Genomic DNA, 72089 nt, shown 5'->3' on the forward strand with positions numbered 1-72089 from the left:
CTAAGACTCCTAGCAATAGTGGAAAGGGTAGCTGAACTGGCCTTCTTCTGTAATCAGGTTGGTGACTACTCTAATTTTCATCACAGAACCTTCATCCAGTAACTGATGGAAGCAGATGCAGAGATCCACAGCCGTGTGCTGGGCCAAGCTCTGGGAGTCAAGTTGAAGAGAGGGAGGAGGTAATATATGAGCAAGGAGGGTCAAGATCATGATGGGAATCTTACAGAGACAGCTGACCCAAGCTCATGGGAGCTCGTGGACTCTAGACCGACGGCTAGGGAGTCTGCATGGGACTGACCTAGGCCCTCTGCATGTGGGTGACAGTTTTGTAGCTAGGTCTGTTTGTGGCCCCTAGCAGTTGGACAAAGATCTGTCCCTGGTGCATGATCTAGTTTTTTGGAACCTATTCCCTGTGGTGGGATGCCTCGCTCAGTCATGATGCAGCGGGGAGGAGCTTGGTCCTACTTCAACTTGATATGCCATGCTTTGTTGACTCCCATGGGAGGCCTTACCCTTTCTGAGGAATGGATGGGGTGGGGGTTAGAAAGGAGGTTGTGGGGGGAGGGAATGGGATGAGAGAAGGGAGGGGAAACTGTGGTGGGTATGTAAATAAATAAAAAAATAATAAAAAAGTGTCTGCTACCAATCCTGAAATCTGAGTTTGATTCCTAGGTCCCACATGGTGGAAGGAGAGGAATGACTCATGTAAGTCTTTCTCTGACCTATATACAACTTTGTGACTTATAGGTGTGAACACACACACATACACACACACAGCTGGCTTTGTGACACATGCACGAACACACACATACACACACATTTACACTATGAGTAAATGTAATAAAAACCCTTCATGTTGTAAGCCTCCACAATATGGATATCTTAATAGACAACGACAAAAGCACGTGGGCATAACTTTGATCAGGATCTGACCCTGCCCCTTCCCCTTGCAGTCCCTTTCTCACACAGACAGTCCGGAGCCAGGAAAGACACTGCATTTCCTTCTTTGCTGAGATGCTGTCCCTTGTGAGACAAGCCTGTCTCTTCTAAGTGGCTCTGCAAGAACATTAATGATAGGCCCAAGCTTTGGCCCTCCAGTGTCCCCTCCCAGAGCCTCTCAGAGTCTCCACATGTGTCCCCTGCCTCTCTGTCTGCTGCTTGCCAGGATGTAGCCATCTGTGAACAAACTCATGTCCTCCCCTTCAAATGAAAATCCCCAGGTCTTCGGTGGTTTGAACACAGCGAGGAATGGTGATCTGGGACAGACACAGGACTGATCCTCTTTTGTCTCTTGTGTCCCTTCCTTCTCCCAAATCTGAAATATGAGGAGACTCCTCAGCTGCCCTGCAGGGTGTTGTGTATGGGAAAATTTTCTTGGCTATGGACACTGACACTTGTCTCTGGCACAGGGACTTGGTTTATTTATCTAGCTGGATTTCATCTCTTAATATTCAGTTCACAGAGGAAGAGGTTTCAGCCACTGCATGTAGCCCCGGCCCCACTGTGGCGATGGTGAGCAGGGAAAGCAGATATTTACAGAAGTCTGTGACCCCTTGGTGCTGTCTAGAGAGCTGCAGAACAGGTGGGACAGCAGATCACAGGAACCGCGGGATCCCAGCTCCTGGCAGTCCAGCTTCCCTTCGGGAGGGATGGACACCCATTGTTAGTCTCTTTCTCTGATTTCAACACATCCTCCCAAGCTCTGTAGAAATAAGCCCATTAACAATTTAGTACATCTATTGCTGGGTCTTTGAATATTAACACAATAGATTTTTTGTATGTATGTAGTATATACCACAATTTCAAAGGACCCATACCTGGTTTGTATTTTATAATCCATACAGTTCACAAGTGTTTCCATCAAATAACTGCTCAGCTACATTCTAACACTTATTGAATGAAATGAGAAATAGACATTCAGGATGGAAGCCCTGGCTACCTAAGGACCGCGTGGAGTCCTGAGCTCTCTGCCATCTCAGGTAGCAGCCTCCCTATCTCCAGTGGGACCCCATACCCACTGTCTTGGGACTGCATGGAATTTAAAAAACGAACAGAAACATTGGAGGTAAATCGCGTTACAGATCGAATGACCCTAACAGGGATCTACAGAACATTCTACCCAAACTTTAAAGAAAATACATTATTCTCAGCATTCCATGGAACTTTCTCCAAAGTTGACCATGTAGTAGTAGGACACAAAGCCTCAGTGAATACAGGAAAACTGAAATAGCATCCTGTATTCTATATGACCACAGTGCACTAAAGCTAGATAGCAATAGCAATAGAACTATAGAAAGTACCAGTATCTGGGAGATTAAACAAACACACTATTGAATAATAGTTGGGTCAAGGAAGAAGTTAAGAAGAGAAAAAAATTTTAAATAATAGAATTAAGTGAAAACAAAACAAAGAAACAGGGCATCTTGCCCGTAGATACGCTTTTTGCTACACTTAGCAGTGGCTATGCAACTCCCACGGCAACCTAATGACACACTTCCTTATCCTCTCATGGCAGCGAAGTTTGTTTTAAACCTTTTGTTGGTGGCCAGCCCCAACCTGTTAAAGGGTTCTTGGAGGAAGGAGTGAGGAACTGAGAAATAATGGGAAGAAATATACATAGATGAAGAAAAACATAGAGACACAGGATAGCTTCGGGAGGACCCTGGGTCAACATCCAGTCGCCCTGAGTTTATTCATGATGGGCTTTCAAGGTCAATAAAGTACCAACAAGCGTAGACCCTTCAAAACACCTGGTAACCACATTTTTTACCAAATCATACTATTATGCAGCCCTGCTGGACAAAGCAAGCTCAGACTTACTGACCTTGAGTAAGGCCTTACTAGGGAGCCTCTGTGGGCCTCCACAACCTTTAACTTCTTTTAGGGCATGCTTATGCTCATGTACAGGACCCCACTCATCAAGCAGACATGCTACTCCATACCACACAAAGGAAGGCATCCTCACCAGGACTTCCTCTGCAGATCCCCAAGCCAATTTTCCTTCTAGAAGGAGGACTCAGCCTTGGTAGCATGTCTTAGCCCTCTTTTGGGGGGCCACACAACCACTAACATAGCAAGAAAGTCACAGAGGCCCCCCCCCTTAGGCCTTTGAACCTTAGTTGCATGCCTTGCTCCTCGTAGCTAGGATTGTGCAGTCACTCCTTCCAAACTCACCTTTGGTTTTGTCAGTCCATCTTCTGGTGCAAATGAGATGGTTATTTAAAAAGATCAACAAGATCGACAAACCTTCAGCCAGATTAACTAGAAGAGATAGAGAGAAAACACAAATTAATAAAATTAGAGCTAGGAAGAAAGACAATAAGGACATTGATAAAATTCAGAGAATCAGAAGGACATACTTTAATAATGTCTATTCTATTAAACTAGAAAACCTAAAAGGCATACATTTCTACATGTATATGAGCCATCAAAGTTGAATCACAGTGCAGCAAATAATTTAAACAGCTCCAGAACAACCAATGAGATAAAAACAGTAATTTTATATCTCCCAACTGCGAAAGCCCAGGGCCAGATTGGTTCAGCACAGAATTCTACCAGACCTTCAAAGAAGAACTAATACCCAAACTCCTCAACTATTCCATACTAGAAAAGAAAGGGATACTTACATACCCAGCAGCCAGTATTATTATTCTGACATTAAAATCAGACAAACATCCAATTTTAGGCCAATCTCTCTGATGAACATAGATTCCAACCATCTCAATAAAATACTTGAAAACAGAATTCAAGAACACATCAAAAAGCTCATCTGCTACAATCAACTTGGCTTCATCCTAGGAATGTAGGGATGGCTGAGCATGCATAAATCAAATGTAATCCACCACATAAGTAGACACAAGGACAGAAGTTACATGATCATCGCAATTGATGCAGAAAAGGCCTTCGAGAAAAATCCAACATTCCTTCATGATAAAAGTCCTAGAGAATCTAAGAACACAGAGGACTATTTCTATGTACTAAAGGCAGTATAGAGCAAGTTCACAACCAACATTATGCTAAATGTAGAAAAGAATGATGCTTTTCCACTGAAATTAGTAACAAGGCAACGATGTCCACTCTCTCTACCTCTTTTCAATATAGTGCTTGAAGCAGTAAGATATTCACAGGTAAATGGATGGAACCCCAAATAACCATTTTGAGTGAGGCAGTTCAGACTGAGAAAGACAAGTATTACATATTCTATCTATGTGGATATTAGCTTTGGCTCTTTAGTTATGTGTGTTTAAATTAGAGTACCCATTTAGAAAGCAAGAAACTAATAAAGGGCCATGGAAGCAATTCATGAAGTTAGAATATAAGTTAATAAAACAAGAATAACAGGAAATAAAATTGAAAGAATTAAAATTGTAATAAAATGACATGAGTCCTCTTTTTTCTGGAGGTCTCAGACCCACCTGGCATGCCTGAGAATTCTTAAAGTTAAAAGGCTCAAACTCATCTGGTGTACCTTGACCAGTTGTAGGTCTCTGTATTAATAATCATCTACTACATTTGTAATAATAATAATATTAGAGTCTCCCCTAGGGCCAATAACCTAGCCAGCCAGGGTTTTTGGCCCAGTTAATGGTACCAGGCATGAGTTCAATTTTGTGGAGCAGGGTTTAAATCTCAGTGGAAAGTAGTTAGTTAGTCCCGTGATATTCATGCCACTATTGCCCCAGTGAGCACATCTTCCCAGACAACTCATTATTGTAGCTTGAGGCATACACAGCTGTGTAAGACTGTTGATTACTTTTCTCCCCTGGTAGCAAGCGTGCAAACCTTCCAGCGCTTTGAAATCTGGCTAGAAAGGCTGAAGCTTCCAAGTGTGAATAAGCTCGATTTCACTGTGTCCCATGACTCATCTTAAGCAATACTGTCCTACCATCAAGTTCTGCAGATTAACTAGGAACAATGACAACAGCTTGTGATATTGGGGAGAGGAGTATGGAAACTATGAGCCAACAAATAAAAAAGAAGTAAACCCTACTTGACCCCGAGTTTCTTATTTGATGGTCTACAGTGCCTGGGAGAGTCAATGTCCCCATTATAGGGTAACTCCATTTAAACTAATTTCATATTGTGTTTATGTATATATTTTAGGAAGCTGCTACAGTACTAGATCTGCATATGGCATTTTCAAAAGTCTGTAGTGTTAGTATCCCTTTCCTTATTTCCTCCTTAATCCCATCCTCACATCCCTTACCCTACCTTGTTCCATTATTCCCATTTTCTGTTCATAAGACCTGCATTCTATGTCCCTGTTCTTGACATTGTCCATGGGCTTTTATTAGTTTATTTAATACAAAATATACATGCAAATATGTGATAGATTAAATTTAAGGTGGATAGTGGCATTAAAGCTGTCACAGAGGCCTGGTAATTTTGCTTCTCACATTCCCTAGAGACCACTGTGTCCCATCACCTGGCTGCTTCTCCCATGTGCAGGTCTCTGTCCAGGAGGGGATTTTTCTGACTACTGGAACGCAGAAAGATGCTTCCTAATGTGCCTCAATGGCTGTGTTCTTGAGTCCCTATGCTTGAAAGAGACCAGGGAGGCCATGCTCTGCTATGTTCCTGAGTCCCTGTGCTTGAATGTGACCAGGGAGGCCATGCTTTGCCTTTTCTGGTGGCTTCCAGGGTCACCCTATACTTCTGATTGCAGGGCCTGGCACATTCCCACAACTGTGATTATGCTTCACTCTTTTGTCACCAGTTCCGGGGTCCAGCTGGTTGAGTCTCTGGTTATCTCAGTCTACAGGACCAAGATTCCCCAACTCGGGGAAGAAGGAAAAGGACAGCATAGGCCCAAGAGACTAGGTCTCCACAATGGAGCACCATTTCACTCTAGACTCCTGAAGCTCTGTTGTTAGCTGACCAGGGTCCAGCAGAATTGATTTATTCTCTTTAACAGCCCAAGACAGGGTGAGAAGGTAAAGAACTTAATTAAGACACTACAAGATTAAGATATCAAGTCAGAAGATTCTAAGTGAAAACTCACAAATTAGTTTGTATAGGTGGAGATATAAAACAAGTATATAGAAATGGCATTGCTGCAAAAGGAATGCCACTTCAAAAGTGAGCTGAAGTTCACAAACATCTACTGTGTACTTGACTCCCAATAGAACTTTAATTGATTTGAAAGAGGATCATAAAAAGCTTGTATATAAAATAATCTAGGAAATAAGGGTGAAATGATAACTTATCTTCCTTAAATAAAATTAACATTTAAAAACATACAACTTCAAGATAATATTTAGCTTGAGAAATAAAAAAAGGCAATATTCAAATTATTCAGGAAGAAATGTAAATCAGAATATTATCTATGAAAACCTTTAAATCTGTCCAAAGAAATAGTCTGAGAAACATATAGAGCCTTAAATAATCAGGCTTTCAAAGATACTGAAAGAATAAAAATAATACTCAGATATAGTGTATGAAAATTTTTTTAATTAAAAAAAGGAAAAAAAATTAAATTTTAAGATATTTTTAAAAAACTGTTTAATTTTTCTGTACCCAAGATCTCCTATCTTTAGAACATATAGCTCATGGAATTAAGCAAAACTTAAGTGACTTGCTATGTATAATGTTTTGAATAATGTTTATTTTTTATTTTTATAATTTTGTATTTAAATTTTTTCCTTTTCTTTTACATACTAACCCCTGTTGCCCCTCCCTCCTCTTTTTCTGCTCCCCCCACCTACTCCCATCTCACTCCCATCCCCTCCTCATAGAGGGTAAGGCCTCCCTTGGGTAGTCAACACAGGCTAACATACTAAGTTGGGGCCAGACCTAGCCTCTCCACCCTGCATCAATGCTGAGTAAGGCATCGCACCATAGGGAATGGGCTCTAAAAAGCCAGTTCATATACCCAGGATAAGTCTTGGTCCCACTGCCAGGGGACCCACAAACACATCAAGCAAAGCAACTTTCACCCACATTCAGAGGGCCTAGTTTGGTCCCATGCAGGTTCCCCAGCTGTCAGTCCAGAGTCCATGAGCTCCAATTAGCTTGGGTCAGCTATTTCTGTGGTTTTTCCCATCATGATTCTGAGTGCCACCCCCCCACCCCCCACCCCCACCTTATAATCCTTCCTCCCTCTCTTCAACTGAACTCCAGTATCTTGGCCAAGTGCTTGGCTGTGGATCTCTGTATCTGCTTCCATCAGTCATTAGATGTAGGTTTTATGATGTCAATTAGGGTAGTCATCAATCTGAGTGCAGGGGACAGTCTTGTGAGTTCCTGGAATTTTCCCTAGCTGCTGATTTCTCCCCATCCCCTTAGTGGTACACTCTGTCAAGATATCTCTTTCATTGCCCTCCCTCCACATCTTTCCTCCATGTTCCCACCTCCCGACCCCTCCTGCCTATTCCCCTCTCCTAGTTTACTATTGTTGTTTATGTTCTTTCTAAATGTTGCTAACTTCTGAAATTTTCATTTTATCTCTTTTTTATGAGTGGTTTTATTTGAAAGTTTAACTTTCTATTAAGGCTGTTCTGAGTTTTAACTAAGGTGCAGTTGTTTCATGCTAAGTGTTATGGGCTTTTTGTTAAATAAAAACTAATGTTAAGGCACTAAGACGTGATCACAGAAACTGTGGGCAACACAGAAAACAACTCAGCAGAACAGAAAAGAGGAAGAAAATGAAAATCTTAAAAGAAACAACACATGGCTGCAACTTCAAAGCACAGATGATGTGAAGCAGCCGCCAAACACCGTGCCTTCCGACCTACGTGAGATGAATGACTACTGTACATACACACGCCATGCCCTCAGACCTATGTGAGATGAATGACTGCTGTACATACACACCTTGTGCCCTCGGACCTATGTGAGATGAATGACTACTGTACATACACACACCGTGCCCTCGGACCTACGTGAGATGAATGACTACTGTACATACACACGCCTCTTTGACCACAAGTCACTCCTCAAACCCTTCAGCTACTTATATTACCACCAAGATTGCCTACAATGAACCCAAGTCTACTGACAGTTTAATCCACGGATGGTTTAACTATGGAATCACTGGGCCACGGCTGATCCAACCCATAGACATGCTTTGAAATCTGTAGAATTCCTCACAAGATCAAGGTTGTCTGTGTGCCAGTTGCTGCTGATGCATTTCCTAGGAAAACCCTGGTTTTCAATTGTCTTTCCTTAGGGGATGAAAGAAAGTCAGTCACGCTGTCTTCCTTTAGACGGAGGTACTGAGGCAGTGGTGTCTCCAGTTGACATGTCAGGGATAGTTGAAGGCATTCTTTGTAGGAAGTGCCTGCCTGGTGCTCATTTCCTCAGAGGGGGCTTTGGGGACGTTGGCTTGGCAGTCTCAGAGTGACTGCGCCCAAGCAGCACGTTTGTCTTACTCATTATGGATGGAGGTGGGCAGGAAGTCTGATTGCTGACCTCTCTCCTTAAGGCCCACAAATGTATAGTCCCAAACTACCTCCAAGTGCCAAGTGTCCAGGGCTGCCTTTCCCCATAGTACACATGCATCCATAGTGTACACACATCCATAGTGCACACACATCCATGGTGCACACACATCCACAGTGTACCCACATCCATAGTGTACACACATCCGTAGTGTGTAGCTGAAGTTTTTCTTCTCCTGCTCGGCTCCCTCAGCCCTGTGGCTGCTTGGACCCAAGTAAACACACAGAGGCTTATATTAATTAAAACTGCTCAGCTGTTAGCTCAGCTAACAATTGGCTAGCTCTTACACTTAAATTAACCCATAATTCTTATTTATGTTTAGCCATATGGCTTGGTACCTTTTCTCCGTTCTGCCTTCACATCTTGCTTCCTCTGTGTCTGGCTGGTGACTCCTGACTCAGCCTTGCTCTTCCCAGAATTCTCCTTGTCTGTTTATCCCACCTATACTTCCTGCCTGGCTACTGGCCAATCAACATTTTATTTATCAACCAATGGGAGCAACACATTCACAGCATGGGCACCATCACCCATCAATAGTGCACCACATCCAAAGTGCACCCGCATCCATAGTGTACACACATCCTCTTAGAGCCTCTTTCAGGCAGGTGCTGCCTTCATTTCGCCTTCTTCCATGCTCCAGCTCTTTGAGGGTCTTTACTGTTTCATCAGGAGTTAGTGAGATCATCTCAGGTAAATGGAATCTCATGAACGTTCCACCTTCCCAGGGGTCCTCCCATCCAGGGCAGTGTGTGTGGACCCACCGTGGTGCCTGTGATTTTAATACTGTGTCTCCTCCCACACTCCTAAACTAGGAAATAAACCTTTTTTCTTAATAGATACTTTGGTATTTTGTTATAACAGTACAGACCAGAGTAAACCAGAGCATTTCATTAAAAGGGGTTGCAATGTTATTGGGGGGACCAAAGATTAGTTATTAAGTTGTGTATTACCCATGGAGACAAACTTAATTGTGAAAAATGACCAGTGAGCCACATCAAACATTTGTCATCTAAAAGTTAATTGTACAAATGATAGAGTGTTTTTGATACCCGTTGGCTCTGGTGGAGGCCAACAATGGTATATATTACATTATAAGGCAGTCTTTGGCCGCGTTACTAAGGGAATGGGGAGGAGTGCTGGGGAGGAGTGCCTAGGAAGAGTGCCAGGGAGGAGGGCCGAGGAAGAGGCAATGCTCTGCTGCCAGCTGGGTTAGGTGCTTCCTGTGGAACTTTGGATTCAGTATGTGGTATTAGAGAAGGAATTTTGAATGTGAGTGTTTGAGACAGTGATTAACATCTTCATAGTTCTGGAAACCATGTATGAAGATGGGTGAAGTCTAATCAAAAAGGCCTGTCTAATTCAGTGGGGAGAAAGAGATGGAGGAGCCTGCTGTCTCCAGGTGTTCAAGAACTACAACACGGAGAGAGAATAACTGCACTCTGTGTCATCACTTTGGGAAGAGCTTTGATCTTAGGAGGAAGTCATAGCAGGGGGAGGATTTCATTTCATTCCAAAGAATGACTTTTAACAATGGTTCTGGCTACTGGGTGGGAAATGGTCACTGTGTTACCCTGAATGGCCAAACTAGGTTCCCCTTCTTTGGAGCTCACATTGGTCAGCTCTGGGCCTCTTGCTTCTGAGGACAAAGAAACAAGGAACACAGTAACTTCCACAGCTTCCGAGACTTAGCAGGAGAGCAGCAGGTCCAGCCACATTATGGCCTGTGTCTTTAGTTGATGAGCTAGGCTCAAGTTTCACTTGGACCCTGTGTACACTGTGGATATGTGAAGGAAAGACTCAGCCAATCATGTCAGTACCCCAAGGACCAGGTGAAGGCTGACCCACAATAACTAGGAGGAAATGCAAGGGCTGAGGTCTAGTTTGAGCTGAGCCTCTTCTCGGGGTACTTTTCTCTGTGTCAGACCTATTCCCTTGGGTATTCAAGCACTGGCCTCAGAAGTTAGACGCTAAACAGACATGGCAGGAATTAGTTCCAGCTCTCTTCCAGGTTTGGCAGTCTTTTGGCTTCAGCCTGTCAGTTGGGGGTGATTGGACTTGTGGGATTGGGCCAGTGCCTGCCTACTTTCATTCAGGTCCACAGGGAACTTGTCTGCCAATTGGTTGATGCTGCTGTGTGGGATGCCAGAGGCACAGCCTCACATCCTGAACCTTTCTTGTATATGCAATCAGCTTAAGGATATTTCTCCACCTCTTGGCTCACAGACTTTATAGACTTTGATTTATATATAAAATAAAAGGCACAAGGAAAGGAAAACTGGTGTTTAATTTACTGAGAACATCAAGTCCCATGGGAATTCTGAAGGTAGTTTACATTCTTTTCAATTAATGTGTATTTTCATATTTTCCTTTCAAACTTCTTTTTTATATACATTTAAAGGTACCAAACAGTATATTTCTTGGATGTTAATGCTTTGGGTCACCAGTGAACAAAACTATGAACCAATAAGACACGATACCAGCCTAGACTATGCACATTCCACTGATATTCCGCGATTGTCCCAGGACTCTGATGGCGTGGGGTCATCCAGCTGCTGGCGATGACAGAATGAAAGCTCCATGGTGTGAGACCTTTGTTCGGTTCTGTTCAGCCACTGAACTAAAATGTGCCATAGCCTGGGCGTGAGACAGGAAGTGAGAGGCGGGGTGATGAGGGGACTGTGCATTGCTGTGGAGTCTAGTCAGGGTGCCCTATACGCTGCAGAGGAAGACATTGGGTATTTTTAAAACAAGACTATGGTGATCAGATTGGTGTTTTAAGAAAACGTCTCTGGCTGAAATCTTACCATGGAAGTGGAGATTCAGAGATAGGGAATTCCCAGAGACAAGATTACTAATTAGAAAAATTCAGACAAGAGACTATGTTGACCCAAACTAGTGAGTGTGGAGAGAAATGGACAGGCCCTTGGTAGAGGAAGTAGAAGCAACAGAGCGGATAGGTGTGAGGGAGAGGATGATGGACAGAGTGATGGTGAAGATGATGGATAAGTGACAGAGAAGAGATGGAGAGAGTGAGGGAGAAGCTAGTGGAGATGGTGGTAGAAATGATAATGGAGAGGAAAGGGGAGAAGTGATGGAGAGGGTACTGGAGAAGGCAATGGAGATGGTGAAAGATGGTGATGGGGAGGATGATGGAGAGGGAAAGGGAGAAGTGATGGAGAGGGTACTGGAGAAGGTGATGGAGAGGGTACTGGAGAAGGTGATGGAGATGGTAAAAGATGGTGATGGGGAGGATGATGGAGAGGGGAAGGGAGAAGGCGATGGAGATGGTGAAAGATGGTGATGGGGAGGATGATGGAGAGGGGAAGGGAGAAGGCGATGGAGATGGTGAAAGATGGTGATGGGGAGGATGATGGAGAGGGGAAGGGAGAAGGCGATGGAGATGGTGAAAGATGGTGATGGGGAGGATGATGGAGAGGGGAAGGGAGAAGGCGATGGAGATGGTGAAAGATGGTGATGGGGAGGATGATGGAGAGGGGAAGGGAGAAGGCGATGGAGATGGTGAAAGATGGTGATGGGGAGGATGATGGAGAGGGGAAGGGAGAAGGCGATGGAGATGGTGAAAGATGGTGATGGGGAGGATGATGGAGAGGGGAAGGGAGAAGGTGATGGAAATGACGACACAGGGGAGTAGGGAAAGATGAAGGCCAGGGTTTGGAGCCAGGTAGAAACTGATGTCATTATCCAAGGTAGAAGATGAAGGAGGAAAAATATTTTTGAGGCTGTTTTTATGCTGACACATTTGGGCACTGCTGTAGTTTTGTTTCTGTTACTGTGATAAATTATCCTCACAAAAAGCAGCCTAGAGTAGAAAGGGTTTGTTTGAGCCTCCAGTTCTGGATCTCACTACGCCGTAGAAGAGAAGTCAGAGTGGTGGGACCTGGAAGCATGTTGTCACGTCACATCCGGAGTCAAGGGCAGGGAGAAATGGAAGCATGCACACTGACTTGCTTACGTGTGCTCAAATCAGTTTCTCCACTTTTAAATAGTTAAGGACCCCCTGCCTAGGAAATGCTACCATCCACAATGGGATAGATGTTTCTATGCCAAGTCAATTAATTAATCCAGACACACCCACAGACCAACCCAATGTGGACAATCCCTCACCAAGAGACTCTCTTCCAAGGTAATTCTAGGTTGTATCAAGTTTACAACTCAAGCTAACTGTGATAGGTACTCAGTAAAGTTGGACTGAGTAGATGAGGGGCACGGACCAGCAGGAGACAGCTGTCCCAGTTACTTTACCACCACTATGATAAGGTGATGGGCAAAGCAACTCATAGAAGAAAAAGTTCATTTTGGGCTTAGAGTTACAGAAGGTTAGGGTTTGTGACGGCAGAGAGGCAGCAGGCAGCAGGTGGCTGGAGCAGCAGCAAAGAGTGCACACCTCAAACCATAAACAGGAACCAAACACAGGAAGCAGTGTGAGTCTTCCGAAATCTTAAAGCCTGCCCCCTGTGACATACTTCCTCCAGCACCACTACATCTTCTTATCCTCCCCAAACAGGCACCAACTGGAGACCAAGTATTCCATTGCCTGAGAGTTGTGGGGACATCTTGTTCAACCCCCAACAGCAAACTTGTTCAGGTATGGGCAGAACAATATGGTCCACCACAAAAGGCTGTGCAGCATCTCTGAAAAAGCAGTCAGAGTTCTTACACCCAGGACCTGTGAGTGATGTGGACATTATATGTGTGCACACGTGCCCTAAAAGAGCCTAGAGCATCATGTGGCTCTGGTAGTTCTAGGAGCTGCTTCTTCTCCTCCTTCCTCTTCCTCCTCCTCCTCTGCCTCTTCCTCCTCTTTTTATTTTAACTTATTAAATGAACAGCTGTTGGTGTTGGCTACAGTTAGCCTGGGTTGGTTCTTGGGAAAAAGAGAAGATGTTCAGCTGTTTTCAAGAGCTATCAGTGGAAATTGAAATAAACACAAAACAAAACCAGAACAGATGAGTCGGCAAGAGGGAACATGTTCTCTCCCCTGGGGGACCATGGGTGCCCATCTTCAGTACAAAGTTACCTACTGAGAGATACACACGCTCTCTGCATGTCCAGACCTGATCTCTTGTATTAATCCCACTGCAGGGCTGCTTGGCAGGTTTCTCAAGCTTCCTCCCATCTGACCATTCAGGATGTGGGTAACGGTAGACTTGCAGATTTCTATGATGGGACACGTTGCCCATCCTACCCTGAGTGACCTTCCTTTGAGTGCCATTCTCTCCATTGCTGGATTCTGATCTGAACCAACCCAGAACATGGCTAACATATGTACTGCTGCTCTCTGTGTGCCAGAGGCTAGCACACAGTTTTGCAAGGGCACACAATCTTCCTACTGTGTCCATTTAACAGATTAGAAATATTAGGCTCAGAAAAGTTCAATAATTTTTCCAAAGCAAAAACTGGCCACTGTCATTGCTTTTTATTCTACCACCAAAAATAATTTAAATACTGGACAGGATAGAATGGCAGCTTGGACAATCCAATAATGTTGGTTATGACCACTTAGTGAATGGACAGGGACCAATCTTTTACCTACTTTGTATGCATAAATGTAGATAGAAACATATCAGCACATATACATGCACATAGATACTTGATATCAGCACATAGATACTTGAGGTGAACTTGTCTATTAAAAATGTATATCCACCGCCCCAACCTCTTCCCTGCCAAGGCAAGAAAACAAATATGAAGACACACACATAACCAAATACCTCCAAACACAGGAGGAAAATCCTCCACCAGAGCAACATGGCAAATCCACCGAACTTACAAATCAGGAACCAGTTCTTGCTTTAGGAAACAGGTTGTAGCATAGGGAAATTCTTTAGAATAAGCATTGTCAGCATGTGGTAGAATATTAATACACAAATGGGTAAGAACATTCTATATATAAATTAAGAGAGCCAGAGAAAAGACAAACAAAAGTAGTAGTTAAAAAGCGTAATTGAGCCAGGCGGTGGTGGCGCACGCCTTTAATCCCAGCACTCGGGAGGCAGAGCCAGGCGGATCTCTGTGAGTTCGAGGCCAGCCTGGACTACCAAGTGAGTTCCAGGAAAGGCGCAAAGCTAAACAGAGAAACCCTGTCTCGAAAAACCAAAAAAAAAAAAAAAAAAAAACCAAAAAAAAAAAAAGCGTAATTGATAGAGCTGAAAATTGAATCTGTAAACAGGAACATGGTGACCAAACTTCTTCCAAAATACATAAAGAAACACAAAGTAATAAAGAACGCAGGAGGTTTCTGGAAGCAGTGGGGTGATTCTATGATGCTCCCTTTTTTGTGCTTTAACTTTTTGTGGTTTTAGTTTTACAACCATGGCCTAAAAATATGAAAGTTCAAAACTGAATGTTAAGGGTTACCCTTGTAGTATCTCCTGAGATCCCTTTTCACTCCACACGGGTTGTGTGTCAACCTTTTGTGTAGCACGTCCACACTGTGTGTACTTCCTCCCCACTAGTCACTTAGCTCTCTGGGTGACCAAACACTTGTGATACCACAGCAATTGTGATCAGTGACCTTTACTCCACCAATCATGGTCCCTGGGTGCAGAGCGGTGCTGCTGGCCCTCAAGTGTGTGGAACAGCAGCCTTAGGAAAAGGAAACGGACAGAATGTCTGCTGAAGTTGCTAAGATGCGTTATGAGAACAAATCTGTCTGCAAAATCGAGAAAGAAGGCAGGAGTTCCTGTTAGTGTTCCCATTGTTCCTCAAAATGCCAAAATTACTGCCACCTGATACATGTTTACATGCATGAAGTTGTAGAATTCAGTCCCTCCACGCTTCCATGGGCCCACTGGGGGTCTTAGCATGGGTGATGGAGGCAACTGTATCTTTAAAGTTTGTGGTATGTGATTTTGAGTTAGAATCCTAGTCCAAGCCAAAAAACACAATATAAAAAATAATAATGTAGATTCTGAGTGCTTTGAAAGTTTAACAACCACAAGTCATATAAGAAATTTCTGGAAAATCTGTTCCAGCAAGATGAAGCACAAATATTGATAATTGAGCCAAACTTGTGTATAAGAAGCAGTGGTTAGCTAAATAAACAGCTCTTATTCTAAGTAGGTGTTTATTTTTGAAATGAATAAAATGAAAACTGGAATCTGGAATCCTAAAGATGTTAGAACAGTGGTGAGTCTCAAACATTGTTCTTGAACATTTGATTTTAGTTTTTATATCTGAAAACAACTTTTGCTGCCACATGTTCCAATCTGATGAATGGGCCAGTTAGGGACTTGAGACACACGAGGCCTGCTTCCCCTTGGTCAAGGGTCTCACCTTTCATATCATTCAAGTTGCCAACAAAATGGAGAATGAGAAAATAAGAAAAACTCTGGAAATTAAAAAGAATATTGATTAAAAATACATTTAAAATTTACGAAGAGGCAGTAGTTAAAGACACAGAAGACCAAAGTGCAGAATGAAAGGGTGGACTGGTGATCAGTACTGGGCAAAGAGACACACACCAAGGGCCACCCTGAGAAACAATTATCTAACCACAGAAAAAAGTCCCAGAAATGGACAGCAAGAAAGCAATGAAAAATCCTCAGCTCCAATGGGTTTGAGTGCAGATGGTAGTTGGAAAGCAACGGGGAACTGCTTTGCACGTATGGAATATAAATATTTTCAGATCAAGGGATCACGTTGCAATAGTACATTTCTGTGTAGCAGAGGGCACATCATTCCATCCTCAGGCCTCTCTTTCTCTTCTGTGAGGAAGGACAAGCACATCACAATGTTTACTACTGAGGGGTTCCGGGAAGAGCTGGATGCGTCCTGTGTGCCAAGGCAGAGCTCACACCTGTGGGAATCTTTAGTCATCATCAATTTCAAATGCTAGAAGAGCAATCAAATTCCAGGTAGGACGTCAGATTTTAGTTCTTGTTCTGTGAGTTTTCAATCCTTCAGGAACACAGTTTTCTAGGAAAGTAGATGCACCCTTGGAACAGAGCACAAACTTCTTGGCTTGCTTCCTGTCTTCATTTGGAGAAAGTGCCCTGTGGGAGAAAATTCCAGTCATCAGTCATGAACTTCTCATGTTCCAAAGAAGAATAGAGCTTACTTCAACCAGAGGAGCAGGTGACATCTTGCGCTGTGCAGAGTAGAAAGCAGATTTCTTCAGCCAGGGAAAAGTGCCCCAGCGACTCATGAAGACAAAACGGAAGGGCAGAAATGGAGACTGAAGTCATAAGCCAGGCAAATGCCAGGAACCAGGATGATGAGAGGTGGGACAGCAAGTGTGGAAGAGGTCACTAGGGATGCTCAGGGCAAGTATCCAAGTCATAGGCTTCTGCTGGGGGCCAGCTCCAGGCAGTATGGTGCATGAGTGAGCTGCCCAGGGAGACTTGAATGGAGTCTGTGTCTCCTAGTGCGGGGCACTGATGTGGGGGAGCTTTAAGAGGTAGAAGCTAGTGGAAAGTAGGTTACGAGGAAACAGTCTTGGAAGGAACTAATGAAGGTCACATGTAGCTAGAGTTTTCCTGCCTGGCCCACAGTCAGGACAAATCTCTTTCACCTGCCAGTCCCACAGCCGCTCAGACCCGACCAAGTAAACACAGAGACTTATATTGGTTACAAACTGTATGGCCGTGGCAGGCTTCTTGCTAACTGTTCTTACAGCTTAAATTAATCCATTTCTATTAATCTATACCTTGCCACGTGGCTCGTGGCTTACCGGCATCTTCACATGCTGTTTGTCATCGTGGCGGCTGGCAGTGTCTCTCTGACTCAGCCTTCCACTTCCCAGCTTTATTCTCCTCCTTGTCCCGCCTACACTTCCTGCCTAGCCAATGGCCAATCAGTGTTTTATTTATTGACTAATTAGCAACACATTTGCCATACAGAACATCCCACAGCAGTCACAAGTTCACTAATTTGTTTGAGAACTCGTCCTAAGGGAAATGTTCCTAAATCCCCTTTCCACAGATGACCCACATCACCCTTACATGTGTTCCTATTGTGATGCTGTCTCACAAGAGCAGAGCAGATACTAGTGCTGAGCTTGTGGACCTCCAGAACATTGAACCAAATGTTACCTCTTTGCTTCACAAACTACCCAGCAATGGTATTGTATGGTAGCAAAGAAAAATGGACTAAACCAGAATAAGATATTCATTTCTACAAGATTGGAATGATCCAGTCATTTCACTCAATTAAAGAAGAGACAAAACATGATTATAGTCCCTAGGAGCCAAGTGTGAAGTTGGCCTGGAGAAGCGAAGTGGGCAGACAGTACCAACGCCAGGATCTGGCAGAGTGAAGAGAAGTGGGCATTGGGGATAGAGGAACCAGGACAAGCTCAGCATGGAGTCTGCTGTGCTTGATGCAGGACTAGCATGAGTCAGCATGTCCTCACAGGAGGGATGCTATACAGTGAGCCAGACTTGAGCCAGTGTGTCCTCACAGGAGGGATGCTATACAGGGAGCTGAGAGAAACCTTCAGGGACAAAGGAACCAGTATAGGACAATTCAGAAAAGAAGCCGAGGAAACCTTACTGAAGACACCAAGACATAACGGTTCACACTGATGGCAGCCAGTTCCCCGGAGAGAAGAGGGCCTTCGTAGAAAAGGGAAGCTAACTGCATATGCATCTCACTGATGTGTGTGTGTGTGTGTGTGTGTGTGTGTGTGTGTGTGTGTGTGTGTAGAATAGAAGATTTCAAGTTAATGTCCAGTATACATAGATCTTATGGTAATAAATATGTTTGAACCTTTAGTAAATACACTTGAACATGGTTTAGTGAGTGATTTTAGTCTTGTGAACAGAGAAGTCATAATATAAAATTAGCCATTTTAAGAGGAAAAACTCAGTGGCACTTAGAACACTCACAGAATTGCACGAACATCATTTTTATCCCATTCTGAGCTCTTTTCAACCTTGTACCTACCAAGTGGTCACCCTCATTTCTTCGCTTGCCTTTTAACTTGAACGCTGTATCCAATTGTTTTTAGCATATAATTGTTAGAATAACGTACTCCATCTCAGGTCCAATACGTTTACTACAGTGTGTGGTTATGGTTGCCTCTCCATAGCTGCATGTTCTAAAAATATGGGTTCAACCAGACTCAGATTAAAAAAAAAACTAAGAAAATTGCATTTGTTATTCTTTTCAATGCTTTATTTTCACAATTCTTTAAAAAAATAAGCTCCACTTCACTGACAAATTATAATAAGTTAAAAAAAACACTTGTAGTTGTACTGAACACAAGCAGACAGACATTTTCTTTGTCATTATCTTCTGAATAATATCATATAAAAACTATATAGCATTTACACTGCGTGCTCTAATAAGCAACCCAGAGACGCCTTGGGTACACAGCGGCATATACACCACTACTTCATATAAGGGAGTTTAGGACTCTCAGATTTATTTATTTATTTATTCATTCATTATTCATTATTTTTATTTATTTATTTATTTATTTATTTATTTATTTATTTATTTATTTATCTATTTATCTATTTATTTATTTATTTATTTGACCCACTGCATATTAAAACAACCCTCTGCAGATTCTACACGACAGTTTCATTTTGTTGTCATTGACTTTAAGCTGGTCATGCCTGCCTCTCACTCAGTTGTGAGCTCCCTGAAGGCAGAGGCCATCTCTGCTTTCTTCTCTGTTATTCTCCGAGCCCCATATGATGCTTTTCTTGACAACTTTATTTGAGTTTGGAAGGACTGGTTAGACTCCACTGATATGAACAGAATGAGAGATTCTGGAAAACACGGAGAGAAAGCAGATGCTGAGGCGGCTGGAGACCATCTGACACCACTTTCACAGCTGAAATACGCTACTCTGGTCCCTGTGTTCGAAGTGAATATCCTGGGAACACCGGGGAGTCAGGCAGGTTGGATGCCATGTGGTTTCCCAGCTGAAGGGAAGCAGGAGCAAATGTCTTAACATCCTTCTTTTCTCCTCGTCCCTCCCAATCCAAGCACACACACGAAGTTCAGCTCAGTTGTGTGGCTTGTGCTCCAAGACCTTTCTAGACCCCCTGTCCTATCTGGTTTCAGCCCCAAGATAAATCTCTTGGGCATCCTCTTTAATCAGGAGCTTCTAGAGGAAAGGTCTGGCTATGGGTATGACAGGAACCAGACATCGAGCGCATTTCCAGGGGCTGAGAGAGGGAAGAACTTTCCCTCCAGAATCTCCAGCCAAGGGATTACAGAAAGGCCGAGGGTCATAGAACAGCAGCAGCAGCCAGAGGAGGAATTCTGAAGCTTTCTTTAGGACTTTCAGAAAGGCCTGTTTCTAGTCACATAGACGCTGACCTTGGCTTTCTCCCAGGTGTCTCTGTGCCCTCAGAGAGCCGCATGCATTTGTACCTGGCTCTGCTCATTTGGGTTGATTACTGTAAGGCATGATTTGCAGAAAGAGAAATAAGCCCCTTGTTTCTGTTTCCTGTCTCTAGGCAATAACAAGCAATGCCATTTTCACAGCTTTTATTTCATCCACGATCATCACCTTTTCCACTTGAGAGATTCCCACATCTAAGCAGCAATTGCCATAGTAACCATTATGCCCTAAGAACCACTAAGCCCGATGGAATCCATGTCAGATGCCTGTTTGCTTTAGGTACCTGCTTCACTGGCCGCTGTCAAAAGACTGTTAAGAAGCTGCTCTATAGTGCTGAGTCCTGCGGGGCTTGGTCCTGGGACCCTGACTGGAGTGGTAGAAGAAATGAACAGATGGAATGAAGAAAGGACAGACACACAGACATATACAGAAAAGGTGAGATGGACATGTACCAACAATAGCAACCTGGAAAGACTGTTTAATTTTTAGACATCTGAACTGAGAAGACAGGTTTTTTTGTCTACAGCTGGATAAGGAGGGGGGCTTCTGATACACAGCAGAAAAAGGAGGCAAGTTTAGCTAACTTCAGTAGGGGATCTCTGTAGGGGAGTAGTCTCAGGCTGCAGTCCAGGAGGAAGAAGCTGTGGCTGATAGTTTTTGCTCACACTGGCCAATCGTTGGTAAACACTAGTACTTGGACTAGAGGAAGGTTTTGCCATGTCTCTGAGCCTTACCCAGTAAAAGCTTTTCCATTCCCAGGAGTCTGAGGCATTGGAGTCCTCAACATGACTGTTTGTATGCCAACAACACACATCCACTCATGGCTTCATCTGCTCCTCATACTCCAGACATAGACATAGGCTACATCCATGCTGTAAAGTTTGAATTCTATAGCACTACTCAGTTTCACAGAAATGTATGTGGCCGGTTAGGGTGGATAGTAGGGAAGTGTGAATGTGGAATATTTTTCCAGACTGGGTATTACATTTAGAATAACCCAATATTGATATATAAGTGATAAAATTTGCCCTAAAACACTCTCCACATAACACATATTGCACCTGGCTTGGTGAGCAAGCATATAGAAAGACAATACATGTATCCCTGGTAACCAAGCAACAGAAACCTCAGCCAACAACAGAAGCTGAATTCTCACCCAGTCCCAGGGCGAAGCCTGCCCAGTTATACCCCAATAAGGCAAATGCTGAATTACATAAATTTCCTTATCACAGTGCATGTGAAGGCAGTCAGAACCAGCTTTGGTCTCTTAGGACTACCCAGTTTTTGAACCATTTTGTTCAGGAATGTTTTGTTAAATTTAACCGATGTTAGATTTTTTTTTTTTTTTTTTTACCCTTCCTTCTGCACAGGTAGAACAAGGTTACTGCTTCTACCTAGAATGATTATATGTAAAGATTTTTTTAAGAGAGATTTTGTGACTTCAACAGCTCAAATTCTCTTTCAAGATAAATCTGAGGATGGAGAAACAAAAAAGAATTATCTGAGACTTATTGGGCTCTACCAGATGGTGCCTTCCTCCACAGAATTTAGCAACCTTTCCCACATACTTCACAGAGACCTCTTTTTGCAGCTGCACCTCCATGATTTCAGAAAAAGCAAGAAGAACTGGAGTGCCATTATTTCCTCAAATGCATTAAAACAACTATTTATGTAGTACTTACAATATAGAAAGTATTATTTAAACTGTATGGGAAAGTGTACGTGGGTTATAAGCAAATATGTGCTATGCCATGTTAAATAAGGAGCATGAGCATCCTGGGATTTTGCTGTTTGTGGGAGGTCCTGAAACCAATCCCCCATGGGAACCAATGGAGGATTCCATTCTTTGTATGCTCGGACTTTGTTTTCATTGTTAGGTTATCTGCTGGAAACGCTTGCATGTATCATTAATGTCCTTCTAGATGAGCTCCACATGGGAATTTTTGTGTCATGACTATGTTTAGAGAATGATTAGATTGTAAGAAGCACAAAATAAATATTCATAAACAAATGGAAGACTTGGCACACCACAATCTAAAGCCCAGCTCCAGCCCTGACGTTGACCACCAGGGAGATCACCCAAATTCCCTTTTGTAGGGGCAATGGTGGCACCTGAGTGTGTATTCAAACTCTATGGGGGCTCTCGGCTGTACACAACACTTCAGCCAGTCTGATTCTGAAAATGCAATAATAGAAACTTGAAGGATTTTCTAAGAAAGTCAACTTTTAGAAAGCATTTCTGCTTAGTTTTTATGTATTGATTTTTAAAACCAATCTTATATATTTACATTTACATTTATTTATTTTAATTTGGAAGGAATTGTTAACTGGCCTCAAAATTACCATTCTCCTGGTACTTGAGTGGCTTCAATAGCAATGACATTTGTCTTTCAGTTTGTCAAACTTGGAAAATTAATACAACACACATTGAAAAAAGTCATGTTAATGAGTATTTTTAAGTGATTTTTATCTATGTTACAAAGCTTGGTTGAATTCTTAGAATGCCAGATGGCATTAAGGGTAGGTTTCCACAGCTCTGTGCTATCCACCTTGCCATCTCTGAGTCTTCGACCAACAGCTCTAATTTAGCTCTTGTGTGAGGGAGGCATCTTTGAAAATGTTTCTAATACATTTTTTTTTTCTAGCTGTGTTTAGTTGCTATTCATTCTTTTCAAGGTTGAGATGCTGTCAGCTGTTTAGGTGCGTCCATTTTTCATCTATTGCAGATTCTCCAGATGTTATGGACACACATATCTTGATGTGGTAGGTGCACTCTTTGGGGCAGGGACAGATGCCAAGTATTTACTTCTTACTGTCTGTTTTGCAGCTTTTAAAGCTTGATATTTTCTTTGATTTTTTAAGAATTGCATTTAAGCAATGGCTTAATGGTTAAAAGTACTGGCTGCTCTTGCAGAGAACCCAGGTTCAATTCCCAGCACCCACATGGCAGCTCACAATTGCCTGTAAATCCAATTCCAGGGGATCTGGTGCCCCATTCTAGCTTCTGCAGGCACCAGGCATGTATGCAGACAAAACATCAATACACATAAAATAAATGAGAGAGGGGGAGTTGCTTTGGATACTGGTTTTTCATGTCCTGGCTATGATTTATTTTTTTTTCGGGGGGGGGAGAGTATATTCTCTTCCTATGGCTTGGAATTGATGGTTTGGTAAGTTTTCAACTTTGCTGAAAAGAGCGCATCCAAAAATGGCTGTCAGGGGTTGTGCTCCACACAGGCACTCGATGACACTTGGCACTCAATGACACCTGGCGCTTGTGCAGGACAGGCTTTCTATCATCAAGATGAAGCTTGAAAGCATGGCTTGCTGTTATAAGGTACTTAGGTAGAAAGCAAGACATGGTCACTTAGAAGCTGCATTTAAAAGATAAAACTGTAGCTTTTTTAAAAAAATATTTATTTTACATACCAACCAAAGTTTCTCCTTACTCCTTTCCTCACATTCCCTCCCACCACCTCCCTTCTGCCCACCCCCCAATCCAGCCCTCCTCTGTTTCTGTTCAGAAAGGGGTAGGCCTCTAATGGATATCAATAAAGCATATCAACTTGCAGTAAGACTAAGCACCTCCCCTTGTATTAAGGCTAGGCAAGGTAGTCCAGTATGAGAAATAGATTCCCAAGATCCAGCCAAACCATTAGGAACAGCCTCTGCTCCCATTTTTAGGCATCCCAAAGGTAGGCCAAGCTACACAACTGTCACATATATGAAGAGGGCCTAGGTTGGTCCCATGCAGGCTCCCTGGTTGTTGGTTCAGGCTCTATGCATTCCTATGAGCCTGGTTAGTTGTTTCTGTGGGTTTTCTTATGATGTGTAAGTAAATTGGTTGTAACTCTTTTGGTTGGGTCCCAGGTTTCAGCACCAACAATGTAAGTAAATTTGTTGCAACAATTCTGGGGAAAGGTGTCCTGACTACCTGGGGAGTCAGGCAACACCTCGAGCTGCCTAGGAAAGCTCTGACAGCTGGAACTGCAAGGAGACAGTTCAACCTTGGAGGGCGAGGTATCCTGAACACCTCAAGCTGCTCAGAACAACAGCTCTGCTCTGAAGCTGTTTAGCACAGCTCTGACAGCTGGAACTGCAAAGAAGCATCCCAACCCTGGAAGGGAAATTTTTCTGACTTCTCGAGAAAGTCAGGCCTGGAACTGCTTCAGCAGGGAAGGGTATCCTGACTGTTCAGGAAAGTCAAGGTATACCTGGTGTGATGGGGGATGGTCTCCTCACAGGATACAGCAATTCTGCTCCTCTCCTGGAGAGCCACTACAGCTGAGCTTTGCTCAGCCCCCTCTTAGGGGGGCTTCCTAGCAGAGTTCTGCTTCTCTGGCCTAAGATGTTGCTTCTTTTGCTTCACTCTGCAAAAGGGGAAACCCCTGCAGAAATATAGCAATCTCCTCCAGCTCTGAAGAAAAGTGTTATTTTTCAGCTCTCTCTACTGAGGGATGTCTGAGTAAGGATCTTCTCTATGCCAGTGAATGAAGATCTTCACACTCAAAACTCTTTTGAGAAAGAGATTTATTTGGGAAGGAGGAGTCCAGTAGAGTAGCTTCCTCTACCAGGGTGGAGAGAACAACTTTTTTCTAACTGACCAGGCAGGGTGGTTTACACAGAATGTCTTGGGGGTGGAGTCAACCAGAGGTTGAGTTGGGGCCCAGGGTTCTACTGTCCTGCTCTGTGATTGGTTGGCTTCACAAGTCAATTGGCCAGGGGCAGAGATGGCTCTGATCTGACTGAGTCGAACTGTGTTTCTTTCTGGCCTGATCTGAGCCATATTTCCTTAGCTCTGGCTCCAGGGTCAGGGTGGGTTTCTTTAGTCAACCCAACCCCTTTTCCCTATGTGATGTCCTTGAACCCTCTGGCTCCTACAATCCTTTCTCCCTGTCTTCATCAGGATCCCCAAGCTTGGCCTAATGTATGGCTGTGGGTCTCTGTATCTGTTTCCATCAGTTACTGAATGAAGGCTCTCTGGTGACAATTGGGGTAGTCACCAATCTGATTATAGGAGAAGGCCAGTTCAGACTACATATCCGCTATTGCTAGGAGTCTTAGCTGGGGTCATCCTTGTAGATTTATGGAAGCTTCCCTGGCACCAGGTTTCTACCTGACCCCAAACTGTGCCCCCTTTCCAGTCATTTCTTTCAGTACTCTCCCCCTTGACCCACTCTCAAATCATCCCGAGTGAGGTAACCCAGATCCAGAAAGAAACATGGCGTGTACTCACTCATAAGTAGATATTAGCTGTAACATAAAGGATGATTATGCTACAATCCAAAGACCTAGAGAGGCTAGGTAACAAGGAGGGCCCAAGGGACACATGGATCTCCCTGGAAAGGGGAAGTAGAAGAGATCTCCTGGTGGGTTCGGGGTGTGTAGGGATGGTAACTTGAGGAGAACTGTATTTTTAAATCCTTCCTTGCATTTGTCCCTCGGATTTCCAAATCTAGCTAGCACAAACGTAGGGCCAGGAAGATTGAGGAGACTGCCTCAGAATACCAGTTCCAAAATAAAACACAGAATACTATCCCACTCTGAAAATCATGGCTTTGGCAGGCATAAAACCACAAGAGGCATAAGAATGAGCCTATGTTTTTGTTATTAAATGAGTCTATTCAAATTTTCCTTCTGTTACAATGTAACACAGAACTTGATCCTCATATCAGAGAGTTCCTACTGTGTTGACATCTGTTCCTTCTTGCTGTTGCAACATAGCAATGACTTTTTATTTCATGGTACCATAATTTTACTTGGCTTAGATAAATGGTTGTTGGATAACATAAGTACACAGTGGAAAGTAAAATTAATGGACAAGACCAAGCAGAAGAATGAATTTTAAGGATGGAGGGGAATGATTGAGATAATAATACATTCAAAAATACATAAAGAAAAAAAAAAGAACATGACCAAGGCTTCCAGGAACTCTAAGGTATGTTCACCAGAACAAACCTAAGAATCTATGGGCTATAAGAAGATGCAAGACAAAGTCCAAGGGCCCCATTTATTAAATGAAACCACAGCAGAAAAACACCTAAACCCAGAGAAGGGAGTGCACAGCCAAATACTAAAGGCACTTAGTTCCCAAGAATTTAAGTAGACACGATAAAAGAAGAATCTTGCCACAACATATCATAGTTATGGTATAAAAATAAAAGGAAAGGAACAATATTAAAGGTCATAAAGGAAAATGCCAACTTATATACAAAGTCAGGAACATAAGAATAACAACCGATCTCTCATCAGCCATAACTGTCGCCCAAGACTGATGTATCTAGAAAAGCTTTGTGTTAAAATTAAGAGAGCTAAGCAAAAATCGAAACACTTGTTGATACCCAAGCCAGCATTCCAGACAATTCCCAAATGAATGCTATGCATAGAGGACCAAGAAAGAAGTCTCACCTACAAGAACAATTTGAGAAAATTCTTTCCACAAGAGGAATAGAAGTGTAGAGGAGGACTGGTAATGAATCCATCATGTCCATCATGGAATCTAGAGGAAAACCTCCTACCGCCACTCCCCAGACCAGCACTCTCTCATTGCACTGTTAATACTGATCCTTAGACTCATAGGTAAGTGGAGCTCTGCTGTGGGATGGTCTGTATGGCAAATGTGTTGCTGATTAGTCAGTAAATAAAACACTGATTGGCCATTGGCTAGGCAGGAAGTATAGGCGGGACAAGGAGGAGAATAAAGCTGGGAAGTGGAAGGCTGAGTCGGAGAGACACTGCCAGCCGCCACGATGACAAACAGCATATGAAGATACCGGTAAGGCACGAGCCACGTGGCAAGGTATAGATTAATAGAAATGGATTAATTTAAGCTGTAAGAACAGTTAGCAAGAAGCCTGCTACGGCCATACAGTTTGTAACCAATATAAGTCTCTGTGTTTACTTGGTCGGATCTGAGGGGCTGTGGGACTGGCAGGTGAGAGAGATTTGTCCTGACTGTGGGCCAGGCAGGAAAACTCTAGCTACAGAGCTCTCACCCATAGTCAAAAATATAGCAGACGCAGACTACTATAGAAAGCCACCACCAGTCGAAATACAGAGAAGCACTGAGCATGGGGTGCCCAGCCTCCGTTGCTGCATCTACACAACCCCTACACCTCAGGCTTAGGGATCCTCTCAGAAAAAGTGATGGAGAGGGTCTAAGAGCCAGAGGACCAAGACATCTACTATGAGATTATGTCATTTATATATGACAGGGTAGATGCACCCTTGAACTCTCAACAGTATCATTACCTAAACAAGACTTGAATAGAGTCAACACCAGTTGATATGGCAACATGAATGGGGGAAATCTCACAGACCCACCCCTAGATGAAGAGCTACGTGCAAGTAATGACTATCAATAGAATGAGAATCCACCATCTCAGGGATAAGCTTCTTAATTGGTTAACAGCTACGATAAGAATCTTTATACCACTCCTTAGCCCAGGCCCAAAGGACTCTGGGTCCTATCATGAAATACTTGTATTTCTGTTTACTGCTGCTGCACTGTACACTAGCTAGGAAGTGGAACCAGCCAAGATATCCATCAATAGATGAATGAAAAAATACAATACATATACAGAATGTAATTTACTTCAACCATAAAGAAAAATGAAACCATGGATTTGCAGGAAAATGGATGGAAGTTGTATCAAAGGAAGTGATTCATATTTGGAAAGAGTATTCCATATTTTCTTTCACATGTAGATCGTGGATTTTGATTGTTGTGTGTGTATATATAGAGATGTGCTTCCAGATCTGGAAACTAGAGCATATCATGACAGGCAGAAAAAGTTCTTAAGGAAGGAGTAGGGAAAGTGAGGTAATGGCATATATGTGACATGAGAGTAGATTGGGGACACAGGGGGAAATATTCTAGCAGATGGGCAGGGACAGGAGCGGTGAATGGATGGGGAGGATGATCAGCAAAGTGTTTGTTTAAAATGCTGTAAAATCCTTTAATTTATATTCTAATTATTAACAGTTTTAAGTCAACTTAATTAACCTCTTTTTACCAACTGATTGAAAGGACATATTTTTTTTTTCTGGATGAAAATCCAAGCATGTCCCAGTTTTACACCACAGAATTATAAGCTGTGTCTCTCAGCAGTGCTGTGTAGGGTAGTGTCGGTCTGCCATGTTGGTGGATGTGAGTTTTGGCAGCCCTCGGAAGGCAAATTGTGTTTGGAGATCAGGAGAGCCTAGTAACCTCTTCTTAGTGGCTCAGGTGGCAGTGGTATTCTGTATGCAGGATGACAAGGAAAGCTTCTGAGGTCACAACTGTCTTGTCACCTGGTGACTTTCCTAGAAATCTCTCCCCTTCTCCCGCATAACATCCACGCTGTTGTCCTGTCACTTCCTGGTCACTACCTTGCTTAAGTGTGTATTCATTTGTCTCCTGTTGGTTTTTCTCATGCACTTGATTCTTGGATGCTGGGGAAAGGACTCTTCTAAAGCTTTGCATCCTGAAGCTGTTTCCGAATTTCATGCTTTGAGCTCCTGCACTGCATCAGTGCCGAAGAAAAATTGACACATTCAGTCCCTTGGTCTGAGTAACTCATGTTGGTAAATTTTGGAAAGAGTTCACAATTCAAGAGAGAGGGAGTGGGAGAGGATATGAATTTGAAAAAGGGAGGGGGAGGATATGAATTTGAAGGAACAGACTGAAAAATTCTGGAAACATACCCTGTTCCTTCCCTATTTATAGCCATTTCTAGGCATTAGAAGCACGATGATCATAACTCTTACCCATGCAGAGAGAAAGTGCCAAACAGCACTGTCTTAGTTTACGCACCTTCTGGCTCTTAAGTGCTCACTGTTTGGATTTCTGATCTGATAGCTGTATTTAAAGACTGAGCTTTTCTGAAAGCCTGTACTTGTCTGAGCTGTTTCTTCTGCTAAGCACTCTGGCCACTCCATCAGCTCTGAGGAGCCAGATCAGGATGGCGCCTACTCCCAGTACTGCTGTGGTTCTGATCAGCAACATAGACGGTCATGTAACCAAGGCCATGCCAATGCAACTCCAGAGCTCTACAAACGCAGAAGAAGCATCATGCAGCCAGAGTCCAGCGGCCCCTGTTGTCCGGAGGTGCCCTGTGAATGCTTGTTATCGGCATCCCCATTGCTCAGCTCTGCTCTTTCTGTTACTTGAATTCTTAGACTGATTACATCACACTCTGTTCTCAGTCTCCATCTTTGAACTCTCTTTTCTGCCCCACTCCAACTTTCCAGTTTCATGGTAAGTTAAAAAAAGTTAAAATTATTCTACAAAGGAATAATTCAAAGACTAAACATGGCTTAAATGTAGTCTTGAGACATAATGGAGTTTGGGGCAAAATGTCAATGACATCTGACCTAGCAATTTCTACGATTCCACACTGTAGTGAGAAAGATGAGCTTTTCCAGGGATCCTGTAACTATCCCTTACTTGGAGCATTGGAGCTAGGATCACTTGGAGAGAGTGTGGACCCTGGACAGAGGGACTTGAGGAATGATGGTAACACCCTATCTTATTTTTTTTTTTTGCTCAGTCTCCATGCTGAGAAATACTCCAGGGTTCTGAGCACATGTATCACAGCTGACTTGGAGTGAAATGAAGAAAACCAACCCTGGTGGATTAGCACTGAAGACACTCCTAATTTCCCCAGCAGCAGAAACGGGATGACCTAAGTCTGTGTGTATAAGGTGAGCAAACTCTCACTAATAAGGAGCCATAAGCATGTTTGCATGCTATACACATGTGCATGCAGACAGCCCCTAGCATGTAGATGCTCACAGACACTTGGAGGATGATTATCCCCAATTCATGTGGGGTTCCAATGCCTCTGTGGACTTTACTTTACAGATGCTGCCCTACCAATGCCCTTCTTTGTGCTACAGTTTAAATCTTGAATGCTCCCCTAGTCTCACATGTTAAAGACTTGGGTCCCAGCCTATAATGCCACCAGTATGCAGAAGAACCCAATAGGCAGGGCCTACACATTGTGGGTGTGCGTTTGAAGGAGATACTGGGACTTGGTCCTTCTTGATTGTTTCTTTGATTTCAGTCTCCACAAAATAAACAGCTTTTCCTCTGTGATGTGTTCCTGTCATCATTATGTACTGCTGTACCACAGGTCCACAGCGACAGACATGGCTACTTACACCTCAAACCTTCTGGAACACAGTGCCCTAGTAAACCCTTACTCCTTGTGGGGCATTCATGTCAGCAGTTTGCCACCATGATGGAAGGAGGACCAGACTTCTCCATATAATGGCCCATCCGTGACAGCTAAGCAGAAGGCTGAGTCTTGTTTCCTGCTGGTCTATTCTTTGAGAAACAAATTCCCAGGTCTCCACTCGTGACTCTTATAGCTCCACGTGTCTCCCTGGTGGTTCCATTTGTGCTAACACAGCCAATCTACTTGCTAGGTTACTGTAGCCTTAAAGAGTCCGTAAATTTTTTGTGGGATATTTACACTCCACTGAACAGCATTTGATGTAAAAGCATTGATAGCAAGCATTTTAGTAATGTGTTATCTCTGTCAGGGGAGGCCTGAAGTGGGGTCAGGGGCTGGACCCCAGGGATATGAAAAAAAAAAAACATGTGGATTTTGTTTGAAGGTTACAGAGGACCTGATCTCAGCTGCCCCTTCACTTGCCTCTCATGCAGCCTCTTCATATTCCTGATTGTGTTGGAACAGGAGACTGGAAGGCAGTCATGCCTTTCTTGTTCTGGTCCACAAGGGATACTCAGCTCTAAGCACTCAGCCAGGGGTCTCAGGATTACCCCAGGAGACTGGCACCAAGCCAGCTGTTTGCCTGATTTGGCTGCAGCCCCAGCCTGTCTTTGAGGTACTTAGAAAGTGCAGCATGAATGCCTCTGGCTCAGCCCCAGCTGTGGGGAAATAAAACGGACCACGTCTTACAAACCAATTCTCAGTGTCAAGTTCAATGTTACTCACATGGCCCTGACCTGAGAGTGTGTCCTCACATGTAGACCATCACTGACACAATTGCAGGACAATTAGAGGTGTGACTTCTTGGAAACTTGAAGGCTCTGGGGCATCACAGTCCAGAGGACACAGATCAACCAGAGAGAGCATTCCCACAATCCTCTGGGATAATACAGTCCAGAGGACACAGGGCAACCAGAGAGATCATTCCCACAATCTTCTGTAATACTACAGTCCAGAGGACACAAGATGACCAGAGGGACCAGGGTCACCATTGTTGGAAGAACAAATGTTGACACATTAAAAATCTTAGGGCTTATTTGAAGATATGACTTATGAGCAGGGCAGCCTCACAGAGTACTTCAGCCTCCAATGGAGGTGGCTTACAGGGAGTAGAGGGAAAGGGAAGACTCTCTTTGATTGGTTAAGACGTGAGCATTTGCTATGTTTGTCTCACACAGGCAGAGATTTAAAGACATCACTGTTAATGTCTGATATTCTGCTTATGATAGGGCTTCATTTCCAACTCTTCAAAAATGTTCCCTGAGCCTTGGAGGGGGTAAAATAGATTCTCTACTTGTAGATAAATAACTCAGTGGTTATTTCTCCGCAGTGCTGATCATTTGTGAGTGTCTGTAGTCACTGTTGTCCACTGCACAATGAAACTTTTCTGTTCAGTGCTGAAAGCAGCACTGATCTGTCATCAACGTAACTATTTAGAAGGGAATTTGATGAAGACATCATGTCAGTTTAGGAAAACAATAGCAGTAGCTTCACCATTAGGGCCCATGACCTCTCTAGCCACAAGCTACTGATCAGGTTTATGGAACCAGTTGGGAATTCCTTCTTGTGGATCAGGCATTAAATACAGTTAGAAAATGTTTGGTTGCTCTGATAATAGACCTGCCACTACTGCACTGACGGACACTGAATTGAAGTTATTTTTAGTCTACATGTAATTCCCACTTTAAAACTGTGTATAGACTATTTTTGTACTTTAAAATGGATATTTAATTGTTTCTTGATTTTATTGAACAATAATTATAAATTAAACTTGTTCAAGTCTTGTGAAAATTTGTGGATATTTTCATGTGAGAGTTCATGGATATATAATTTTGTAATTAATTTCACATTCATGTACCCAAACACTCTTCAGGGCTATAGTAGACACTACTTACATATTCATAAAAACAAATTCATTGATCACTTTATTAAACAAAATTTTCTATACCTGAGCAGAAAAAACACATTAACATTTGCTATGATTGAGCTACTTTTAAAGGGTTCTGAATATTTATAGAGAGTTTTTCTTATTTGCTTCTAGTGTGCTTAGTGCAAGCAAGTTAATAATTATTTTATATGTTATAATTCATATTACATGGAATTTGTGCTAATATTATATTTTAAAATGTTTGCAATTAAATTCATCTTTGTTCATTTTATTGTTGCTGCTGCATTTTTAATGTCTTATTTTTAAACAATTTCTGTCACTGGAAGTTGCAAATATGGTACATTTCACCCAGTTTCCTATAGAGGTCACAGCGTATTTAATCAAGATTAGAAAAGAAATGTGTGTGTTTATAGTTTTCATCTATGTCATTCTATCCATGTGTAGATTCATGAAACCACCAGGTTTAAGAGAGTTAGCTTATCACCATAAACATCATTCTCATGCCATCTCCAACAGCTGACAACTACGTCTGCTTCCACTTCAGCATAAATATGAAATCACATAGCATGTATTTTTATTGTCTTTTTCTCATAAACCCCCTGAGATTCATCTGAATGGTATATATTAACAGCTCATTGTTTTCTATTACTGAATAGCTTTCTGCCCTTTGGGGGATTCAAGAATGTAATCATTTGGGTTTTTTAAATTTATTATTATTATTATTATTATTATTATTATTATTATTATTAACATGTATTGGTGTGTGTGTGCATGTGTGGGTGCCTATGGAGAGCAGAAGAGGGTGTCACACTTCCAGAGTTGGACTTAAGAGTAGGTTGTGAATCATCTGTGAAGCCTTCCACTATCTGTTGTGATGGATAGAATATACAGGTATTTTTTTAAATGAGTTGTATATTCATGTTTAACCAATAGTTTTTTTAATAAATCATAGACATTGTATTTTTCCAACTGATTTTTATGCATTAGCAAATATTATAATAAGTTTTTTCTCATTGCTCTATTAATATGATAGATTATATGGATTTGTTTTTTAATATTTCACAAGCTTGCTTTTCTGGATAAAGCACATTCTTGGTCATGGCATATAACATTTTTTATCTATTACTTAATTCTCTTCATTTATATTTTGAGAATGTTTGCATCCATATTGGCCTGAGGATTTTCATTGTTCACTATCTGTGTGATGTTGTTGTCAAGATCATTCTTGATTTCATTTTGTTAAGATTTTTATCATGTCATATTTTCCCATCTCTTTACTTTCAGGTTGCCTATCTATGGTGAGGTAACAGTAGTGAATTTTTGAAGATACTAAAGATGGATCATAGTTTTTGTTTAATCTACATGCTAACATCTGTTTTTGTTTGGCATATTGAAACAATTTATGTTTACAGTAATTATGAACATATTTTATCTGTAGATGAACTGATAATCTATTTTATCTTGTTTCTCACTTAAAAATGCTTTTTCTTCATTTTAAAATATTTTTGAAATTATAATATAATTACATCATTTCCCCCTTTCCTCTTCTCCCTCCAAGCCCTACCATACACCCCCTTGCTTTCTTTCAAATTCATGGCCTGTTTTTCTTCAATTATTGTCACATATGTATATGTGTATATATTCTTAAATACCTACATACAAGGCATGCTTTTAATTCTCTATGTGTTTACTTCTTGATTTGAACATATTTCTGAATTACATCAAGATGTAGCTACATTGTTTTTTAGAGTTCCGTCTTGTACATGGCACCATTAGTAATTGCTTAGACATGACATCACGTATACAACACACACACATACACACACACACACACACACACACACACACACACACACACACACTAGCTTTCCTCCTTCCATGTCTCCCCCCTCCATTCACAGTGTGATTGTCTTGTTTCCTCTGCGTACACTGAGAGCATTAGGATTCTTACATATCTTGTTTCTACTGTCAAACATAATTTAAGAACTCTGAGGTAAGAAGGAAAGACTATCTGTGGGTGCCTTCATCTGTTCTTATTTCCTGAAAGAGATTTTATTGCGTGTAGAATCCCTGGATGGTAATTATTTTCTTTTAGTACTTGAAAAACCATGTCACTTGACTCTGGCTCCCTGGCGTTCTGAAGAGAGTCTGTGTGGGGCTGAACTCCTCACAGGTCAGCTGCTCTTCTGGCTGCTTTTGAGTATCACTGTCTTTAGCTTTGAACATTTCGAGGATAATGTAAATTCAGTGTTAATTTTTTAAAATTCCATTTTGGAGTTGTTCAGCTTTTAGATTATGTAAGTTTAGATCGTTCCCCAAGTTTGGAAAACTCCAAGCCATCAGTTTATATACATTTTCCTCTCTGCTATTCAGCTTGGATAGTTTCTATTTTGAATTCTTTCATTTCTTTCTGCATTTTGTCCATTCAATTTCTGTTTCTAGTTTTGCACATTTTTAAACAGTAAAGTTTCTGTTTTGTTCCTCTCAATGTATTTTTTTTTTTTTGCTGAGATTACATTTTTTAATTTGTTTCAAGTATTCCTACAATTACTTACTGAAGAGTTTTCCTAACGGCTGCTTCAAAATCCTGGGAGGCTGTTCCACCTGTGATCTCTCCTCCCACTTGTTGACTGTCTTTGCTCACTGACATTGAAGTCTTCTTAGTCTCAAAGCATTTGACTGATCCCCAAGCACTTCAGACACTATGCTTTGAGGCTCTGGGTACTAACCTGATTTTGCCTTTTAGCCAGTGTCTTCTGACAGCATTCCATCTTCAGACAGACAGATGCCTGTTCATTACTGTCCACTCATGTGCCCACTGACACTTTTGAGAGTCTGCAAGGAGGTGGGGACACACCATCGATGCTTGCCAAAGGTGAAACCCCAGTCTCCCCTTTCATCTTCTCTGCTGTTTCCTTGAGTGAGGTTGGAGCAATCTCATGGCACTTTGGAAAGAATGACAATATAGACTTCCCACTTAGCCCTTGCTGCTGGGAAGAAGATGGGTGCAGCTTTCTTCTATGGACTTCTGCTAGAACACAGTGCTCCATTCTTGTTCCCCAGACTAGAAAAAATGAGATTTTCTTTCTCCCTTTTGTTTTGGAAGGGGAAGATTTTTTTTTAATTTCTTTATCTGTTTTTATTGGCATTTCTAGATTCTATACTTTTCTAGTTCCCGGACTGGGATATATTAAATCAAAAGGAAACACAAGCTCATTACCATATTATCTGTCGGGATGTGCATTTCTCAGAAAACTTACACCAACCTCTCTAATTTTCAGTTTTCTAATGTTTGTTATGTAATTTCCACATTTTAATTGTATTCAGCACTATTAAAACATAAACATCTGTACATCATTTGTGTGTGTGTCTCTATGTGTTTAGATTTCTTTTTTCTTTAAATTTATTGATTTATTTTACATTCCTACTGCAGTTTCTCCTCCCTCCTCTCCTACCACTGCCTCCCCCCACTTCCCCTCTGCACCCCTCAACCCTCTCCTCCTCCATTTCTGTTCAGAAAGGGGTAGGCCTCCCATGGATATCAACAAAATATGGTACATCAAGTTACAGTAAGACTAAGCACCTCCTCATGTATTAAGGCTGGCAATGTGACCCAGTATGAGGATTAGGTTCCCAAAAGCCAGCCAAAGTCTTAGGGACAGCCTCTGCTCACATTGTAAAGAGTCCTACAAGTAGATCAAGCTATACAACTGTTACATATATGTAGAGGACTTAGGTTGGTCCCATGCCGGCTCCCTGGTCGTCAGATCAGACTCTGTGAGTTTCTATGAGCTAGGTTGGTTATTTCTGTGGATTTTCTTGTAATGTCTTTGACCCTTCTGGCTTGTACAATCCTTCTTTCCTCTCTTCATCAGGATTCCCTGAGCTTGGCCTAATATTTGGCTGTGGGTCTCTGCATCTGTTTCTATCCGTTACTGGATGAATCCTCTCTGAGGACAATTGGGTAGGCACCAATCTATGAGAATAGCAGAATATCTCGGGGCATGGGTCTCAGGCTCAACCAGTCATTGGTTGGCCGCTCCCACAATCTCTGCACCACCCTTACCCCAGCACATCCCATAGGCAGGGCAGACTGTAGATCGAGGAAAGTTATGTGGCTGGATTGTTGTTCCAATTTCTCCACTGGAATTCTTTCCTGGCCACAAGAGAAGGCCCATTTGGGCCACATATCTGCTGTTGCTAGGAGTCTTTACTGGGGTCATTGTTGTAGATTCCTGGGAGTTTCCCTCGTACCAGATTTCTACTTGACCTTGAAATGTGCCCCCTTTCCAGTCATCTCTTTCAGTACTCTCCCCCTCCACCCACCCACCCCAATCTGATCCTTTGTGTTCCCATCCCCACTTGTCCCCAATGTCCCCAGTACAACCATTACATCTTTATGGAGCCTCAGATTTTTTCTTCTTTGTTTGCTTGTTGATTGATTTGCCCTGAAGTCTATGTGCCTCTTTGTGGCTTTGGCTCACAGTCCTCTTGTCTCAGCTTCCTGAAAACTGGACTGCAAGTATGCACCCCTGTACACAACTTGGTCATTTGATTTTTAGTCTAGCCTTTCTAAGCACTTTACTGCTCAAATTCCCTTTTGTTCTGTTTGTTGGATTTTACCTTTGAGTAAGACAATTCAGCCATTTACACTGACTTTAATGACTGATAGAGAACAATTAATTGAGAGATTCTATCCACCTGCATAGGAAGGAAATCTAGACTACAGCATTGCTGTGACTGATTCAGTGATTATCATTTCCAGTCTACAGAAACAAACAAACAAACAAACAAACAAGCAAAATATCCACAAAATGGAGAATAAGCAAGCAGGGTATATATATATATATATATATATATATATATATATATATATATATATATATATCCTTTGCCTAGTGCTCCTTCCTCTACACCCAGAGAGCTCTGGCTTTTTGGAGTCATCTGGCTAGTTACAGAGCTGTGAAAGGGACTATCATGATGGGTGCAAGGGAAAGGCTTCATATCTGAAAAAAAAAGTTAGCTTTCTTTGTTTAAGCTTTCACCTTTGAGCTCAGTCTCAGAACATGACTTGTCTCTGTCCAGAACTTAATGCATTGGCCCATTTTGTGGAAATTCTGTAAATCTTGTTGAACATTTGCTTATTTGTTTTCTTCCCTCTGGCAAGTCATTTTTAGTTTCCAAGGGCTGAAGCTCATTTATTCTCATTTTGGGAGACAAGGTGTCAAGAAATAAATGAGGATATGAGAAGTGTGTCCAATAGTGCTGAATGGTGCAGATAAAAGTAACCAGGGAAAAGAAGACAAGAGGAGGATGGAGGCACTGTGATTGTGAATAGACAGGAGGAGAGATGGAGGCACTGTGACTGTATATAGAACACTCACCCAAGTCTTCACAGAGAAGATGATACCCAAACCAAGACCCTTAAGAGTTAAGGGAAAAAAATCACATCATGACTAGGCATCTATGCAGGGGGGACATTAAGTGCTAAATCTGAGCTGGAAATTACTGAGAATGCCGGGCAGAAGTTCAGCAATGGGGCTGTTGTGGTTGGATGAGAAGTGTTCCTCATAGTCTTGGGCATCTGAACACTTTGTCTGGTGCTACTTGGGCAGGTTCAGGTGGTGCAGACTTGCTGGAAGAAGTATGTCACTGGGGTGAACTTTCAGAGCTTAAGACCTCCCCATATTCTCACTTTGTTCTCTGTGTTCATGCATATGGTATAGGACATGGAATCCTATACCATATGCATATATATATCCTGCTCCAGCTACCATGCCTGCTGCTTGCTGACATGCTTCCCCACCATGGTGGACTCTTATCCATCTGGAATTATAAGCCTGTAGCTGAAAATTTTTCTTTGTCCTGCCTGGCCCATGGTCAGGACAAATCTCTCTCACCCACTGGTCCTGCAGCTGCTCACACCCAAATAAACACACACAGGCTAATATTATTTTTAAACTATGACCATGACAGGCTTTTTGTTATCTAGTTCTTATATCTTAAATTAACCCATTTCTATAAATCTACACTTGGCCAGGTGGCTTGTGGCTTACCGGTACTTTTACATCTTGCTTCTCATGGCGGCAGCTGGCAGTGTCTCCTCCTCTCTGTCTTTCTCCTTCCTCCTATTTGTTTGGATTTTCTGCCTGTCTCTAAGCTGCCTTGCCATAGGCCAAATGGCTTTATTTCTCAACCAATCAGAGCAACATATTTTCACAGCATACAGAAAGACTTTCCCCCATCATAAGCCCAAATGAACTCTTCCATTTGTAAGTTGCCTTGGTCATGGTGTTGTGTTACAGCAACATAATAACAGCTAATCTAAAAGTTGGTGCCAGAGAGTAGGCTGTTGCTGTGAAGAACCTGACCATGTTGGTTTGGGGAGAAATATACAGGACTTTAGGACTTTGGAGTAGAGAAACTGTTTAACACTGTAAGTAGAGCTTAATGGGCAATTTCAAGGCAACATAATATTGAGTCTGTGTCATGGTTATTATTATTAATGACTATTATGCATGTCTACAATGAAAAAGATCAGGTGGGCAGAAAGAAACACAAAATGTGCAGTTTGAAGAGAAAAAGAACACCTGGACACTGAGGTTGTCCACCAAGACTTCTGCTGAGCGATATGGGGATCAGTGCCAGTACTGAGAGACCTTCCGATCTGCATTGGAGTAGAGGGAAGGGTGTCTTCAGGGCAAGACCCTGTTCAGCTAAGCTTCCAACCTGCATAAGAACATAAGGCATTGATGCCCCTAGAAAGCAACTGAGTGGAAGCAGCGATGCTGATGTGGTTTAAGGATGTTCGTCCATCCCAAGCTGCCTGCTGAACTTGGCAGAATCATCCACACTGGTTTTAGAGGCATGAGAGATTCAGGGTGAAGAGATTGTGGATTCTCCCTCTATGGTTTCAGAGGGCCATTTAAGACAGTCTCTGTCTGGCAAAGGGGCTCCTGAGTAAAGGCCCTGGGAGGGCGAGAGGCCATGAGAGGCCATTGTGTGGAGCTGTGAAAGTGAAACCCAGGTTTTAGTGAAGACCTCAAGATGTTGGAGATCCCAGAACCATGGAGAATCTGCCAATGAGGGCTGCATATATGGAGTGGAATCACCCAGGACAGAGATGTGTGTTGCAGGCAGCAAACCTGGCGGGGTACTGCCATCTAAAGTCCTTTGAAAATAAACTCCCAGACATGGGATGTGGGACTACAGGATTTGGAATTTGTCCTGCTGGGTTCTGGCCTGCTTTGGTATGATATGTCCTCATTATGCTCCCACTTCTCCCCTTTGGAACGGCAATGTACATTCTGTGCTATTATATGTCGAAAGTGTATAATTTGCCTTTTGGTTACATGGGGTTACTATTAAGACATTGCCTTGAGTCTCTGGAGACTTTGGACTTGGGACTTTTAAACAGTGTTATGTCTGAAAGACTAGGGACTTATTCTGAAGTTGGACCTACTGCATTGTGCATTATGATATAACCAGGAGACCATGGGAACACGGGAGTGGAGTGTTGTGGTCTGAATGAGAAATGTCCCTCGTGATCTCAAACATCTGAACAGTTAGTGGCACTCTTTGGGGAGATTTAGATGGTACTGGAGGAAATATGTCACTGGGGGTAGGCTCTGAGAGATTAACCCTCTCTTTACTTCCGGTTTGCTCTCTGTGCTTACAGTATGAGCTCTCAGCATCCTTCTCCAGCCGCCACACCTGCTGCTTGTCTCCCTGCCGTCATGGACTCTTATCCATAAGAACCATAACCCTAAATAAACTCTTTCTTCTATGAGTTGCCTTGGTTTTGGTGTCTTATCACATAAAAGGAACTAATACAGGGCCAAAGCAGACAGAGCAACGTGAGCCAAGAGCAGATAGAAGGAAATGACCAGGGAAATGGTCAGTTGAGCTTTGGGGTTGGGTGGTGAGGACAAGCTGGTTATGGAGACCTTATGAGGAATTGCAAGGGCTTTGACTTTGGGCCTAGTGAGGAGCCACAGAAATCTCTCGAGTGAGGCGTGCCACAACTCACTTTGAGTTTTAGAAAGTTTACTCTGGTGATATGGAGGTGCACACGACTCATTTGGGTTTTAGCAAGTTTATTCTGGTGATGTCTGGGGAGAAGCTAATCTGGGAACCCAGGAGGAGATAGGGTGATTTGCCAGGTTGTTGGTGATGACAAATCAGATTCCAGAAACATTTAGAGTGAAGGAGGCAATGTTTTCTGAATCACTCTTGCCTGTGAGTGTCCAATCTGTTCCTTAGGATGAGGCTACTCCAGAAAGATCCATGATCTTTCATGAAGACCGTCCCTAACAACCCATCTTCATAGTTTTGTAAGTGTGCTGAGGCCAAAGCAGAGACTGTGTCCTGCGACCTTCTAGCGCTGTCCAGACCCCAACAATGCAAGTCAGCAGAGCCTGGCTAAAGCGGATATAAGTGTAGACATCTTTCATTAAAGAGCTCAGTAAACAGACATTTCCCACGCTGTTTAGCAGCGTCTGGTCTCACAGGATGTTCCTAGTTACGGAGTTAGTTGGTGGAGTCATGTGGAGCGTGTTACAGATTGCAACTGATTCTGTCTGAGACTGAGGTGACATGTTAGTGTATTTGCAGCTCAAATCAGCCCTGCAATAAAGAAGTCTGCTTATCTTGACTTAGTCCAGCCTGTTCCCGGGGTATGGGATGCTTTTAATCACTGGATGGCTTAAGAGCACATTTTGGAAGCAGTGTTTTACACACTTGTTCAACTCCAGGCCTGGACGCCAAGCTCTCAGGCTGTTCTGAAGCTTCTCAGTCCCTAAAACACAAGCCCTCATCCATAACAACAGCTCACTTTAGCAGGGCTTCTTGGGGACCAGAGACATCGCTGAAAAGCCCTCTGACTCTGCTCGAAGGACTGCCTCACAAATACTTACAGCCTTAGCTGTTTCCTAGTCACTTTATTATTGTTCATTACAAATATCACATATAGATTAGTATCAATCACACTTTCAGTCAATAACTTTCTCTACTTCTTTTAAAAATTAAATTTATTTATTCTATATCCCAGTGGCAGTTCCCCTCCCTCCTCTCCTCTCAGTCTCTCCCCCCAACACCTACTGCTCCCACTCCCCCAATCCATTTCTCCTCTGTTCTGTTTAGGAAAGAGCAGGTTTCCCATGAGTATCAACAAAACATGGCATATCAAGTTGCAGTAAGACTAAGCACCTCCCGTGTATTAAGCCTGGGCAAGGAGATGCAGCATGAAGAGTAGGGTCCCAAAGGCCAGTAAAAGAGTCAAAGACAGCCCCTGTTCCCACTGTTAGGAGTCCCACAAGAGGACCAAACTACACAATTGTAACATATATGCAGAGTGCCTAGGTCAGTCCTACGTAGCCTTCCTGGTTGTGGGTTCAGTTTCTGTGAACCACTGTGAGCCTAGGTTAGGTGATTCTGTGAGTTTTCTTGTGGTTGACCCCTCTGGATCCTACAACCCTTTCTCCCCATCTTCTGCAGGATTTCCCAAACTTTGACTAATGTTTGGCTGTAGATCTCTGCTTCTGTTCCCATCAGTTGCTGGATGAAGCCTCTCTGATGACAGTTGGGCTAGGCACCAATCTATGAGTATAACAGAATATCATTTGACATCATTACATTGATATTTTTTTTCTCTAGTTAGGTTTGGTTCTATTCTAGGTCTCTGGGCCATCCAGCCTGTGGGGCCTGGTGCTCCAGGCAGTGTAAGGGGTGGGCTTACTCTCCTGGCATAGGTTTTAGGCTAGACCAGTCATGGTTGGCCACTCCCTCAATCTCTAGGCCACTCTTACCCCAGCACATCCCATAGGAAGGATAGACTGTAGGTCCAAGGTTATGTGGCTGGGTTGGCTTCCCACTTTCTCCACTCGAAGTCTTGCCTAGTCACAGGAGATGGCCAGTTCAGGTTATGTACCTGTTATTGCTAGGAGTCTTAACTAGGGTCATCCTCATAGATTTCTGGGAGATTCCCTTGTGCCAGGTTTTTATCTGACTCCAAAATGCCCCCCTTTCCAGTAGTCTCTTTCAGTACTCTTCTCCTTAACCCCCCACCAACCTGATCACTCAAGTTCCCATCCCCACCTGTCCTCAGTCCACTCAAAAAATTTCTTCTCTTTACCCTTCCCAGGAAGAGCTGGGTATTGCCCCCCATGAATCCTCATTGTTACCTAGTCTCTCTGGGTCTGAGGACTGTAGCACAATGATCCTTTAGTTTACAGCTAATATCTACTTATGAGTGAGTACACACCATGTTTGTCTTTCTCGGTCTGGGTTGTCTCACTCAGGATGATTTTCTAGCTCCATCCATTTACCTTCAAATTTCCTGGTGTCCTTGTTTTTAACAGCTGATTAATACTTCATTGTGTAAATGTACCACATTTTCTTTATCCATTCCTCAGTTGAGGGACATCTAGGTTGTTTCTAGATTCTAGCTATTACAAATAAAGCTGCTATAAACATAATTGAGCAAGTGTCCTTTTGGTATGATTGAACATCCTTTAGATATTTGCTCAAGAGTGGTATAGCTGGATATTGTGGGAGATTGATTCTCAATTTTCTGAGAAACTGCCACATTGACTTCCAAAGTGGCTGTACAAGTTTGCACTCTCACCAGTAATGGAGGAGTGTTCCCCTTGCTCCACATCCTCTCCAGCATGAACTGTTGCTTGTGTTTTTGATCTTAGTCATTCTGACAGGTGTAAAATGGAATCTCCGAGTCATTTTTCATTTCCCTGATGGATAAGGAAGTTGAACATCTCCTTAAGTGTTTCTTGATCATTTGAGATTATTCTGTTGAGAATTTTCTGTTTAGATCTGTGCCCCCCTTTTAAATTGGATTATTTGGTTTGTTGATATCTAGTTCCTTAAGTTCTTTATATATTTTGGAAATCAGCCCTCTGTTGAATGTAGCGTTGGTGAAGATCTTTTCCCACTCTGTAGGCTGCTGTTTTGTCCTATTGACAGTGTCCTTTGCTTTACAAAAACTTTTCAATTTCATGAGATCCATTTGTTAATTGTTGATCTTAGTGCCCTTGTTATTGGTGTTCTGTTCAGGAAGTTGTATCCTGTGCCAATGCATTCGAGATTATTTCCCCCTTTCTCTTCTATCAGGTTCGGGTGTATCTGGATTTATGTTGAGGTGTTTAATCTATTGAATTTGAGTTTTGTACAGGGTAATAGATATGGATCTATTTGCATTCTTCTACATGCTGAAATCCACTTAGACAAGCACCATTTGATGAAGATGTTTTCTTTTTTCCATTGTATAATTTTGGCTTCTTTGTTGAAAATTTACGTGGATTTACGTGTGGATCTTCAGTTCAATTCCATTGATACACCTGTCTGGTTTTATGCCAATATCATGTAGTTCTTATTACTACAGCTCTGAAATAGAGTTTAACATCAGGGATGGTGATACCTGTGGAAGTTCTTTTATTGTACAGGAATGTTTTAGTTATTCTGGGTTTTTTATTTTTCTGTATGAAGGTGAGTATTGTTCTTTCAAGATTTATAAAGAATTGTATTGGTATTTAATGGGGATTGCATTGAATCTGCAGATTGCTTTTGGTAAGATGGCCATTTTTATTATGTTAATCCTACTGACTCATGAGCGTGGGAGATCTTTCTTTCTCCAATTTCTTTCTTTCAAGGTGTGCACCACTAAAACCCTTTAACCTTGCCCAACAACCCCAGACTGCAACCCGATCCCTGGGCTCCATAGCCCACTACTTTCTTATAGAGGAATGATAAGCGTTTACTAAAGATAAGTTGGAGAATTGTTGAAGAAGAATGTAGAGGAAAAAGTTGTTTTGGCTTAAAATGAACTCAGTTAATATGCTGGTACTATCTGTGTGCACACTTGCCTGTTTGGGGAACAATGTGCTTCCCACAGTTAACATGAATCCCTGTGCAGGTGAATGCCATAGCTTGTGAAGACATTCACATTTCATTGAACACTCTCTGAAGGCAGATTGTAAGGCATAAAACTTCCTGTGTGATTATGCAGTGTTTTCATAGCCTCTGGTGGCTGCTGCTGTGTGATGATTTATTTATCTCTGTGAAAACTCACATTGAGATTTGCTCCTCAATTCAACAGTATTGAAAGGTGACATGGCCTTGGGAGGCCAGGAGAGGTGGACAGTGTTCAGCTTATGTCTTTGAGGAGAGACTGATGCTCGCTTCACGGAGTTGGCCAGAGCTTTTGGGTGTGGATTATGTGCTATGAGAGTGGTGTGCTATAGAGAGTGAGTCTGACCTCTCAGGGTCTCTTGCCACTCTTCTATGTAGCATCAAGGATTTTGTTAGCCAACACAAAACAGACCAAGGCAATGGCAGAGTCCCTGTCATGGGCTCTTCTCAGCATGTCCTGTCTCTGATCAGGAAGAAGTCTGTGGATCAAGCCCTGTAGTGGGTAGCCATTCCAGCTTTGATCTGGAAGTTCCAACCCCCATTGAGACTTGGGCAACTGTCACGTCTACAAGGCGGGGCCAGGGGAGGCGCCTAGATCTGGATCGGCCGAGCGCTCTCTCGGTTCCGGGACCCTGGATGGTGGAGGTGGGCCAAGCAGAGCTCCAGAGAACACCGCTGGACTGTGATACACCTTCCCCAGACCCCGCGCGCGCGACCTACCTATCCCTTAATTTGTAAGTTACGCCATTAAATAAATCTCCTTTTAACTACGTGGAGTGGCCTTAATAATTTCACCAATAAAGCCCTTCTTGCAACTTGAGTTCAGGGCAGTGGTTTTTAGATATAAATGATGGATGCCAATCTCAAATTTGGCTTATTAACCTGCTTCTGCTACTTCTTCTCCTCCTTCTTTCCTTCTTTTTGTTTTTTCGAGACAGGATTTCTCTGTGTAGCCCTGGCTGTCTTGGAACTCACAGAGATCCTCCTGCTTCTGCATGTGCCACTAAATCATCCAACTGGCCTATTAATATTCTAATCAGCCCCATGGGTGACACAGTCACAGGTTGGAAGCAGCCTAGATCCTAAAATCAGTGCTTACAGGAAAACTGTCTGAAGACCCTTGCCCTACATCAGACTACGTGAGAAGTAAGCACTCACCGTGCTGGGGCACTCAGATCTCAGCACATACTCTTCACTGCCGCAGAATGGATTAGTAGGTCACAGTTTTTGTATCTTTGAATGTGTTTTCAATTTCTCATTTTAAAAATAAAGCTTCAGTGAGCACATTGAACACTTATCTATTTGTATCTAACTGCTTTCCTGGAAAGTACTCTGATGTTTAAAAGAAAATCTATATAACACACACACACACACTCACACACACACACTCACAGAGACACAGACATAGACACAATGAGACAGACACACACATACACACAGAGACACACACACCAACACACAGAGACACACAGAGACACAGACAGACACGCACATGCATACAGAGACATATACACAGACATAGAAACATGCACACACAGAGACAAACACATATATAGGCACACAGACACACATAGACACATGTGTGTGCTTGAGTGAACACCCTCTGTCACACATAAAATAATGTCTGAGAATAACTGTTGTTTTAGGGGCTTTACCAAAGTTATCCTAACAAATTTCTAATTTTCTAGGCTGAAAACAGCAGCCATTGAATCTGTCTTGCAATTACTTACCTTGTCAGAGACTGCTGCCTAGACAGAAATGCTGGCACTTATTCTTCCCATTTCATATCTCTTTAGAAGAAGCGGTATTCCTTTTTTCCAGGAAGATACCACAGGGTGGGCATCAAAGACTCCCAATGAAGATTCCAGAACCCCAGGGTCTAGGGTTGGCGCATACAACACACCAGAGCCCATGCAGAAACCAAAATGGTTACAGGAGTGCAGAGAACAGGGTACACTTTTTCACTGCTCTAAAAACACTGGTGGCAGCCCTGAAGGCAGGGTGAAAGCTGAGTTTCTGGTCTGGAGTCCAGACAGAGGATGGTCTACTATGAAGAAGCCCCACAGCAGCCCCTGTGCTTGAATACACAAGCCAGGCTTCCCTGGGCTGAAAGGTGATGAGATCAGACAAATTGTGAAGCCTTTGTCTGCCTGTGTATTTTTATAGAAAGGAGCAAATTTCTGCTGAACTGTCAGATAATCATCTCTGTCCTTCCTTACTTGTTTCTAACTGTGAAAAAAATGCCCCTGGTGGGGCCTGGCTTTAATCACTTTTGATTAACACAGAAGCTTTCAAAGAGAAGATATGTTCTGTAAACTGCACGGGGTCTCGAGGCATTAACATTTCAGACTTTCCCTGGGTGTGTAAAATGTCTTAAGCAGAGCCAGGATATCAAGTCCTCCGAGACAAAGCCGGCTCCATAGGGAGCTGTGCTCATGGCTCTGACTCATTTTTCAAAACAGGTTTTGGGCTTTATTATTATTATTGTTATTATTTTCATTCTTGAAAAATTGCAGGTGATCCAAAGCCAGTACCTCTTGGGGTCAGGGACTTTTTCAGCTTGCATTTTAGGAGAGACTGAGAAAAGCCAGAGGATGTCTTGGGAATGGACCCAGAAATGATGAAGAGCCTGGAAAGATGGAGCCTAGAAGAAAATGTGAGGAAGCTTGGAGGCTGGAGACAGAGGGAGAGTTAAATGTAAATAGTATCCCCACTGCCCTGCCCAGAGAGTTCATCAAACTCTGTGAGGAAGCTGTGCTTGGTTCTGCTTCTCTGATCTTCCAGCATTCACCCCAATACCTGGCTTCAGATTTGTTTTTATTAATAAGCCCTTTTAAGATTCGTGCTATATCTGGCACCCAACATTCGTGGTATGAATTCATGAAAAGCCGCTTACCTGTGGCCTTTCAGGCTCCAGCTCAGGCCCGAGCTACACTTGGCCTGTTGTGGTGGTGCATGCCCCTAGGATTTGCTGAAAGAGGCAGAGGCAGGAGGATCCTAAGTTTGAGGCCAGCCTAGGAGGCTTGCTAAGGGGAAGCTTTGGCCGGAGCCAAGCCACAAACAGTGGTGGGACCATGGAGGCAGCGACTGCTGCTCCGAATTGCTGGCTCCTTCTCATCGTGTTGGTGACTGTGGTGATGCTGCTACCTGGGATGAAGAATTTACTGCTGCTTGTTCAGAGAAGAATTGCCAGGACCATGGTGTTACAAGAAAGCATCAGCAAAGGTCAGTTTGGAAAACTTTGGCAAGACAAATGGTGGGGAAAATTGCTGTGAAGATTTTCTGTTCTAGGGAAGAACATTCATGGTTCCAAGAGACAGGCATTATCAGACTGTGATTGCTCCAAACCACAGAGGAGGCACAAAAAAAAATCTGCAGGGAACCATGACCACACCTAACAGCAACTTTGAAATCTACAAAAAGATGATGAGACCCCACAAGAATTGATGATTCCACATGTACTATGATAAAGCCATTAAGATGATTAACACCACCTAAAGATCTGCATTGGACTGCAAACTACTCAGGACGATTTTGAGATGGCTAGCTGAGATGATCCAGCCTGACAGACTACTTAAACAAGGACTTGTGACAAGCCCTGAACTTTCTCATTATGCAGCGGCTGGACAAATGATACAGGACTTGACAATTAACCCAAAAATTTTCTTTTCAGGATCCCCTAAAGATGTCTTTACCCCCAGAAAGCAGGAAGTAATTTTAAGAAAAAGACACCCACATTCCCAAGAGGTGGGTAGTTTTTTTGGTTGTTTAATGAGTTATGGATATTGTCATTGTTTACGATGGTTGGTTACAAGTTATTAATTGTTAATGGTCAGAAAAAAAGCTAAACAAGGAGATTAGATTCAGAGTTTTTTAAAAAAAGAAAAAGAAAAAAGAGAATATAGATATGAGGTAGATCACACTCTACTCTGAGAAAAAAGATAAAGAAATAATAGGATAAATGGGTAGATCATTGAATCTACTCTAAAAAGAAAAAGGGGAAGATATAAAAATGACAAAAGGTAGATTATTGAATCTATTATGAAAAGAAAAAAGAGAGAATATGGATATGGTAAGATAAAAAGGGAGATCATTGAATCTACTTTTAAAAAGGAACTGCTTATTTTACATAGGATAAATAATAAAATTTTTTGTCTGAATTTGTCAAATGTTAATGGACTAGACATTGTTAATATATGTAATGAGTTTTTTGTCTGAATCTGTCAAATGATAATGGACTAGACATTGTTAATTTAATTCTTGACTGTGACCTTTTATTATTTTAGACAAAAAAGGGGAAGTGTGGTAATATATTGTGTCCTCCAAAATACTGTGCATTCTAATAAACTTATTTGGGGTCAGAGGACAGAATAGCCACTAGATACACATAGAGGCCAGAAAATGGTGACATACACACCTTTAATCCTAGCATTCCAAAGGCAGAGATCTGTCTGGATCTCTGTAAGTTCAAAGCCACACTGGAAACAGCCAGGCATGGCGACACAACCCTTTAATCCCAGGAAGTGATGACAGGAAACAGAAAGGTATATAAGGCGTGAGGACCAGGAACTAGAGCCTGGTTAAGCTTTTAGGCTTTTGAGCAGCAGCTCAGCTGAGATTCATTTTGGATGAGGACTCAGAGGCTTCCAGTCTGAGGAAACAGGATCAGCTGAGGAATTGGCGAGCTGAGGAAGCTGTGGCTTGTTCTGTCTCCCTTATCTTCCAACATTCACCCCCAATACCTGGCTTCAGGTTTGTTTTTATTAATAAGCCCTTTTAAGATTCGTGCTACAACTCTGCTTGGTTTGGGGACAACAAATGGACCCTGTAGGATTTAAAGCCAAGTCCTTATCTACTCTTTGGCTGGATAAGGACCTGTTTGCTATAAGTCTTTAGAGTTAAGCTGATCTCTCTCCCTCCCTCCCTCCCTCCTCTTCCTCTTCCTCCTCTTCCTTCTCTCTCTCTCTCTCTCTCTCTCTCTCTCTCTCTCTCTCTCTCTCTCTCTCTTTCTCTTTTTCTGTGTGTGTGTGTGTGTGTGTGTGTGTGTGTGTGTGTGTGTGTAAGTATTCAGAGGAATGACTCAGGAATCAAAGCTAAAACACTTTTGATACATTGCTTTCAGAAGCCTTAACTCGGGGTATGAGTCCTTGACCCAGAGCGATACCAATGAATACCGAGCGGGGCCGGTATCTAGAGGCTGGGCTGGCTTACAAAGTCCTGGTGAATCTTCATTCCTCACTTCTTGTCAAGGCCAAGCAGGAGGCATATGTCCAGTGAATGAGCTGACAACCACCGTGTTATCTTAGAGGAAGAGGTTCCCACTGCAGCTTGTGCTAAGTTCTTTTTTAATTTGAGTTTTTGAATATTCCTGAGGTGGGGTCTGACTAGAAATGTGGCTCTTTAATTTTCCCACACTGCCAGCCCTTGATGTTCATGGAGGCCTGGCTCCAGGACCCTGGCAGGCAGTAGAGTCCATGTATCACAAATCGCTGTCTGACTTATCATTTAGGGGGTTGTAATGACAAGAAAAAAGTCTACACGGACAACCTTCAGACCCATGAAAGCCATCTTTGGGTACTCTGTGCATCTGTGCCAGCCTCTCCCTGTCTGCATGGATTTGACCTGATCTTTGTGAAAGGCTTACTTCTGGCCTTTTAGTGTCACAGAACACAAGTATAAAATGTGGCAGGAAGTGCTCGAAATGAAAGAAGGGAACTGAGGATTGAGAGACAGTACAAGCTTTTCCAGAGCTATGGTGGAGTCGTGAGTTGCCTGTCCGGAAGAAAAGATAGGTCGGCTCCTAACCTCAAGCACCTCAGGTTGTGGACTTATTCGTAGGAAGGGATTTTATATAAATAACTAGAAGTCATTTGTGTGTTTCATAGCCCAATAGTATGAACATTCTTATAAAAATGAGAGATTTAGCATGTGAAAAGACAATCACAGAGTGATGAACTTGTGGAGACAGAGGGACTACTCCCTCTGTGCGACAATGCATGCGGACTCAGGAGAGGCCAGCCCTGCTTCACCTTGATGTGGGACTTGTGCCTCCTGAACTGGGAGGCTTCTCTATTTCTCCATCTGCAGGACTCTGACCCAGAGGTCCCGGCAACCAGCACAGAAGGGAGCATGTAATTAGGAGTACAGTGAGTAATTAATGGAAGTCCAGGCTCCTTCTCCATCATGTAATAGAAGATAAATGGACAGAACTTAATCAAATTAGCAGGAGTCACATATTCTGCTTATGTCTTGGCCACCGTCAGCAGGTGTGGCTTTCTCAGCTACTTTAGAAATGACCTTTTATGTGTCTCCACACCCAAAAGTTAAAGTGGTGATGTCAGGTTGAGTGTGGGTTCATTTCCAAACCCAAAGCAAGGCCAAGTGACCCAGAGTGCTTCACGTGAAGTAATTCCAGACAGGAAGACAGAATGGAGAACACCAAATGCTTACCACGCACACCTCTGAGACATGAGGAGGAAGAAAGGGCTAGAAGCCTGGCTTCAGTGTGTTCTTTCTCTGGGCTCTGAAGGACAAGTTTTTGGGGCTTCAAGGACTTGGTGTGCATGAGTCTATGGAATGACCTGCTTCCTGGAGACATGAGGGGGGGGGAGTGTCCCTGGAGTCAGATACAGCACCCATGAGCACAGCCGCGCTATACTGAAGGACAACTGAAGCTGTATGCTGTGTTGATTGCTTAACACGCACACACCAAGGCCCTTAATAAAGTGCTGAATACCGGGTAATTAGGCAAAGCCCTGTTTTTTGTCCCAACTGTATGTTTTCATTCTGAAAAGATCCAGGTGCCTGGGGTGATTTTCATCCTGGATAATAGCAGAGTTCTAGAAGTCTCATAATTTGATGAGCTTGTTTTTCTTACAGTACAATGAGACTAGGCCCACCCTCCCTGCTGTCCTCAACCTAGTAGGTTCTCATCAACTCACTGGGAAGGCTTGTTTCTGCCTTTGGAGCTGATTGGTAAGCACCCACAGGAGGCTCACACCCCTCCTCAGCTTCCTTAGGGTTAGAGATTGACTTATTCTTGTCACAGTGCAGCCACACTAGCCCACAGGGTGGCTATACTGTCCTGTGGTGTTCACTGAAATGCTGCCACACTAGCCCACAGGGTGGAAATGCTGTCCTGTGGTGTTCACTGAAATGAAGCCACACTAGCCCACAGGGTGGCTGTACTGTCCTGTGGTGTTCCTGAAATGAAGCCACACTAGCCCCCATGGTGGCTATACTGCCCTGTGGTGTTCACTGAAATGCAACTCCCTCCAAAGAAATTGCCTTAATTATTTTGGTAGTTGTAAATCGAGGAACCCATGCCAGCTCCACCATTACCTACTCCCCCTGAATATCACTGCTCTCTGGACAGCACAGTGTGCAGGCTGTTCCCAGGATTCCCTAAGAATAACAAGAACTAAGTAAAATTGTTTATGTGTGAATTTGTGAAGAGTGCACTAATGTAAAAACAGAGATATTAAAACTGCTATTTCATTTAGTTTCTCAAAAATAACAAAAGGATGTGGAGGGAGGAAAACGCACCTGTCGTGAGCAGCATAAACTGAGATGGGAAGCTGGAAAGCACTGTTGCCCAAGCCAGCTTGAACTCATGCATGTGCATCCATGATGGTACAGGCAAGGGAATGTGCAGGGTGACCATGCTTTCGGGGGGACTTCAGTCCACCTAGAGAGGTGAGATTACTAGTCCTTTCTGATTGGAAGAACAAGAGAGATGTCAGTCAGTTGTTTTCAATCACAAATGTGGTAGAAGACTTGAGATGGGGCCTTCAGATCAATGGGCGACCAACCCATTTGTTAGGAACCTTCGACAGCTTTTCACTTGACCCTTAGTGCAGAGATTGAGGCCAAACAACAGGAAAGCCACACTTACAAATGTGATACCTTCCCCAAGCCTGGGTCCATCCACAGACATTCTTTCCTGAGTGTCCAGAAACCAAGCCAGCCTGATTTCACCATGTCAGTTACAGATTTCACCCACCATGGAGAGCGAGAGGCCAAATATTTGTTGGGTCCAATTCAAAGGCCATGAAAGAATCCTCCAGATTTGGGCTATTTCCATCCCTCTTAGGTAAGTTTAAACACATCCTCTTGGTTCTAAGGAAAACAGCTTGTAAAATATTTGGGAGCTCTTGGGACATCAAACAGCTCTTGGAGGACTATACTTTAATGGTTTACTTGTAAAAGAATCAGTAAAAGAAGCAGAAACATGTGGTTTAAATTTTTTTCTGAATATATGAGCTATTTTGTAGGCATCTTTTGCCTTTTTCCTGAGGGTCTCCACACATGTTTGAATGCTTATCCTAAAAACACTGAGAATACACTTTATATGCACTGATACAGCTAACGAGACCTTCATACTGTAACATGGAGTTTGTTGGGTCTAGGAACCAAGGTCCTGGAAGATGCTGACACATACAGAACTCTCTCTCTCTCTCTCTCTCTCTCTCTCTCTCTCTCTCTCTCTCTCTCTCCTCTTTCACACTTTGTGTGTGTGTGTGTGTGTGTGTGTGTGTGTGTGTGTGTGTGTGTGTAGCTGGGCAGGGACAAGAATGTCTACAGAGTCCTCCTGAGTAACTAGGGTGCAGAGACACCTGGTTCAGGGGCTGGAGACTCAAAAGCTCAGAAACCGAAGCAGATAGCTAGTGTTGATGCTCAATTAGGCCCAGAAAATTCAAAGTGGGCAGTTGGGTGAACTAGGAAGTTTTACATTTTTACTGTTTTTATTTCACCAAGGGCATTAAAATTCAACTAAAACAACATTGTTTAAACAAAAGAGATCTGGAATCAGCATCTGCCACCAGCCTCAACCTCTGCTCAGTTCAACTTGGCTGTGGCTTAGAGTGTTGAGCATGGAAAAGCCTTTCCCAAAGCCACATGGGTAGAAAGCACCTGGTACAAGTGCTGGCCCTTTGTATTGTTACATGTGATACACAGGCCACAGGAGGCCAAGGAGTATCATTGGGGGCAGACCCTGGTCAAGTTCCCTGTTCTCTGGTTAAGGACATTGCCTTTTTAATGTGAGATTTCTTAACTTTAACATGTAGACAGTAGTGACTGTCTCATCTCTTTGCATTGTGAGGATGGAGTATATTAATTATAACTGATAACAATTGGTATTCCTGCTCATCAACATTAACAAATATTTTCGAGGTGCCTACTTACTTACTCTATGACCTGCGTTGCAAAGATGGTGGTAAGTCAACCAGACAAGGCTTTGTCCCCCTTGCCTCTCTGAGCCCAGACAGCGAGATCCTACTACTGAAATCACCACCCAAGCAAGTGCAAGAGCATCTGTGGCCAGGATGTAATAGTATAAAATGGCAGGGATGTGGTGTCAATTGTCTGGGTCAAGACAAATCTCCCCCAGGAAGTGAATGAGTAGGGAAACTCTTTCCCATGGAGGGGATGGTGTGCATAGATCCTCCTTGCTGCCCCCTCTTTCTGCCTCCAATTCATCTCTTTTCTTCACCCATTTCATCTGTCTTAGGCCATTTCCTGTTGCTATAACAAAGTTTTTGAGGGTGGGTAATTTTTTAAATTCATTTTGCATACCAAAGATCCCCCTCTTCCCTCCTCCTGCCCCTCCAGCCTTACCCTCCCAACCCATCCACCATTCCCTCCTACAAGAAGGTAAGGCCTCTCATAGGGAGATACATTTAGTAGAGGCAGGTTCAAGCCCCTCCCCCTGCCTAAAGGCTGTGAGAGGTGTCCCATCATGGAAGTGGGCTCCAAAAGGCCTGCTCATGCACCAGGGTTGGATTCTGATCCTACTGCCAGGGGTACCCTTAAGCAGATCATGCTACACAACTGTCTGGATATGCAGAGGGCCTAGTCCAGTCCCATGCAGGCTCCGTAGCTGTTGATCTAAATTTCATGAGTTCCCACTAGTTTGGTTTGGTTGTCTCTGTAAGTTTCCACACCATGATCTTGATGCCCCCTGCTCATAGACTCCCTCTTCTCTCTCTTCAACTGGACTCCTAGAGCTCGGCCTGGTGCTTGGCTGTGGATCTCTGCATCTGCTTCCATCAGTTACTGGATGAAGGCTCTATGATGATAGTAAGGGTAGTCACCCATCTGATTACTAGGGTAAGCCATTTTAGGCAGAGGGTGGGTAACTTATAAAGAAAAAAAATGTATTGATGTTTTGGCTCATGGTTCTGGAGGCTGGGGAGTCCAAGAAAATGCCACTGGAGTCTGCCTGACTACTTGTGGGAGCCTTGAAATGCTTCAACTCAGTGCAAGAAGTCCCAACATCATCTAAGGCACATTCTTGCCACCCTGAGTATCCAGGATCCAGGGCGGTTATACAAGCAACAGTCAGATGGTGGCTGATGGATTTTCCCCTTGCTTTCATTAGCATTTCCAGCATGAACCTGCAGAAGTGGTCAGGATGGCAGTTATCCACACATAATTAAACATTATAGAAACAAGCTAGAGGGTTTTATTACTTCCCTGATCTCCATTGCTGGAATTCTTGAACTATAGATCCAAAACAAACACCTCACAGTTTTTGGGCCCTCTGAATGCTTGTCTGAAATAAGAAGAGGATTGCTATTGTTCAAGAACACATGACAGTGCTGGGCGGTGATAACACACGCCTTTAATCCCAGCACTTGGGAGGCAGAGCCAGGCGGATCTCTGTGAGTTCGAGGCTAGCCTCGTCTACAAGGCGAGTTCCAGGAAAGGTGCAAGGCTACACAGAGAAACCCTGTCTTGAAAAACAAAAACAAACAAACAAACAAAAAACAAAAAGGCCAGCCTGGGCTACCAAGTGAGTCTCAGGAAAGGCACAAAGCTACACAGAGAAACCCTGTCTCAGAAAACGAAAAAAAAAAACAAAAACAAAAGAACACATGACAGGAGCATGTGGGGCTGGGGTGGGAAGATGGGCAGAGTTTGTGCAGAAAGGACAAGAGGTAGAATAGAGACTTGAGAGCACAAGACCAGCAGGTAGGGCCAGCAGGAGTCAGAAGCTGGGAGGCAGCTGCCACTCAGCTCATCAGGACCTCATTGGGACCAGTGAGATCAGGGAGACACATGGGACATTATGGAAAACAGCTGTCTGTGTCTGAGGTTCAGAAGAGAAGGCTTGATGGGTCACAGGGATCTGGGTCAGAAAGACAGAAAGCTGCAATATTGAGATGCTAAAGACTCCTTGGGAACCGAGGAGCAAGATGAGTGATCCAGACAAGAGGATCACAGTGACTCACAGCTAACTCAGGACATGACAGCTGACAGGTGATCCATAAGCTTCCAGCTTCCAAAAACTCCCATGGCCTGCAACAGGGCATCTGTAGTATATTCTGGAATGTCCAGTCTGTATTCTCAGATCTTGACTTGGGCTTCTGTCTGTCTACCCATTCTCCCTGTTGCTGGCTCCCGTTACGAGCTCTCTTCCTGGCCGGTTGCTCCACCTGCTGCTACAAGTCTGATTGAGCCCTAGGCAAAGTGGCAGAGGGAGGTGACTCATGCTTTGTGACTGGATTTAAAAACGGACCATGCGATCCAGAGGAGAGAGAATGAGCTCAACATTTGCCTTGGATCTCTGAGAGAGGAAAGTGAACCTGCCAAGACAGGGCGTACGAAGAAGGCCAGACTCGAAGGAGTCCAGAACAATGGATTTAAGATGCTCATGGGTTTTAAATGGGTTGTTGAATTCACACAGTGCTTGGCACATAGGAGATGCTCAATCAACACTTGTCCTTTAGGCCACTTGGAAGATGATACCCTAGCAACACAAATAGCACTGTCCAATGGAAGAACATGAACGAAAGGCAAAAACAGCTCATTTCTGCCCAGGAGCCCTAACAGCAGAGGTGGTGTCTTTCTTGCCAAAACAATGCTTATGCTAACACGGCCCATTTAGGGCACCAGGTCCTTGTCTCACACTCCTGGAGGGGCCTGGCTAGTGCCCTGGCTCAGCTCAGAGTCTTAAGTGTCAAGGTTCCTTTGCAGAGTCAGTACCTGGAGACACTTGTACCTCTCTCCCTCCTTCGATCACTTTCTGATACCAGTGTCAGATTCCTGTGGCATTACCCTGTCAGCACAGAAGAGGGAGCCCAGGCAGGGTTCAGGCAGCAGGCTAAGCAAGCAGGGCGTTTCTTTGTCATCTCCTCTTATATTTACAAATCATGTATGTAGGTTTTATTCTACTCTGGAAGATAAGATTTCAATATGAATCCCTGGATCAGATTTATCTTTAACTACTGAAGAAAATGGATATTACTGAAATATGTGCCCCTGAAGCTTCAAGTTGCCCTCCCATTTGAGGCTCTGGTGTGAGAGGAACCCGGAGCACCTTCTGTCCATCCCCACCCCGCTCCCCACCCTCCCCACCCCGCTCCCCACCCTCCCCACCCCCACCCCGCATTTCTGCACTCCCACCACAGACCAGTTCTGTCCTCTCATTATTCTTGACCCATGATGCCTCTTCACAACCAAGATGATCCCTGTGCTCCCATATTCATTAGCTGCTGAATGTGGAAAGGCCCAGGGGACGCGTTCGTGTGGCACAGGTGTCACGGCTTAAAGGAGTCTCACTGTTCCTGGCAAGGACTGGAAGCTGCACATTGCTTTTGCAGTTGTTCTCTTCTTCTATGTGCAAAGCAGACAGACTTCCGGTACTGCCGTCGACTGTTTCCCTGGGTCTCAGCACCTTTGCAGTGCAGCTCTCTAGAAAGCTGTGTACACACACATAGGATTGTCATAGTATTAAAACTTGCCTGTCATCCTCGATTGTCAACTACTCCATTTCAATAGCGGGCCATTGAGGCCTAGAGGCAAGATTTGCAAATCGAACTGGGCTGGAGCCTGGCTAAGAAGGCAGTGTAGACTGGGTCTTCGGGTTAGAGAGTCACCTGTAGGGCCCTCTCAGATTTCCTTATAAGACTGAAAGCATCTTTTTGGAAACATTCTATCTTGTGCTTCCTACCTTTTCTTTTTTGACTTTTAGTAAGTTCCCAGTGCACACGCTAGTCAAGTCTGTGGCACAAACCAAGGCCAAAGGCCACTATTTAAAACACGAGGATCTGTCATGAGTAGTGGAGGGTGAGTGACCAGGGACTATAGTTGGGAGCAGCTGAAGATGGAGAGGAAAGAGACAGAGTGGAGGGGGAGGTTCTTGGTATGTGTTCTGGAGATCTGGAACTCTACGGCAGATCTTCCTCAAACCTTTGGTAATAAGGAGTTTGGGTTTTATAGAAGAGAGAGGTTCATTATAATTCTCCCCGTTCACTTCGCACACCACATTGGCTGTTTCTTCGCATTCACTTTACAGGGTGACATTTTAATTTTTACTTATAAAGTGATAATTGGATGAGTAAGGACTTCTATTTTTTTCCATAATACTTTAGATTGATTATTTGGGCATTTCACATCATGAACCCCAAGCACCTGCCCTTGTAGCCCCTACCCCCAAGAAAGAAAAGAAGAGAAAAGAAAAAAAAAACAACAAACAGCAACAACAGCTGTGTTATCCATACACTCACTGGAGCATGGTCAAACTCCCAGGGGCAGCCCCTTAAAGAAAACGGAGTCCTTCCCCAGCACATCCCCACCAGACGCCATCAGTTGTGAAGAGCTGCACTTCAGCATCCCCATCAAAACCTTCAAGAGTTCTCCTTGATGGTTTTCTGTCTAGGCTGCCACTTTCCTTGGGGTGGGGGTGGGTAGAGGTTGTCATAGCAGCCCTCCAAGTTCCTCTTTCTCAAATGTGAGTCTGCAGCCATCAGTACCATGGCAAAGGTAGCTTCCTTGCTCTTTACAGTCATGGGAGCAAGGATAGTGGACTTACACATGGTTTCTGGAAACTGCATGGACCGCAGACATCCACATGGTCTCTGGCATCAGCCTGTGCCATGGACTGCAGCATGGTCTCTGGTGGCAGTACAGACCACGGGCATCACCATGGTCCACTGCTGCAGTAGGAACATGGACCCAGACATGGCTTTTGGCAGCAACACAGAGCTGAACATCACCATGGGGGTAAGGAATTTTAAAACAGGACTTTGGTCATTCGGAAAATAAGGTCAACAATTGGCAAACTGGACTTTGTAAAACTAAAACTATTTACATAGCAAGAAAAAATACAGCAATCAGGTAAGAAGCAGCCTATAGAATGGGAGACATACTTCACCAGCTATATGTGTGACAGAGGATTAATGTATAGAATATGCAAAGAATTAAAAGAAGAATCATCAAGAAGACAAACAATAAAAGTAGGTCATGATTATGAGTAGACAATTATTCAAAGGAGGAATACAAATGGATAATAAACACTTTTAAAAGTTTGTTCAAAACATTGAGCCATCAGGGAAATGCAAATTAAGGCTCTTTTGGAATTCTGTCTCACACCAATCAAAATGACTCTCATCAAGAAAATAAATGACAACAAATGCTGGTGAGGGTGTGGGGGTAGGGGGACCCTTATTTGCACCCCAAAGGAGGAGTGTAAGCTGGCACAGGCACTTCAGATATCAGTGTGGAGATTTCTCAGAAAGCTAAAAATAAAACGGCCATATGACCTATCTATACCACTTCTGGGCACATACCCAAGGACTCCGTGCCCTCAGGCAGACATACTTGCACATATATATCCTTTGCTGCTGTATTCACGGTGGCTATCGGATGGAACCATCCTAAATGCCCATCCACTGATGAATGGTAACGAAAATGTGGTGTGGTTACAATAGAATTCTATTCAGCACCAAAAAGGGTAAAATTGTGAACCTTACAGGGGAAGGAACAGAAGTAGAAGATATTACACTGAGTGAGGTAACCCAGACCTAGAAAGACAAACCCTGCATGTTTTCTCAGATACGGGTCAGACCTTTGACTCTTTTGTTTCTGTGTTTAAGTTGTGAGTGTCCAGAGGGGCCAGAGAATAAGGAAGAAGCCAGGAGGGGTTGGAGGAGGGGAAGACTGTGGGATGAGGGGTCATAACACAGGTATGCTATGGAAGGGGAGAAGACTGTGGGATGACGGGTCATAAGACAGGTGTGCTGTGGAAGGGGAGAAGACTGTGGGATGAGGGGTCATAAGACAGGTGTGCTGTGGAAGGGGAGAAGACTATGGGATGAGGGATCATAACACAGGTGTGCTATGGAAGGGGAGAAGACTGGGATGAGGGGTCATAAGACAGGTGTGCTATGGAAGGGGAGAAGACTGGCATGAGGGGTCATAAGACAGGTGTGCTGTGGAAGGGGAGAAGACTGTGGGATGAGGGGTCATAAGACAGGTGTGCTGTGGAAGTAGTGTGGGATGAGGGGTCATAAGACAGGTGTACTATGGAAGTAGTGTGGGAGGGCACTCAGGCTCAAAAAGGTGAAACGGGGATTTGAGGGATGGAGGAAAGGGGGGGGTCGGGAATGCAAACCAAAACTTGGGCTATAAGGAAAAGCTGAACAGAAACCTAATAAACTACAAGGTAACCAAAAGCTTTCATCAATTTTCCACAAATGTTAGGGACTGAGGTGCCCTACATGGACAGATTACACAGCTCCCAGAAACCAGAGGTCTTTAGACAAAAACAATCCCAGTTCTAGGTGTGTGATACCTCCTTAGGAGTTGTTGGCCATGGAGTCCATGAGACTGACAAAACAATCCAAGCTGTTGTTCGGGTTTGTCCATGAGAACTAGATTCTATTACCCAAGACACCCCATACTTGTGATGCAGCACAGAGGAATCAAGCTGGACTAGGCTGGAAGTCTCCACTCTGCTCACTACCATACGTGGTGATAGAGGTATTATGCAAGCTGCTGGGAGAGAAAGGACATCAGCGGTCCTAACCAGCTGTGGATTCTGAGTTCTTCAACACCCACCTTGCAGGCAAGATATTCCCACTGAAACAGTAGCGGCATGGTTGATTTGAGGGTAACCAACCATTTTCTGATGGAATTTGAGGACTTCTATGTGGGAAGAAATACATTCCTGGTACTGTAAACCTGGACAAAAGCCTGTGGCTGAGGGGGTCAAGCCCTAGGTTGGAACTTACCACTAACATTAAGCTAAATAGATAATAGCCAAACTGACTTCTAAATAGCTATATTTATACCCTTAAAGTGCTGTTATCCCACTTGGCCAGAGAAATGTCTTTTTGCAGTGGGTGACAACTAATACGTAGCTGTCATAATTTGTCAAAGTGCTGAGAACAAATGATTGTGGAGAGCTCAGCCTAGAATGGGACATTAAATCACTACCTCCAAGACCCAAGAAAAAGAGCGGAAAGATTGTAAACATTGGGTAATGGTGGAGTCTTATAAAGGCTGTCTTCCAAATGTTATATGGCCAAGGCAATCATGAACACGCAGCAGCTATGGCCGCCTGCACACACACACACACACACACACACACACACACACACACACGCACACACACACACACACACACACACATACACACACACACACACACACACACACATAAAACATGAATGTGGGAGAGGGTCATGAAGAAGGAGGAGGGCTGTAGGAGTAAAAGGGAGACGAAAAGGAGTAACAGGTGACGTTGTTCATAATACATTATACACGTATATGAAATTGTTTAAAAATTAAAGAAAACCTAAAAACAATAAGTGAATAAATAAATACAATCAAATAAAAATGATAGTTGCAATCACTACTCTGCTGTTTGGGAGAAAGTGGAATCCTTAGCTTATAGTTTATTTCAGATAGATTATAATAACTGTTTTAATAATACATGTATATTAGAATAAACTGTATAGAATAAGAATATAGAACATGTCTGAGAAGGAACCTCGAATGTTAGGACTAATATCATAAATGCACTATTTACAATTTTGCCATATCATATCCGTAAGTTTGAAAACAAAGACCAAGCCAAGAGCAGGAAGAAGACTGGAGCTGGAGAGAGGCTCAGTGATTGAGAGCACTGGCTGCTCTTACAGAGGGCCCAGGCTTGATTCCCAGCCCCCACATGGTGGCCCACAGCCATATGTAACTCCAGTCCCAGACAACCTGACACCTTCTTCTGGCCTCTGCAGGCATTGCATGCATGTGGTGCATAGATATTCAAAACACCTATAGACATAAAATAAAAAAATAAGAAACTTTATAAGGAGAAAGGATGGATCTGTTTGATCCTAATAGGTCAAAACCAGGTAAAGGATAAGTAGAAGGGTCCAGTAGAGGCATAGTACATAAATTAAGCTCATTTTCTAACACTGTAAATATGAACAAAAATAGTGAAATATTGTTTCCAACTGCGGGGAGAGAAAGAACATCAGTGGTCCTAACCACTGATGGATTCTGAGGACCACAGCAGGAAGAGCAGTGGCCGACATGGAGCTGGATGGTCAGGTCTCCCATCCGAGCTGATCCACCTGGGCCTCAGGTCCAGTTCCACCACTTATGAGCTGCTGCTTTCTCGTGTCATTGTTTGTACCATGGGCTTAAAAATGTGCCACAGGGCCGGGCGGTGATGGCGCACGCCTTTAATCCCAGCACTCGGGAGGCAGAGCCAGGTGGATCTCTGTGAGTTCAAGGTCAGCATGGGCTACCAAGTGAGTTCCAGGAAAGGTGAAAAGCTACACAGAGAAACCCTGTTTCGAAAAAACAAAAAACAACAACAACAACAAAAAAAAAGTGCCACAGGACTGCTGTGGGATTAAAAGGAATCAACACGTTAGAATAGCATCTGGCATGCCATAAATACCACATAAGCATTAGCTGATTATTGTTGTTCTCAATGCCTGGCACACTGGACCATAAACCTGTATACACTACTAAAGAGTATCTAACAGTATGCATAAAAATTAATATTCAAGTGCTTCAACTCACATGTTTTCCTACTGTTTTATCCCACATTAGCCAGAGTTGTGTGCAGAAGTGTTCCTTACCAAAGTGTCTAAGGCTTAGACAGACGTTTGCAGAATGGTTAAAAATTTAACTCTAAGTAGTTAAATTTTTAGTGAATGTCCAATAAACTATTCTGTATCAGTTAAGTCTGAAATGATGTATGCCAAAATAAAAATGTGTATCTGTGTCACCATCTCAATCTGCGCATACTCTTATGTTTCTTTCTTAAACATCTAAATTTTGAATGAAGCACAGATACACATCAATGTTGATTACTATTTTGGTGACACAGGGTGATTTGAATTTTGACATTTCTCATTTTTCATCTGGCTTTCCAACAACAGATTCATTCCCAATGAAAATACCTTTTTTTTTCTAATTAAAAGTGTAGTAAATACTCTGAGATCTCTAACAAGCAAAATCCCTTAATAAGTGTCGTAACCTCCAGCTTCAGTACACATGTTGGTAAGAGCTATCCATGTAGTTGGTTTCACTGCGCTTGCACATAGGGAGCTGTAAATGGGATCCTACACAGAAACCTATAGTTTTGGAGGGGGGAGGGGGAACAGTTGAAACATTGTCTTGTTTTTCAGTGATCAGAATATTACAGATACCATTCTCCTTGAGTGTGTATGGATCTAATTTACTGTTTAACGGGATGACAAGTGTAGCAGCATATGACCATCCAATGAATTCTTCATGTGCATCAGCCGAAGCTTCAGGATGCCAAGAGGAGAATGAACATGCCAAAGTAAATGGAAATTTTAAGACTCTTGATGAGCATTTGAGATTACTTAAAAAACCCCTGGTTCTCCTAGCAGGGTTCAAGGACTATGCAATGTGCATGCACTTATGCTTATGTAGCCATTGTGGCTTTGGTCTTAGTTAGTACTCAGAGAGAATTTTCTGTCTAAAGCCTAACATGGTGCAGGAGAGACGCCTCTGAGAACTGAAAAGAGCTATTAATTCCAACAATGAGTATCCCAAGATTCCACACCAGTAAACAACTAGTTTTCAAATGTCAAGGACAAAAACATAAAAATTCAAAGTATCATAGTTAAAGAGAACATAAGAAACAGATTTCATGCGCATTGTCCAGTTCTAGTGGAGAGTAAAACTTTATCTTCGATCTCTATTTGTGGCATCTTCTGCCAGTTGGAAATTAGCTACAAATATTCAATTAGAATAATTTGGAACAATTTTTCATTATGCATGCTAATACACAGGCCTTGACTGTTGACTTCTGACTACATTCTTGCTTTGTAAAGCATTTCTTATCTTCATCTGAACACCCATTGGTTTGGGGATCAATAGACATCATGTGTTTTCACCCTTAGAAAAATGCTTTGAGACAGTCAAGCTTGAAGCATGCTAAGGGGGTACAGAAGTCAATTGTGAGTACACAGGTGAAAGTGATGTGTCTGTGTGCACATGTGTGATCTTGAGTGAATGCAGTAAATGATAAAGCCGTTGAAGAAAGCTGGGGTGCTCATGTGACCCTTTTGGATCTGTGTTCTAGAGTGAAGTCCTAGATTTGCACTGGCTAACATGGCCTCCTGGAAGCTGGCCCTCATGCCCAGTGATGGACGCTGTAATGTTCCTGTCGGGGATGCTGGCTAGTTAAAGCTAGCACCAAGGCCCTGAGGTGGAAGTCAGAGGGATGATGTGAGCTACTCCAAGCCCCATTATCAGCCCACATTTTCCCACACTGCTGTCTGGCCCTCCAGGAACCCCTGTTTGTCTTTGTCTTGCTCCTGATGAACCAGACACTGGACAAAATTGGCAGGGATTGACATGATATGAAGGTCTGATCCTGTCCTTCTCAGGCACCTGCTTCTCTCTGACATCCTGCTCTGGCTCTTTCTGTGGTCCATTCCCTTGGGTCTGTGAAGGGACAGGGCTTGGCCTTCATCGTGGTTCTTGCACACCTTGGTCATAAGGAGGGGAGGGTTTGCAGGGTGTTTTGGGTAGGAAGGCTGTCCTCCTGAGTGCTGGGCTCTCCATCTCCCCTCAGGATCTGGTATTCTTTGATTCTCTACAGAGACACCCCCCATCATGCTTATCACCATGCTGATTAATTCAATCTAGATGTGAAAAGAATTAGCCAAAGCCCTAGAAACATGATTTCCAGACATGCTTGCAGAATCTTGGACATAACTGGCTCTGTAGAGAACTCTCATGGAAGATGTCAGCCGTAGAATGACCTCTTCTGGGGTCTCACCCAGTTGGGTAACACTGGTTTAGACCTCTTCCAGCCTTGCCATGAGGCAAAGCGATTCATGGCTTCAACTGCACAACCAGCTCGGCACCAGCAACAAGAAGCCACTGGCAAAGCATCAAGGGTTGGTGAGCTTTCGGTGACCCCTCCTAGAGATGCTCTAGCAAAAGGCTCCTTAGTTCAGTCTACATTTTTCTTCAGTTGGGCAATACAGCATTGCAGAAAGGAATTACATGTTTTGTTTGCAAGGGGCATGCCAAAGTTGTTCTCAGGTAATCGGTGAAAGCTGTTAATTCACATGTCCCAGAGTCCCTGACCCAGGAACCCACCAGTCTCCGACACCACACCTTGGCTTGCTTCTCCTGTGCTTTAGGAGGTCTGTGAGGCAATTCTTTGACCATTTCCTGTTTTCTGTGCACTTGCCCTGGGCTGGTCCAGGATCTTACCGGCAGCCTTTTCCTTCTCAAGGGTCTCCTCTGGACAAAGCCCTCTTCCCTTCAAGCCAGGCACCTTTAGAGTTTTGAAGGTAAGATGCATAAAGGCACCCCAGGTGGAACACTTGCTTCCTGAGGTAAGTGGGAGATCTCAGGAGTGTGCGATGTCTGCAGGGGGTGGTTTGAAGAAGCATAGGAAGAAATTCTCAGAATTCACCATGGAGGACCAACCTACTCAAATCAGGTCAGTGTTTTTATCGTTTAATAGACCCATATTCCAAATATAAGCCATCTCTGGCTGCGAGGGATTAAAACACAGCATGTGAGACATTCCAAAAAGTGTTTTCATGGAGTCCAGATTAGTGTAAACCAGTCTAGTGACCGTTCTGCCATCCCACACAAACGAGTTCTTTTATAGAAAGTTCTTAAAACATCATTGCAGTGTGATACAATGACTAAAACCCAGTTCAGCTGTGGCTATGGTGGTGTATAAATGTATTATTCATGTCTCAAGAGAACAAACAGGGAACTGGAGGGATGTCTCAGTGGTAAAGAGTTCTTGTTGCTTTTCCAGAGGACCCAAGTTCAATTCCCAGCACCCATATCAGGTGGCTCACAACTACCTGGGATGCCGGGTTCAGGGAATCTGAGTCCTGCTTCTCAACTCTACAGGCACCGTGTACGCGCACACACATCCACACACAGACACACATTCACTCATAATTTAAAAATAATAAAAACAAATATTTTAAAATGTTTGAAAAGAAAACAAACAACAGTCAATCACAATCAGCAACTGAAAACAGCATTCTTAGACACTGAAGCAAATCTGGAATTCGGCCCGGGGGTTAATTGACAGGAGGAAATCAGTATAAATTCTGACTCAAGTAAAGGTAGATTTGGCCATATAGGATACGTCATGACTTATTTATGAGTCTTTAGGGATAGAATATCAAGTCAGCTATAAGTCAGGCTAAAAAGAACAATTTGGAAAGTAATTGTTCTAACCATGTTTGAAACATCTGTTAATATTTGGGGACAAATTGGCCATAGCCACTTGCTTCAAGGGAAAAGTTGGTGACAGTTGGGACCTGAAGTCATCCCAGATACCATGGAAACAACAACATTAGCCTACATGTTCCAGCTCTAGGAGATACATGAGTACCTAAGAAAGCAGTCAACAGCTGGGGTAATGTGTCAGATAGTGGGAGGGGACAGTGCTAGTGGCATCAGCCCTCCCATGCCCTCCAGGCACTGGGACACACAGGGGCCTCTCAGCTGTGAGAATGAACAGACCACCAGCTCCCATCTCTGTAGTACCTCCTTATGGCACTTCCCACGAGGACCATGAAGCCAACCCCCAGTATTTACAATGTAGTTATCTACCTCTTCATTCTCACTATCAGCCTCCCAGGGTGCACACACTGGGGGAGGCAGTAGATCCCTTCATATAGCAGGTGACAAAGTAGAGATCCTTGACATGAAGAGTATTTTAGATTACCCAGATGGACCCTGTGTAAACTCATGGTGTGCTGTTTTTTTCACACTGTGGTAAAATACTTAAGGAAAAAAAAAACTAAGAATTAAAAATAAAGGGCGTTGCATGAAGGTAGCCTCTTATGGATGGATAAGGCTCCTCCATGGGATTTTACACAAAATTTCAATTGTCAGTTTGAGATCTCTCCCTATTAGTTGTGGTTAAGGAAGTGCTAGAGACACCCCCTCCCCCAAATATAGACTATTGACATTACTCTTAGTTACTCAATAGAACTTAACAGTAAGACCCCATTGCTGAAGACGCCACATACTTTGGTCACAGGACACAGCAGAATCAAGCTGGAGATAAGCTGAAAGCTCCCTCCTTACCAGACTTCAGAGTGCCAGGTGGTGCTACACAGGATCCCAGGAAAGAAAAATCATCAACAGTCTTAGCCAGCCAGCTGTGAATTGTTTTTATTTTGTTTTATGTATATTTTGCCTGCCTGCGTGTTTGTGTTCCACATGTGTGCCTAGTACCTGAAGAAGCCAGAGGAAGGCCTTGAAACTGGAGTTAGAAGTGGTTGTGAGCCATCACGTGGGTGCTGGAAATCAAATCCTCTGGATGAACAGCCAGTACTCTTAACCACTGAGCCATCTCTCCAGTCCCCAGCTGTGAATCTTGTATAATAATTACCTGCCAGGAAGATGTACCTTTGAATGCAATTGTGACATGACTGTTATGAAAGTAACCAACTGCTGTCTGATTGTATGTGAAGCTGCTCCACAGGAGGGAAGCTATGCTTGCCCCTGTAGACCTAGATAAGAACCTGTGGCTGGGGGGCTCACAGGCCCAACCGGTGGAGAACCTACTGCTATTGTTTACTAAATGGTCATGTCATCAAACTTCTCTCATATGTTTACTCACAGGTTAGTATTGCACCCAATCATCTCCAGAGACCCTTCTTACTACAGCGTATGGCTGTCAATGAAGAAACCCATAACTGACCAAAGTGCCTAGATTAAGTGATAGTCAAGTGCTTGGCCCTAAATGGGTCAGCTATTCCCCCTCCCCCCCATAGTCCAGGGAAACACTGTGGATAAAGGAGTTGGATGAATAGAAGAGATAGGATGTGATGATGTGCAGCAAAAATCTGTCTTCTGGGATAATATGACTGATAAACTCATGTACACTGATAAACTCAAGTGCTCATTTCAGCTGTGATTATCTGCACAAGACTTGTGCAAGGTTGTGCCAGCCAATGTTTCCACATGGATGGAGAAAAGGCCTATGAAGTCCCATCTGTCCACAAGGGACTATTGATAATTACGTTGTTGAAACGAGAGGGTTTCATTTCCTTAAATGGTAGCCGCTGCTGTGTTGCCCTCATTCCAGTAAATAACGCCCCCATGTTCATACAACAAAAATTCTAACTAAACACCACGGGTTGACCGTACACTAAAAGAAGGCAGGGAAGTAAGAGGGGAACCAACTGAGAAGAAGGGCCGCAGCAAGCGGGAGCATGAAAAGGAGACAGGGAATGAAAACGACTGAATTCATTATGCAGTTTTGTCAAACGAAACTGTTTCACAAGAACAAAGGGTTTGTTTGGGCTTACGGTATCAGAGTTCAGACCATGGTCGACTGGATCCATTGCTTTGGACATGAGGCAATGCAGGGAGTGGAGCAGAAAAGAGGATAAAGACGGTGACAAAGAAGAGGAAGAGAAAGAGGAAGAGAGGACAAAGAAGGAGGAGGAGAGACCAGCAGACAGGAGTCCCACTCTCTGATCCAGGACATGTCCCTGTTCATATAACCACATAATTCCAAGCAAGGCTGAACCCCTCAAAGGTTCCACCACCTCTGAACAGGACTCCAGGTTGAAGACTCCACCTTTCACACACAGCGAGGACACATATATGAAGTCTAGCATAGAGGAAGGGACTTCAAATCACAGGACTTCTTGTAACAGGAAGAGGGAAGGAAGTGGATCTTTCTCACAGCCTCCAGTAGTCTCCTCATGCTTCAATGTTGCTGCTCTGAATTCTGACCTGACTTTAAAAAGAATGCACTCAGAGCCCTTCAGACTGAAATTTCAAACACACCACCTAACTTGCAATTGACTACACTATCCCTCTCACATCAGAAAATCAGACTACTTCTCAGGACACTATTATAAGAACAGGTTTTGAGTCAGTGTACATAGGTACTGCCTCTCCAGAAAGGAATGCTATGTTTTGCACTTCAAGCAGACCAGCCTTGCAGAGTACAGGGTCATGGGAAGGTTTCTCACTACCAGATCTGTTCTGTGCTTCCTACTGCTGTCCTTGCTCTACATGTCTGCTCATTCAAGACGTTCCAGATTGTCGTGTTGACTTTACAAAGTCTGTCAGTCCCCAGCACAGAAGAAAGGCAATGTTTATCTTGCTTTGGCTCATTTGCCCTGCAAATCTTTCAGTTTCTCTCTAATAATACAATTAAAATAATTTAGCATGATGTTGATACATAGCAAATTTATTTTCCGTAAGTGTCTGCCATTACTGCAATTATTGCTGTTAAGCTACTCCTATAATTAGGTTAACTAGAAGGCTTTTAGAAAATACAGATTAGGTATAGAATGTTACCAAATTTGTGATGTAGATTAAACCCTATTTTGTGGTGAAATCTGCTATAAGATACATTTCTACATTAGGAAATTGCCCCAAAACTTTACAATTTTAAGGGAAAATATTAAAATTTCAGGATTTTTATTCGTCATACTTATCCATCAGCTCTCACAAATACATCACCCTGTAGACTGTGCAGGCCAATACACATTTCTTTTGACATATCACATTATGCCTTCACAGTCCTTTTTAAAACAGTGTCTCTACCTTTTACTTCAGAATACACTAAAAATTGGAGTCAGCTATTCCTGAACCGCTAATATTACACTGTTAATACAATGAGTATTCTATTGGTATGGTATAGGAGGTTTATTATATATGTCCATTTTTTTAAGATTTCTCTTTTTTGTATTTGCTAATGGTGCATATAACTCTCACTCCATGTTCCCCTTAATTACCTCTTAAAATTGTTTTTGAATAATTTTAGAGTTACAGAAGCTACAAGGGTAGTATGAAGTTCCTGTGAACTCTTCACCCAGTCTCTAAAAATATGGATATCTTACATAACATTGGTCAAACTAAGAAACTAATCATGAGTGATGCTATTCCATGAAACACAATGTGTATTGCTTTGAGTTCTCCACTGCGGTGGTTTGAATGAGAATGTCCCCATAGGCTCATATATTTGAACGCTTGATCTCAGTTAGTGACTTTGTTTGGGGAGGTGTGCAGCCTTGCTGGAGGAGGTATGCCACTAGAGGCAGTGTTTAAAGTCCATAGCTTCACAGCACTATCGTTTGCTTATTGCTGCCTGTTGGACCAGCCTCCAGACAGCCCAGGGCTCAAAAGGAATCCACAGTGTTGGTATATACTAGACTTTTCTATCTGAGGGGATTAGGAAAAAAGACACTCACTCTCTTAATGGTTTCCTTCAGACCTTTTCCTATTCTTCTTTTACATTCTCTATTCTTTATTTTTTTAATGATTTCCTTCTCTCATTCTTGATGTTTTCCTTCTAGCTCTATCTTTATTCTTGATGTTTCTGTTGTAGTTCCTTCTAAGTCTCTCATTCCTGATGTTTTTCTTCTAACTCATTTTAATTCTCTCAGTCTTGATGTTTTCCTTCTAACTCTCATTCTTGACATTTTCCTTCTAGTCCATTTTAATTCTCTCTAGCTCTATCTCTATTCTTTCCCTTACAGCTTATATACCCCAGCAAAATCTTTCAGGCAATATAAAAATTACAACGTGGTTACATTCTGTTTTTCAAGTGAATACAATGAATACAAAACAAACAGTAAAAAACAGCATGTTTTCCCTATCCCTTATGTGATTAAACATTTTACATATTGCAAGTGAAAACAAATTATCCCAAGAATCCACATATATTCATACCCAAGCAACTTGTTATAGATTAACCGTGTGTAGGAAAGCAAGATATTTTTCTCAGTCAGGTCTTTTATTAGGAGGCTGTGTTTCACAGTTACAAGAAAGGGCCAATTGCTTTATTACTTATCTTATTACTTATCTTATGATTATCTTTAATCCCAGCACTTGGGAGGTAGAGCCAGGCAGATCTCTGTCAGTGCGAGGCCAGCCTGGGCTACAGAGCAAAATCCAGGACAGGCACCAAAACTACACAGAGAAACCCTGTCTCAAAACAAACAAACAAACAAACAAAAACAAAAAGAAAGAAAGAAAGAAAGAAAGAAAGAAAGAAAGAAAAGAAAAGAAAAGAAAAAAAAGTAATCTTATAAGGAATCTTAAAGGAATCACAAGCCTAAACTTTTATATATGAAAAAAGAAACAGTCGGCTCTCCTTTAAATCTTTAGGGTGCGTACCCACTCATCAATAGTTTTTTATATCAGGAGATTGAGGGCAAAAATGGGTATAAGGAATTAATCATCACTTTTGGTCATCAACCAATCCTAGCAAGAAAGATGCATCAGCTAGAAATAATTGGGCTGCTTTGTTCTTGTTCCATGAACTTAAAGAGTTCCACATTCAACTATGTGCCTTTCTAAACCTTTAGATTATCTTCTTGGGTTTTTCACCTCAAAGCTTTTTGACAAAAGCATCTTAGTCTAAGTTATTTTCAAAACTTTGTTTCAGCTGTGATGCACACTGAAACCTATGAACACATCTCCCAACATTAAGGTTAAAAGAATTTAAGCTAGCTGGGCTAACTGGGACTCAGTTGTTTTTCTTAATCATTAACCTAAGCCACAGTCTACATGGCTCCTCAATAGAAATGCATGTGTTGTAGCAGTGTGATACTTCCTTGTTTATATTTTTAATCATCAAAACTCTATTTAAACTAACATTATTATTATTATCATTTAGACAGTACAGCCTAGAGAGAAATCATCTTCATAATAATCTACAGGTAAAAATGCCCAGTAGAACAAGATATTTCCATGAGATAGACACACTATATTGCAGGCAGTGGGGATCTCCCCAGACCCATTCACACCATGCCAGATACCAGAGAAAGATGGCAGCAACAAACACGTAAAGGCACAGCAGCAGCAAAAGACATTCTGGGGTCTGTGGTCTCAGGGCCCTGCCTATCCAAGATTCATCCATTAGGGAGTTTCCTCCTGGTGGATTGACACCTTGAACTTCAGTTGCTACCTGCTGTTCCTCTGACGTGGCCGCCACTGGCATTTGCTCCCTGTTTTGAAGGTGGGGCCTCTTAGCTTCCTGCTTTTGCTACATGCCTGCTGCTTGCCACCACTCCTCCTTGCCATTATGGACTCTCTGGAACCCTAATCCTGAACAAACCCTTCTTTCTATTAGCTGCCTTGACTGTGGTGTTTTATTACGGCAGCAGAGAAGTAACTAATACATTCACTAGTGTCTTCATTCTGGGCCAGTATCTTAGGTTTTAGCCCTTCACTGGGAATCACCCTTGAGACCAGTGCATACCTGCTCTCACCACAGCCATGGCTAGTCTTTATGGAAACTCAAAGATCTCACTCACTCTCTCGTTTCCTTATGTGGTGACTTTGAAGAGTGATCTCTGCTCTATAGAGTCCCAAGGTACAAAAAAGGCCCAAACTGTGTGTTGATATTCATCCTCTCCTTCCTTGTTCCTGTTTCCTTCATTTCATTATAGGCACATCTGGAGATAGAATTGCTCCCAATAAACATGCTGCACGAATGTTTCACCTCAGAGACATTTTCCTGGAGAAATAAACCAATGCTGTTGGTACTGTGACAGGTCTTAGAATGAGGCTAGAGAATAGACTTTGAAAATGAGATCACATTTGCCTGGTTGACAATGTGAACTGACCCCTCAGGAAAAGGATCCCAAATGGGAGGGGTTGAGTGGGAGGACTGGGCATGAGAAATAAAGAAGACAAAAACAATAGCTAGGAACAGGAGATCTTACAGAAGCTGATGAGTTATGCCAAACAGGTTTATTAAGTAGGACAGCATCATATACACTATTTGCAGGGGGAGATTGACCAAAGTCAGCAGAGAGCTAAGTGAGAAAATGTTGGCAAAGAGAACACAGGTTACCTAGTTGCCTTAGGACTGATAACCACAGCACATGGGGAAGAGTCAGAACCCCAGAAACCATAACCTTAATTCTTTCCAGACACTGGCTCCAGTTCTAGACTGGTTTTGACAAGTCCACTCCTGGACAAGGACACAGAACTAAGGTTCCCTTTGCCCTTTCATCAAGACCTCTAAGGTCTTGAATCTGTTTGGTCTTCCACAGCA

At 43.0% G+C, this 72089-nt stretch overlaps 1 long non-coding RNA gene across 2 annotated transcripts; it reads left to right on the plus strand.

Annotated features, from left to right (window-relative positions):
* Positions 1-20013: 20013 nt before the first annotated feature.
* On the plus strand, positions 20014-52152 carry LOC131906063 (uncharacterized). 2 transcript variants are annotated; one of them, XR_009378113.1, is made up of 3 exons: positions 20014-20194; positions 29290-29443; positions 51772-52152. It is a non-coding gene; the product is annotated as an uncharacterized LOC131906063 (long non-coding RNA). The 2 variants fall into 2 exon arrangements; XR_009378114.1 differs by having other exon boundaries at positions 51778-52152.
* Positions 52153-72089: the final 19937 nt, after the last annotated feature.

This window comes from Peromyscus eremicus, chromosome 3, assembly GCF_949786415.1.
Source record: "Peromyscus eremicus chromosome 3, PerEre_H2_v1, whole genome shotgun sequence".
Lineage (NCBI taxonomy): Eukaryota > Metazoa > Chordata > Mammalia > Rodentia > Cricetidae > Peromyscus > Peromyscus eremicus.